Source organism: Drosophila virilis, chromosome 2 (genome assembly GCF_030788295.1).
Source record: "Drosophila virilis strain 15010-1051.87 chromosome 2, Dvir_AGI_RSII-ME, whole genome shotgun sequence".
Lineage (NCBI taxonomy): Eukaryota > Metazoa > Arthropoda > Insecta > Diptera > Drosophilidae > Drosophila > Drosophila virilis.
The window spans coordinates 28857119-28928601 of NC_091544.1; the positions used below are offsets into that span (position 1 = coordinate 28857119).

Below are 71483 nucleotides of genomic sequence, written 5' to 3' on the forward strand. Positions count from 1 at the left end.
CTATAATTAGTCATTAAAGCGTGCATTGTTGATCGGAGCGAGATCTACGCGGATTCAAGATCTTACGATACGATCGTTGTTGTTGTTCGTGTCAAAAGAAAATCGAATTCCGTTGATCGGTTTGCTTTTTGTGTAAGTCATTTTCCTGGAATCTCTTACTTAATAACTCAACTCAATTTCTCAGTTGTCATATGCTGCAATGGGGGCTGCATTTCAGTTTCCTTTCATTTATCCGAGCTTATGTTTGCGTGCTGTAAGCCCAACTAACCTTAGCTAACCTTTCGTTGCGTGTTTAGTTAGCTATGCTACCAACATAGTTTACATTCCTTACAGCTCAATTAGCTGCCGTTTTGTTAGTTCTGCTCGCATGGCACAGAGATATATGAAGGCGCCTTGTAAAAGTATTTACAGCGGAAGAAGTTTAACTTGAGGTAAGGATATAATATTGAGCAAGATACTGATGGGAAATTGGCCAACATTCGATTAATCTAGCTCAGATTTCGCCGGCCAAACTTTGACTTTATATATCTAGAGGAGCAGCCGCATAGCTTAGAAATATTTCAATAATCTCCCTTTAGATATGTTGAAATACAAGCAAATGTTTTGTTATACATACAAGAAAAATAGTACAGATCTTCAGTTCATTTGTTCCTAATCGAACCGATTAGCATTTAAGGGTTACAGTTTCCAGCTAAGTCCTGAGTATTTGTGGGCTTAGACAGGGTCTGGCTTTTGTTTATAGGGCTAAACGAAGCTAAGCAGTGCCCACAGCTCTCAAGAATTCGCCATGTCCCGTATAAGCCAAGTCTTGAGGTTAGGCTTTAGGGTGTAATCCTGTGGTGCAGTTGCTGGACTCACTGCGCATCTAATTTGCTGCTAATGGCATTGGTTGACCTGCGATAATGAAGTGTAAACTGTGCGCTTCACAGGTAAACCAAGGACGTTTAGCATATTCCTCAACCGGAACCCATAGCTCAAGTATCCTGCTGCGGCTGAGCAGCTCAATGCTTGGGCGAGCTGTGTAAAATTTATGTCCAATTCGAGTGGTGCATAAAATTTGATTTTGCCCATTAATTTGTTGCGGTACCGTTGCGTTGCCGCTGAGGTGACAAGGTCGCAGACGTGGGCGTGGCACTGCCACATTCAGCCAGGTCTCAGCTGTGACAGCTGCACAAGCACTGGCTACTCCCAGAATCACTTATGTTATAAAAGATATATTTAAACAAGAACCTATTAAAATCAAACTAAATCCATAGCATTTTTATGACACACACTGGCAACGCTCGCGGGAGCTATGTTTATGGCCGGGCCGGACCGGGTCGGGCCGCCTTAACTGATTCAGCCAAAAGGGTATAATTATGCACCATAAACAATAAAATGTGCACAAGTGTGGAAGCAGACTTTAAGATACCCTCTACTACTGTATGAGTGGAAGTGAAGTGAAGTTTTATCAATTTGTATATTTTGTAAATGCAATAATAAACTGAACAACTGTTCTCATGTTCTTTCTAAATCTTCAGGTTGAAACAGATTATAAAACCTATTGTACTATCAAATAATCTTCGTTATAACAAGATATTTATCTCAGTTTTAGCTGAGTGTTTAATATAAGTAACATTTATTTAGAATACAATATGGTACAAGTGCTAACGGGATGTCTTTCAGCCTCAAAACTATATTCAATATATCCAATTAAGAAATTATCAAGTTTGTTTAACCTTCTGCCATTTTTTGACGTATTTCTTCCACATATCGTTTAATATTAACTTCTTCTTTGTTTTTAAGCAAATTATGAATTATTTGCCAATATTGAAGCCACTTGAGCACTTAACATAAATTGTGACATGTACTTCGTAAAATAATTATCGTAAAAATTTTCACTTTAAAAAAAACAATTTAAAAAATATAAATCGAAGCATTTCACATATAAAATTTAAAGTTAGATTTTAATGAGGAAGTCTAAAATGTAGCCCAAGCTTAAGCAGCTTAAATAAATTTAACATTTTAAAATTAACAAAACGTATCTCGAATTGTGCTAAAACACAAATCTATATGCTGCTTATTCGTGCATGGGGTCTTCTTATTTCTTAACATCATATGCCACACATAGGAAATGAAATCTGAATTAAAATATATATATTCGTAAAAGAACTCACAAATTCGCTTTTTAGAGAGAGTTTTCGTTTTAATCAATTGTCTAAACAAAACTCAGCAGATTCTCCTAATATAAAATAACAAAAATGAAAAGATATTACAATCCGTTTTTGTATGAAAACTCTATTCAAGAGTATCTCGACTTGTACTACTTATATTTGTCTGCAATCGTAACTATTTTTCTTGCTATAGCCTTTACACATGATCTTGATATGTGTAACGCATAGAGGGAGACATCTCCGATCCCATAAAGTATATATATTCCAGATCGGCTTAAAGAACATAGTTTCTATATATCCGTCTGTATTTATGCGAGCTGGTGTCCCAGACTTAAAGCTTTAAACCTTCTCTTTCAGTCATACATATGACGGAACCGACAGAAGATATTGTGTTTTCCAACATATTTTCGTATAACTCGCATATCTGCAAAGCCGTGAGGCAAATGTGTGCAAGGGCATTAAATCTTCGGCATACCGAAAATATCCCTACTTTTACTTTTTTCTATCATGAGCTTTTCACAGCAGTGTAGTATTTTATTAAAATAGTTTCTGCACATCCTTCGTATATTTAACGTACCTGAAATCAAAACAGCGCTTGAATTTGGCTGCCCACCGTTGGCGTTGCCAAAAAGTGTAAAATTCTCAGAGGCGACAAAGGAATATGTCGAGGCCACATCTGAAAACGCGATGCAGAGCCAAACCCAAACCTGAACCAATGTATAAACCTGATGCCGGAGCCTGCACGGTTATGCGCATTTTGTTGTTGTTGCTGGTCTGTCCGTGGCAATTTTAATCAAATTATGCTACAAGAAGGAGGAACTCTTCGTGCTATAGCTCGAGTTGGGCTTGGGGCTTTGAGCTTCTGAGTAGGAGATTGGGTTTGGGTTTGGGTTCGGCTTCGGGTTCTGTGCCTGGCGTGCGGCATTTTAGTTTTGAAAATGTCTGTCAAAATATTTGCCGTGGCTACTGTGCGAGCAACATGCAGCTCCACGCCACAGACTCCATGGAGGAGCGGCAGCTCTCTACGGCCAACGCGGGCATATCAATTTTAATTATTTCTCGGCGCATTTTTGACGCGAATTTTGCATATCACACGACACCGCGCGGCATGAAATGACGCGAGCCTCGGACCTGGTCCCCGGTCTCCGTTCGCCGTACGCCGTTCACCGTTCGCCGGGCTTGGGTTTGATGTGTTTTCCGTGGTTTTTCCGCCAGGCTGAAAATTGTTGTGCCTGGCAAAAATACCGCACTGTGTCGGGCAGGTTGAGTCTCTCAGGCCAGGACAAGCTCCTGGCTTGAGAGTTGTTATGTGTGGATTGCACCAACGCCGCTGCTTGTTTCTAGACTAGTTTCATTTCTTTTCTCTTGTTTGTCTCGCAGTCAAGCATAAACATTTGTGTCAAACAATCAAACAATTGGCAACAAATTTCGCTTTGAAGTTTTGCGGCCCAGCCAAAAACTTGCCCCACATTTTGTCAGAAATCTCAAAAGGTTGCTGCAAATGCCGCCGCAGCCGCCGCCGCCACAGTGTTTAATTGTGCCAATTGCACAATAGTTGATTTTTCTTTATTTTTTACTTGAGGTCCCTTTGTGCATTGAGACGTAAAAATGTCCTTTGAGGTTGCCTTTTGTGGTGGGCTGCTTGGCTACCTGCACATTGCCATGCCCGGCAACTGTTGTCACCTGTGATAAACACCGCCAGCAGGCCAGGTTCGAGCCCTGTACTAGGTCTCAATCGGGCGTTCCATTCTTCTTGGCCAACTGGCGACTCATGTGGCGGTGCGCTTTGACCCAAAATATTGAGTTGTCTCTGGCGGCAGGTTAAAGGATTACACACAAGGCATCAGACCAGCAAGCTACCAAGTCATCAGTTTTTTCTTCTTCTGTTTTTTTTTTATTTTTGTTATTTTTTTTTTTCGGGCCTATCATTTGTCACCAAGCTAAGCAGCTAAGTGAGGAACTGGGAATCGGAGCAGGGGTCTATATTGTGTGTGTGCCAGCTTGGGTCGTGGTGACACCATAATTTCTTGGCCAACACCGAATTGTTGGCTTAATTGTTTGGCTGACTTGGCTAGAAAGACTGAAATCAATGCAAGTTGATTGTTTATTGACCTTCTGAGCCCAGCCGACTGACGACTGCCGTTTAATGGGCTACTTTTCTACTTATCAAAAGGATTAGTTGCTGGGAGCTAGCCAGGCAGCCAGACAGCGGATACAGGCAAGTGCCTGTCCTGATAAGGCCCCCTAATGAGACACATTTGTTAATGTTCCGAATGCCGAAAATGTCTTCATTATTTCAGAACAGTTGATTATCGGCGACTCAACCTGAGGAAAATAATTATATGTTCACACCAGAAGGATGAAGCCGAACTCATTTGTTTCCTTAAAGGGACTTAAGTGTCGGCAATCTGCTTTCATTATTATCTCATTTGGGATTTGATGGAGAAATCGACAAATCCGATTAACGTTTGTACAAATTTTGCTTTATTTTAATACATCAATTATATTATATATGTCGCATTTCTTAGTTTCATAGAGTTATATTTATAGGCATAATTTCGCATGAGTTCCACGAATGCTTCAAAGATCTGAAACACTTTTTACGACAATTTTTTTGAGACAATCAGACAATCAATTCGGAGTGTTACATTTTCAAAATTAAAATCTTAGTTATTGTCAAATACATTTTAAATACAGTTTTGTTAAATATTTTATGTTGCTTCAAATTTTGATTGCAAAGAAAGAGCACCTACAAATTGTCTTATAATTGTACAATAAATAATTTATAGCTCTAATTGATTTCACATTTTTCCTTCTGCTTTCCATTTTAATTTTTCAATTGAATCATTTGCTGCTTTGCCATGTTGTAAGTGCTTTTGCTGGAAATGTACCAAATTTAATTAAATTACGCTATGCGCGAAAAGTGTTTGCATTAACCTCCGAGTGCCCCACAGACCCCCCCCCCACCCTTCTCCACTAACACACAGTTTTAACCCTGCGCTCGACTCCTTCTGCTTTGAAGGCCGTCGGAGCAGCTGTCACTTTTTTCCAGCCCGCATTTCCCCGCCCACAACTCTGGCAATGCGGAAATTTTTGCATGCGTCAGTCACAGCAGCAACACGAGCAACAACAGCAACAACAACAACAAGAAAAACTGGCGACAGGGGGCAACTCTTTTTGGACGCAGTGTCTCCACTTGACTCGCTCTCTGTCAGTGCTTGGCAGCCAATTTGGCGCGCTTTTGTTGTCCAATGCGACAGCACTGGCAATTTCTAATTAAATTATTCAATTTTTTTTTTGCCGCCTCTGTTCCTCTGTCCTGCTCAGCCAGGCACTTGGCAACCCTGGCACAGCAGGCGGTACCCTTTATGCATTTCGCCACGCCTCGCAGAAGGCGAGAGCCAAGTTGTGGGCCAAGTTTTTGCATTTTATTGATGGCAGTCCTTTCTTTTAGCAAAAGGTTGCTCAAAAATATGTAATTGTTGGGCAAATAAAAACTTTTTCCTCAAAAACAGAAGAAGAAGAAATTTGCATGATAATGCGAAAAACTCCAAATAGAAAATCGCAGTTTCACAATGTGTTCTAAAAAGAAAATAAAATGCGTTGCCCCTTTATAGGGAAGTCCGAAGCAGAAAACTTGCGACTAAAAACTTGCACTTGCCCAGAAATTGAGATAAACTGCACAGAGAGAAAAAGAGGTAGATGCAGAGTGAGGGAAATATAGATAGATAGATTGAGAGAGAGAGAGAGAGAGAGAGAGAGAGAGAGAGAGAGAGAGAGAGAGAGAGAGAGAGAGACTAAAAAAAAGTGTCATTATATCCTAATTAGATTCAAATATCTAACAATTCCAACCGCAAGCCGTGCCTGAAAACTTTGCTTATCGCATTGCCAATGCGGTCAAAGAAACTAGCAAAAAAACAAGTGGGCATACTCAAATAGAAATTGCTCGACTACCAGCTACCTCGCAGTAGCTCAGATATTGATTTTTTATCTAATTAAATTTGATTTGTGATAATGAGACAGATGTGAAGCTGGCATCAAAAAGTTAGACGTGAGCCACGACTGGCAGATACTCTCTTATCCGAGATACGAACTCAACCATACACTCTTTAATTAAGTAATTTCCAAACATAAAATGGGTATGAACTCAATTAAATATATTTATCAATTTATTTTATTTTGTTTTTTATTTTTTATATCTCTAGCTCTGATAGTTCCTGAGATCAATGAGATGACATGGTGTCTCGACTAGTTTAGCAAAATTGGATTAAAGTAAGCCAAGATTTCTTGGGTTGTCAAAACAGAAGCATGTTGGCAAAACGATGATACCCTTTGACATCCATATCATGATCAGAGGGTATACACACACCAGCAAAAAGTATAAAAGTAAAGAAACGCCAGAACTGGGCACTGGGTGGTTCCAAAGGGAAACTGCAAATAAAATTGCAGACGCAGTTTGAAATTGAACAACAAAAATGCATTTAGTAATATGTATTAAAAAAAAACAAAAAAGAAGGGAGAAATGATACGAGATGAGTTGCGATGAGATGAGTTGGGTTGGCGTTGAGATAGGAAGCGAAGCGTGAAGTGCAATATTCGGAGCAGAGAAAGGCAGCGCCAGGCAAGAGAAAAAGAGAGTGAGACAGTGAGAAAGAGAGGAGAGAAGCTGGACAGACAGGGAACTGACAAACCTGCAAAAGTACTGACAAACTGTGAGTGGTCGAGCATTGAGTTTGTGATTGAGCGGGTCTAAGGGGGTCACGGGGTGGGCAGCGGGAGGGGACTTGAACACTCTTGCCAGACGTTGAAATGGCCCAAAGTTCTTATTGTTGTTGCTGCCTGTTGTTGTCTCGGCATGGTGCGAATATTTCCGTTTCCGCATTGCCAAATATGTTTGCCAGCTGCAGCTCTGCAACAGTACAAGGGACACACGACAGCCCACAGCCGCTACCCGCCTCCTGGGGCAGACTACACCGTGCATACCCTAGTCCGGTCGGAGAGCAACAAACACTCGCACTTTCCGAACTTCCGACTTTTTTGGTCTGTCCCCCAACCCTGAAAAAGTTTTATGGCTGTGCCTTGCACATAAATGAAAGTTTTTGCTTGATCCTTCACGAAACGCTGGACTTTCAGCTTGTAATGTTTGCTGTCATAGTGTCCTGCCTGCTGGCTCTCCTCCTGCCGGCTCTCCTCTCCTCGGCTCTGCTGCGAATCTGTCTGACAGGCGCATGGCGAGGAAGGAGGGGAGTTTAACTAAAACCAGAGCATCGCCTGGGCTACTGGGGATTATTGAGGGTAGTGTGTAACTATTTACCACACGCATAACAAAGCAATTTCTGTTGTCGAAAGGATTCTTGAGTCGACCACAAGCTTAAACTTTAAACAATTGTGGCAAGACCTCAAATCAAAGAGCCTTTATTATAGTGTTGATTTCCTATGTCCATTACACATGCTGCTTCTTACTGGTTCGCATTCAAATGTTCAACTCGTTAGCAAACATTTTTCACTTTATATTTCCTTCTCGTATTGATTTCATAGGAATTACACAATTTAAAAAAAAAAAAAAAAAACTCTAATGAAGCCTGAAGTTGTCTAATTGATCAATTCTAATAGTTATCATAGCTTTCATTCTGTTTTTCTGCCTTTTATAAGCTATATATAAACTTATGCCAGGGGGATTCATATAGATTTTTCTTTCTTCTTCGGCCTCATTTTTTTGCTCTCCGCTCTTTTCACTACACATTATTTCTATGCTCCACTTGCAACTTTCCTGCTCTTCAATTAGTTACAGGTTTCCACCTTATAAGTCCTGGACACGTTTCCGCCCAGCTCTCCGTCCGCTCTAAGCTGTTCGGGGTTCGCAGCTCGTGCTCCATTTGGCGCTTGGCTTAATCGTTTAATTGCCTGGCATAATTACAAATGCAGCTCATCGTCAGATTTCAGCTCAATTTCTTAGATTTCCTGCCGCAGCTGCCGCGACCCGCCTCCAGTTGGCCTTTGTGCTCGCCTTTGGCTTGCGGGCGGACTCAGATTTCTCGTTGCACTGGCAAATTGACCCAAAAAGTTGTTGTCCTTTGCACAGCTAAATTGTCCTGCCGCCTCGGGCCGTCACTTTATCTGGCAACTAAAAAAAAAAAGTGAAAGAAAAAGAACTTGTCCGGCTTCCATTTCACACTTGGCCCATAACTCAGTTGACTTGCCGTTGGGCTTGGCATTGATGGGGTTCGGCTTGGGCTAGAAGTGGGGTTCGGGTCGGGCTTGGGTTTGTTCAATTGCTCCGTTGCTTATCTAACTGCAGCAACTATAATTTGCTTTCAATTGATTTTACGGTGACTTCGTTGTCTCGTGCCACACCCACTGCCAAACAATCGACAATCTTTGATGAAACCTGCACTTACATTAGCCCAAGTATTTACTCTGATTGAGCCAATTTTTATTTATATAATAGCTGTGCTAGTGTATAAAGGATTCGGTTTAGGCTAAGTTACTTTGCCTTTTTCTGCGCTCTCGTGCAACATTTTTCTTCATTGATTTTCAGCCCCCTTTTATTGTTGTTGTTGTTGTTGTTGTTGTTGCACGACGGACGGTTTCATAAATTGTACTTCTCACACTTTTTTGCTAAAGTCTGACACTTGTTACAGAACGATGCCAATTCCATACCAGAAGCAGCTACTCCTGCCTGCTCATTTTCCGACTCCCGCCCCCACCCCCCCCCCCCCCTCTTGCTGCCTTCTGTTGTTATTGTTGTCCGAGTGCGAGTCCGAGTTCGACAAATGTGCATTAACGCCTTTGACCTGCAGTGGGCGCAGACAGAGGGGGAATCGGCCAGGGGCCATGCAGGCGGTGGTGGATTTTAGCCCAAGACTGGGCCATCGCATCGGGCACTCCGGGAAGGGGTAAGGCTGAGGGTACGGGTACGGGTGCGGGTGCGGATGTGGGAGCCGGCCCGGGGGGGAGAATGATTGAATTTCGTAGTTTTTGCAATTTCTTTGGCCGAGCCTTGTAATGCACAGCTGACAGCTGCTTTTTCTTCATTAGCAAAGTCAACCCTGACAGTTTTTTTTTCATCGTGCTGGCAGCCCTGTGTCCAAAGCACGAACCCCCCCACATCAGCGTCTTTTGTTATTTTTGGTGGTGATTTTGTGGGCCTTTTAAATTAGTTTACATGACTGCGTGTAATGGGTTTTCTCAGCCACCCCCCCCCCCCCCTCCCTACCCTCTGCCAGCACTCTCCCACACCCCTCTCGCTCGCCCTTTGTTGCTGTTTTTAGCGGGGTCCAAGGGCAACTCTGTTTTCGCATGTAATTTCATATGCTGCAGCCACAGGCGGTCCACACAATTTCCATCCAAGTCCAATGAACTGTAAATAGTTTTCTGGGCAAGTGCCAGTCGCTGTTGCCATGCGTGTAAGAGGGGGGGGGGGGGTCATAGGTTATGGTATGCATATAAACCAGAATAATGCCCTGAGCGATTCGTGTAATTCCAGAGCAAATAAACAGGTAGCTTAGCCAAGTCTTTTGCAAATTGAACATTATGCATCGCTGTTTTCAATATTCAAAGAGCAAGAATTGAAGAGATATGAGTTAGAAAGAAATCTAATTTAAATAATCTTCTAAAGTCAAAATCGGTTGGTCTAGAGGTGGGATAGTATAACATTGCTTCGGAATTCGCGGAATTCTTTCACAAGTCTAAATAATATCCTGGGTCAAATATCCAATACTCGTCTTGATTTGATGCAAACACAAGGAAAAGGTAACAAGTCCAGTTTTGCCTTTCCAGTATCTCGCAGCTAAAACCCGTTGAGAATTACAAGGCAAACGGATTTTAATGAAGTAATGAAATTCTTTGCATTCCCTGCATTGCATTGCCCTGTCTATTTTTTAGGCTCAGCAACTAAGATATATTCCTGATATGCTATATATAAACTTTATATATGTATATGTGTATATATAAGATATAATACAATATATATCTGTCGATATGTATGCCAACCAGTCTTTCTCAAGCACTTTCTCTATCATCGTTTAACCCACCCGTTCTCAGTGTCATCCTCCCTCCGGGTGACCTAGTGAAATGAGGCCCATTATTGTCCCTGGCAAGACCCATAAATACCGACTACTTACGGGCATAAAATGTGCCTGCATGCGCTTTGGCTAGCCCACAAATTTATGGTCAACGCGATAGCTGCAGCTGTTGGGCCAGGTGACGGTGTGTGTGGAGGCAAGTCCTTGGATCCAGCGGCTGGAGCGGGCGGAAAGTTTGGCGTTTGGCATTGTGTTGTGCGTGGGGGGCAGGGCAGCAGGCGGCAGGGGCGTGTGTAATTATCAACGGCATTAACACCTTTAATTACAGCCACAAAGCGACTGCAGCGAGCGAATGTGTGTCAAGTGTGTGTGTGTGGCTGGGTTGAGAGGGGCGGGAGGGGGTCAGCAGGTAGAACACAATATGCAAATGAGTATACACAAACAAACACACACACTAACACACACTCGAGCATATCTCGAGGTCGCCAGATCGAAAAAAAAATAGAACTCGATTGCAAGAGTCAAAGCTGGGAAAATGCGGTACATGGATATTAGAATAATGCCAGAATGACAAAGGCTATATCAAGGATATATGTATATGCATGCAAATGCAATGCGGAACAAAGTGAAAACGAGAAGCATCATTGGCAAATGTGCGCCAAGCAGAGGATGAGGAACGGGGGGGAGGAGGAGCTAAGGAAGTCAGGAGCACAAAGCTCACTCGACTCGACGCTCAACTCTTGGCTCTCGGCTCGCACAACTGGGCGCTGATTTATGAGCAATATATATATATATATATATATATATGTTTACAGTACATATATATATGTGTATATCCTGGCATATATCCTGCTGCTCGCCGTGTGACTTTGCATGTTTCTCTGGCTGGCGATTTGCTGGCCGTTTCTTGCCCTCAACGCAAATTTATTAGAATTGCCGGGCAAAAAATGGCAGTCATGCCGGTAAAGAGTGGGTGGAGGGTGATGGGGGAATGGCTTGCCGCCCAGCAGGACATCAGCAGCATGTACTACACTCACACACCCGCACACTCACACCCACACACACACCAACACACGCACACTCGTGCATATGCAAATTGTAACAGTCGCTGCGGTCCCTCTGTCCCTTTGGCTCTCTGTCTGTCTGCGTGTGACCCACATTGTTTGTGGGCGTAACGTATTGCCACACACACACACACACACACACACACACACACACACACACACGCACGCACACCTGCTGGCTACCTACCAGCCATCCCCAACCCCAACCCCAGCCTATCTCCAATATTTGCTGTGTATTTTCATTTTTGTCGCTGTTTTTGTTTTTGTTGGTTTTTCCATGACAAACAAAAATTATAATTGCACTTGAAATTGGCACATGGTTTCCCGAGGCAGGGGGCAGGCAGTCTGTTTGTGCAGCATGACAATTGTTATCTGCCAACAAATGTAGCTGCGGCAGGGACTCCACATTAAAGAGATTATCTTCAGTTATTCAGTTATCTGAGGCTTGAACTTGAGCTCAATTTCTTACAGATAGCCTTGCATTGCATTGGGGGGAGGGCGGGCAGCTGAAGGTGTCCAACTGTGTGTATTATCAAGATAAATGAACTGATTTCATGATGATGAGTGGGTTTCTTCATTGTGTAGCTAATGATGACAAGCGCAGAGACATTTTAGGAAAATATCTATACAAGTATTAAGAATATTGCGAATATCTCAAGACGAATTGGGAAATGTGTGTAACTGAGCTAAAATACGATCAAAGAACAGCAAACTGTGCAATATACAAAAGTACAAATAATTGCGACTTGTTCCAGAAATTTCTATTTACGATTTAGCTGTAGGAAACTTTATTCTTTGAGCTTTGTTTTTGTGTATTTCGTGTGAATGGACTTTAGAAAATTAGAGACCTGCTAATCATGCAGGGAAAATGATAGATCTGTAGTCCAAAATATACATTTTGAATATGGAAAGTGGCCTTAACTAACTTGGAAGATACTTGCAGATACTTTCTGTACAGCTAAGAATTTTCGTTAGCTTGTTCTCTTGACACCATTTTCTCTAATATTGTCAGCTGTGTTTATTCCAAGCTGAATTTTTTGTACCCATATAGTCCGTCAAAACGGATTAATACTAAACACTTTGGAAGGCTCTGGCTATCGGAAGAATATGTCAGTTAACTCAAATATTTCAAATATGTTGTCCTTCAGATCTACGAAGCTGTAGATATATAATTTAGCTAAAGATGTGCAGAAAAATGTTAAAATATATTTTATATTGCTGTCAATTCTTTAATTGAATTTAATAACTATGAAAAGAGCCTGAAAGTTCTTAAAAAACGAGAAAATAAGTACACAAAGGATTTTGGGAAACACAATTATTAGCCATAAAGAAAACTTCTTTGAGACCAGTCTCCCATAGTTGATAAGATTGAGCATATCAAGAAAACTGAGCGAGAAGAACGGACTTGTATATAGATCTAGATATAATATATCTAGAATATGTATCCTGATATGTATCCTGCTATACCCATTACAGGAGTATAAAAATGAATTCTATTAAGTATATATTTAACTGCTTTAAATTCTTAAAGCAGTTAAATATATTTGTACTCTGCATACTCTGCATAAAATCTTTGTGCTTCTCATAAAAAGCCGCCACAAAAAAAAAGATCGAAAAATGATTTATTAATTGGCAGCAGAAGCAAACACAAACAGCTGAAATGTGACAATAGGACTTGGAGAGATTATGCTCTAAAAAATATACATGCATAAAGATGTATCTGCAGCTATTTAATTGTGTATTTGTAAGCGTGTGTGTGTGTGTGCGTGTGTGTGTTGGCAATAAGACACAATCGTAGCCTACTTCATGTGTGCATTCCGTGTCCAGCTCCTGTGCGAGCATTGTCCTGGCTTGTAGCCCTACAATCATAACCTTCTGTATAGGAACTTTACCCCCGCCCCTACAGACAGCCCGTAGCAACAACAACAACAACAACAACAACAACAATAACAGCAGCAGCAGCAACAACAACAACCTGGACTCATAAGTATTTATGCAGATGTGCAACCATTTCGGAATTGTTTTTGGTTCTTTGGTTTATTTTTGGGCCAGGCGACACTCACACATATTAAATATGAATGTATCTGCCTATCAATGTGTGTGTGTGTGTGTGTGTGTGTGTGTGTGTGTATCTTTTGCTAGGTGTTTTGTGTATGAGGTTCGCAAACATTTTCGGGTCATATCACTTTGACAAACATGCGGATTATCCCTGGAATTATTAATTATTATAACTGCAAAGCACGAGGCTTGCTTCAGCTGTCTGCCCATGTGTGTGCGAGTGTGCGGGTGTGCGTGTGTGCGTGTGTGCGTGTGTGTTTGTGGTGCCACATGAAAAGGACAACTCGATGACTAATTAGCCAGCCGAGCGAGATTTGTAACTTTCGGAGACAACGAAAATTTCTATCGCTCTAGCAGCGTGTGGGCGCATCAATATACAAGATACGAGATACAAGATACATTTGTATCTTTTTTGGCAACCAGTTAAATTTAGAGATTTATTGGCCACTTTTATAGAACGTTTTTAATTAACGCAAAGAACTAAGCAATTTCTATCTCATGCTTTATTCAAATTTTCTTTCTATTTTTTATTTGCATTTTTCATTATTTCCAATTAAGTTTTCAAAATCGAATTTTTCAATAATCCTCAATAGTTATTCCTCAGAATATATCTCAAATGTTTATTTTTTCCAAAAGGCCAAAATTGAAGAGAAATGCATATTTTTCTTTTTGATATCTATTAATTGATTGAAATAACTCAGCTTGTATCTGTCAGAAAGTATTGTATCTTTAGAATATTTTTGATCCTGTCTAAATGTATATCTATAGTATAGTATCTGACCGATAAATTTGCATCTCTTAGATACTTTGCATAACTTGAAGATAGTATTGAAACATTGAAACGTTTATTGATTCAAACATGCCTAAGATACTTTTTTACTTCACGTATACATAAGTATCTCATATATACTTTCGTATCTTGTATCTGAATTACTCTGGCAACCTTTTAATGATGAAGTTCCTTACATTTATTCCTTTCAGAAACAATATGTTGCATATCCGTATGTTTTTCAGTTTTCAAGATAGTTTGTTTTGCATCTAACAGATAGATTTGTATATTTACTTTATTTTGGTTTTGTATAGATACTTTATTCAGATTCGAATGTGAACGGCAGATATTCTTATATCATTCACTTCTATAAACAAAATTGAGAAAAATAAGTAGCTTGCAACTAGCGGATACATTTAGACAGTTGAAATACTTTTGCATCTTTCAGATACATTTGTTAGTTTTATTTTTGGTTGTATCTTTTGTAAAATTTCTTGAGAAATTCTTGTAGTTTTCTGGTGCGGTTTCCAGCTTTTCGCGCTGCCACGCCCCGTGCCGCCTGGCCACTAATGCGCCTTTAATTTGCGGCCATGTTGCATGAAATGAGCTGCTAATGTGTTTCGGGTGCTCGCTGCCCCAAAAGGGCTCTACATGTGGCAACAACGGCAACAACAAACATTTCACTTGACGCGCCTAATGAGTTCAGGCAAGCCGCAAACCTCGGGCCCCAGCTTCAGCTGTGGGTGGGGGTGGCGGGGTCGGGGTCGGGGTCAGGGTATTATCTCTTGGCTGGGGTCGCGACTTTGACTAAGTTGCGGCAGGCGATTTGTTGTTGCTGCTGTCAACGGGCAACAATTTATTATGAATATTGAAAACAATTCCTGAAGCACCCCGCTGCAAGCCCCCCACCCCCCTCCGGCACCCTTTCAACACCTTATCCAAGTGCCGGTGGGAATAAAATTGCATTGAAAATAAACAGACGGCGGGCCTAGAAATTGTTGATAAACAAAATAAGCTGATGTGTGGGAGAGGGAGGGGGAGTGTACACTGTAGCTAAAGGTGAAAGTAAAACGTAAACAGCAAATGGAAAATACGTAAACAAATTGAGGAAAAACTTAGAAATGCGTTTGCAGCAACATTCAGTGCAGTTAGCAACATGTTGCTAGAGCTTAATGTTGCCATGAGAGCAGAACGGAGAGAGAGAGAGAGAGAGAGAGCGAGAGCGAGAGAGTGAGAGTGTGCTGCCAGAGAGCGTAGCTAACGTTCATTTTCGTAGTTCGAATTTCGAAATTGAGCTGCCGCTGTTGCCGGTCTCAAAATGTGGTCGTTGTTATTGTTGTTGGTGCTGTAATTTTACATGCTGCAAAACGGAAGAAGAAAAACAGCAAAACTGAACAAAAAATCAAGCGCTGGAAAAGCGCACTGCGAGACATTGACCTTGATCATCATCATCGTTGTTGTTGTTGCTGTTTGAGTTGTTGCTGCTGTTGATGTTGTTGTTGTTGTTGTTGGTGTTGTTGTATATTCGTCATTGGCTTTGGCTGCTGTCTGTTTTGCATTGGCCAAATGCCTTCTGGGGATTTGTTAGAAATGAATCAACGAAACAGCTGCGTATTATAACTGTAATATTCCTTACGTCCAGTGGGCGTCCATGTTTTTTTTTTGTTTTTATGTCTATCTATTTCGCAATTATCAGTCAATTGGAAATTTGAGACCGAACTTGAACAAAGTCTGTTAAATAAATTGTTTACTCAATTGCTTTTGTATTATTTTTATTTTTTTTTTACAAAATTGTCAATTTTAAAACAGCTTTTTTTGCAAAGAAGCCCGCGCGTTGTCGTAAGCTGATATTCAAGTACTACAAAAAACATATGTATGTATTTTTATGCAAACAAGAGTTTTGGACTTAAATTGCAAACTAACCAAAATAAAATAAGCTAAAAAGCATACATATATAAAAACAAAAAGCCCGCCAATGTTAGCGGCAGAGGACAGCAACAAACACATGCGACAAGCAGCGCTGGGATTCAACTGTTCAATTGCAAGCACTGCAAAGCCAAGTGAGAGAGCGAGAGAGCGTAGGTGTCGTTCATTTGCGTGCACAAAATGAACGCAAGCCAGGAAATGTTGCACAGCAACGAATGCGAAGCGAGCGTGTTTGAACATGCGAGCCCACCTCGTGCGCGTGTGTGTGTGTGTGTGTGTGCGCGCACAGCCAGGCAACATTCGGCTGTGTTGCTGCCGACCGACCGCTGCCGACTGTTGCTGCTGTTGCTGCTACTCGCCTCTCGCTTTGGATTTCAGTTTCAGTTTTTGACTCGCAGTCGCCGCCAAAGGACGTGTGCGCCTCGCGTGAAATTTTCAAAATCAAACGAATGAACGAATACGAAACTTTATCTCAAAACGCAAAAGACTGAACGTGAAAAATGTGAATGGAAATCGTGAAAAGTGTTCAAACAAATCAATGCAAAATCAACACAACCCAAGTGCAAGAAATTAAAGCGAATAACAAGCAGTGCTCACAAAAAATTTGATATCCAAATATTTTTCAATTCTGTGTCACAACAACCCAAAATTCAACTCAACAAAAAATAACACCAGCAAAACTTGCGATCACAACAGCAACAACAGCAGCAGCAGCAAAAGTTGATTTGCAGTCCTTTAAGCCTTTTTATTTTTCGGCGGACAGAAAAAAACAGCGGGTAAGTTCGCCGAGCAGCGCGTGGAATAAATGCTGAAAGGCTGCCAAAAAAAAAAAAAAACCAAATAAGTGGAGTCATCTTCAGAGTTAGAGTTAGAGTTGAAGCGGCAAAAAAAAAGCTAAAAACAGTGGGCGATAGAAAACTACGAACGGATGCGACTCTTGAGTGGGTCGATCCAAAAGCTTATCAGCAGCAACTGCAGCAGCAGCAGCAGCAGCAGCGGCAGCGGCAGCGGCAGCGGCTTAGCTGATGGACGCTAAAAGTGCTCTCTAACTGTAAAACAGTTGCAAGCTGCTTGCATATGTTTATCGATAGCGGACAGCAGCAGCTAAATAGAAGGCACTTTACCATGAGGATTAGCTAAGAAATATTTCGATTTTAATCGAGGATAATAAAGAGATTGGGCCTAGCACACAGTTAGGCGAGTTCAAGAAAGGGCAGTGAGATAAAATTCTTTGAAAACCGTTTACAAGCACTGGAAAATCAAGTGTTAATGTTTATGTGTGCATATAACGGAGTAGCTCGTCACAAAGTGCATGTCAAATGAATGAATCACATTATAAATTTATAAGAGTTGTATATGCATATGCCCATAAGTTTATAAATACTTCGGATTATAATGAAAGTAGAAGCAGGAAATGCGCTAACCGCTAAGTGAGATAGGAAAATCGGAAAATTCCTAGTAATGTGATCCGAGCTCTCTAAGCAATTTTCTAATTCCAACATTTGAATGTAACATTTTTGCTTGACAGCCAAACAAATGTTTTATAAAGTATGCAGATAGAAATGGAAATATCTAGATATTTGAACGATTCTCGAATTATATGATATTTATTGATGTAAATATACAACAGCATAGAGAAAAACACGTGAAATAAATTGGTGAAGCACTTTATCAAGTACTTGATAAATTTAGAACTACGAAAAGGCATGTGAAGTTCTTGCTTTAATTCTTCAGTTTCTCTTTAAAAACCCGCAAACTGAAAAGCAAACAAATCATTTTTGAACTGACGTAGAAGAAGAAGACAAATCCATTCTTGAGGCATAGAAAACAACAACAACAACAACAACAACAACAACAACAACAAGAAAAGTGCCGACAAAAGCTTTAATTATAACCAAATAGAAAAAGTGAACAACAAATGAAGAAGAAGCAATGCACACACAGCATAGCACTTGTGTCATCTATGAGGTTAAGCAACACACGCACACACACACACACGCACAACACACACACACCTTTGTTTAACTAGCCCAGCGAGCTGTGTCGTTTGCTGTCTAGGGTTGCGTTCGGGTCTGCCTGTGGCCTTTCGTCTGGCAAAGTGTCAACAGTTTTTGTTTTAAGTAAATTTGTTTAAATTATTAGCAAAAGGCAGGCGCAACAAGTGCTTGCCACATTTGGCGGCAGCTTCATTATTTTCTGTTATTTCTTGGCTACCCCGGTCTTGCCTTTGGTTAATCCTTTGGGTAAACAAGCCAAGGCACATAACTCATAAATTTGTGCCAAAACAAAATTTATGACGTCGCGGCAAGTGGGCAACGCGCAGCGAGCGAGTCTCGTGTGTATCTGCAAGATACACAGGCGCGTATCTGCCAGATACAAGCGCTAAATGAGCTGTTAAACGCGCCGCACAGCCGATAAATAATAACTCAATCTCAAAAGCCTACGCGAAAAGTAAATCAACCGAATGTTGCCGAGTGCAAAATCTCAGCTTATAAATTGTATCTTGCAGATACATTCGTATTGAATTTTGACCAAATTGTATATTAGTTGTGCACACGCACCGACTGCTACACATGTTTACCTTTTTATTTCGTTTTTGATTTTGTGGCAAAGGCTCACAGGATTTCCGTTTGCTGTTTGCTTTCAAATTTATTTGTTTGAGCTGCCTGCGCCTCTCACTCCCACCCTCTCTCCCTCTCTCTCTCTCTCTCAATCCCTACCCGACAAACGCTGCCTAATTAGTATGCCCAGCGCGTTTGTTGTTCAGCTGAAATATATTTTAAAGAGAAAAAGCAACTTGTGCGTAGTTGCGACATAAATTCGAGGCTGAAAAGAGTTGACAAAACTTGTGACTTGTGACTTGTAATGGCTTTATTAGAGTCAGCCGCGTGGGAATTGACGGCATGCTAATAATTGAATAGTTGACAACGTCAGAACCAATTGTGAATTATAGTCGAAAAAGCAGTTGAAACTGTGGAAGCAGCAGAAGCAACTGCAAGCTCGTTCAATTGTCTGTTGGCATATGCTAAGCGGCTTAGAAAAAACACGCGCTAAGCACCTTATGCAAATAGGCCCAAAGAACAGAAAATAAAGTAAGAAGAGAAGAGAAGAAAACTTAAAAGATGAAGTAAACCAAGTAAAAAATTATAAACAAAACGCACGCGAAATTTGTTACAGTCAATTTTGAAGCATGCGGAAAATGAAAATAGAAACAAATAAAAAAAAAACACAAAAGAAACGAAAGAAATCTGAAAACAAAATATTTGTTATGCGCTTGTAATTTTCTCGCAGCGCAGAAAGCGAAAGCCGTGAAAAAAGGCAGGACTTACACGACCGCCAAGTGCAAGGGAGAGGGGGAAGGGGAGGGGAAGCGGTGGTTCAGGGGAGATGCCGCCGTTTTTTCATGCTCAGCTGCCCGGCGGCGGCGGCGGCGGCCCGACAGAGGCGAGAGGCGAGAAGCGAGAAGCGAGAGCGCAAAGAAAACAAACTTTATCGCAGCCGTCGCAGGACATGCTTACTGTAATTCCCCCCGTCCGACCCCATCCCCTCACGCTCTCAAGCTCTTAATGCTGAGTGACATTGATGTGACATGCCCGTCAACTGCCTCTGCCTCTGCCGCTGCCGCTGCCGCTGCCTCTGCCGCTGCCGCTGCCTTGTCTGCTTCTTCCTGCTTGAACGAGGCGCGTTGCTTTATTTAAAAGTTTTGCGTAATGTGGCCGCAGCAGGGGCCAAAGGGAGCGGTTTGTTGCACGAGGGGCGTGACGCTGTTAGTTGCCCCTCTTTCCCTTCCCCCCCCGCCACCACAAACACCTCGACCGAGTGGACAAGCACAACAAATAATAAATGATATGTAAACTAAGGCACAAGTTGCTGTAGGTCTTTTTTTTTTTGCTGCCTCAACTTCTTCCCGTTTTTAACGTTTTTTTTTGGTTTTGGGCTAGAGCATAATTTAGCCTAGATTTCCTTCATCTTTTTTTTTTGGTAATTTGTAGCATGCTTTGGGGCGTACGCGAGTTCCTAATAAGTCTTAAGCAGAACTGCAGGGCGAAGCTTGAGAATAGATAAGTTTAAGCTTAAACTAATTTGAACTATTTTCTTGCTGGGATAAAACCGGAAAAGCAACTTACAAGCAGATCGTTTTTGCTGACACTTAGTTGAAGTAGTTTCTTAGGAATAGATACGTTTTTGCGACAAACAAATTTAAGTATTTGGCAAAAACTTTACTGAATGCAGCAAAATAAAAACTAAATTTAAAATGTTTTAAGCATGTGCAGGCAAATAAGAAATAAAAAACAATTGAAAACAAAGTTTTCCGAGACAACAAAAAGGCTGATTAAAATTATAATTATGCTATGCTTTAATTTTAGGAATGTAATAAATATATAGAAAGCATTAAAGCCAGCTGTCTATATTCCTCTTTTAGAATAAATTACTTTTTGAATGCCTTTAACAAAATAAATCTAAACACATAAAAGGTAAACATATTATGAAATATCCTTGTAAACATCTAGTTATTAAAAGATTGCAATTGCAAGAGTATTATCAGATATAAAAGATGTATGTAAATGTATAAAAAATGATTTGTTTTGTATGTATATTGATTATGTTTTGCAATGGGCCTTATCAAATTATGCCACGCTATATCTTCTTATATCTATAGTATCTTATGGAATATAGCGTAATGTACTATATCATAATTTGTATATATACACAGGATATATACTATGTACTACATCATCATCCTGTGCTCTCTGCCAACCTTGGCTGTCTGTCCCCCTACTTGGCAACGGGCTTGTCGATTCCCTTTAGCAATTGGCCAATATATTGCTATCGTTTACCAGCTCAGGCCTGTTACATTTGTTCCACATATTGGAAATTGTTATCCCGCTGTGGCCATAACACTTATCGTTTGCCCAGAGACCAAAGACTACTAACTATATTAAATGTCTCAATTTTCCGAATGCCGAATGCAGTTTGGGTTTTCTTCTCTTTTGCGAGACTACCTGAGCTGCATATCAGTTACATATATACGCGCGTGTGTGTGTGTGTGTGTGTGTAGGTCCAAAACGAATTAAAATTACACGTTCAGACGTCGCGACAGTGCGAAAGAGCTGGATAGATACGGAAAAGAGAGACAGAGAGAACTGTCGATCCTTGGAAAGAACATTTATCATTGTAGCTAATAAATGTGTTTCCCGTTCAGTTACCTGAGTTTTTGTTGCCGGTTTCTGTTTCGGCTTGTGACCCAAAACGTGGTCTGGCTTTCGAATAGCTACGATTGAGTCATTTAAATGCGTGGCAAAAAATAAAAAATAAAAGAAAAACGAAAACCAACTACATACAACCCCTGACAATTGTCCAGCTAATTTTGATATTGCCCCAGACAATTTCCAATCGAAATTCTCGCTGAGAACAATTCAATTATATTCCTAGACAGCTGTTGTTTCGTCGCTGTCATTTTTCTCCTTTCAAGTGGCCAATCGCCAGTTACATAAGGCATAAATCAGGCTTGGGTGAAAGTGCCTGAGAAAGTAAGTGGAGAGTAAGTGTATTTTGTAACTCGTTCTATGAAGCAGTACTTTAATTGGGTACGGGGCTGCCAGCTTTAATTGGTATGCTCTATCAATGAAAGGGGTTTCGACTCGTCCAATCCTCGCCCCTCGTCCCTCGTCCCTCGCCCTACTCAATCACACTCAATCTCTCAATCCGTGAGTGCCTGCCGCCTGGCGCTATCATAACAAGCTGCGCGTCGCAGCTGTCTTCAAGTGTGCTCCACAAATGTATTCCAAGCCCAACTTTAAGCCAATTATCTAATTGCTAGCATTTCACTTTGATTTTCTTTTATCAGAATGCCGCTGCCTACCGCCTACCTCGCACGATAATTACCCGACCGACTACTCACCTCGGCAGGACTTTGATTTCCATTTGCGCTTCCTTGGCGCGTCCATAACATTTCCGTTTTACGCTTCGACGGGCTGCCAGTGCGTCCCTGGAGAGCCTTCGGATGCGATGTCCCAGACTTAATCTCGAAACAAATCGATTGCGTTGTCTCGTCTGCTCCAGCTCAGCTTTCGTTTCCTCTGCTTGTCCCTGCCTTACCTTGTCTTGTCTTCTCTCTTCTGTTTTGGCCAAGTTGAAGTTTTTCAACACGATTTATTTCATTATTTTGCAGCTCTTGGGGATTGCAGCAGCGTTTTTAATGGGCCGCTTTCAAAAGCTAATCAGCAGACAGACTCAGTCTCAGTCGCAGTCGCAGTCTCTGTTTCCAGATGCCAGATGCGAGACAATTCAATCGATTTTCGAAAATCCAAAAGAAAAGACTATAAACTAAAGCTTTAAGTTGAGTTTTTGTATGGTGGAAATTCAATATTGCATTAGTGCTGCAGTATTTTGTATACCCTGTAAAGGAGGGAGTACACAAATATTGTGAGTCTATTTGTTTTCCCATACCTTTCTCTAAAACCCATTGAGCTCCTGGACTTTAGGAACTAGAGACATTAAAAGTTTTATTTAGGTTCTCATGAAGTATACTTAGCTCTATTTATTTTGTCTAATCGCAGTATATTTAATATAAATAGAGCTCATACTTTTTACAGGGTATTTGAGCAGTCATGCGTTTTGCGCAGTTGCCTGTTATATTATTTATGTTTTTTTTTTTTTTGTTATTTATAAGTTTGACTTCGTTTCAATTCCAATTTCAATTCCATTCAATTCAATTCAATTTTCTTTACAACATTTCATCTTTGACATGTTTTGTGTGTGTCTCTCTCCTCCTCTGGCGCGCTCTCTCTGTCGCACTGTCTGTCTGGCTGTCCGTCATTGTATTATTTCGAGTTCAAGTTGGAGTCTCTTTCTTCTGCCCCGTGCAACATTGTGTGTCAGATTCGCTTCGTCGTCTTCGTTTTTAATATCTTTTAATCTCCAATGTCAACAGCGGCTTACATTTGATTGCAAGACAACAGCAACAACAACAGCAGCAACAATTGTAGTTTTTTTCTGTGAGATCTTATCAGTTGACTTGGCCTGCCTCTCTCTCCTCTCTCTTTCTCTCTCTCCCTCTCTGCAGTCAGTGCCACACACTCTCTGACAACTGTCAGCTCACTGTGCAGCTAATTAAATGGCCCAACTGGCAACATATGTTGCCTTCGCTTGCCTCCTCGCTCTCTCTCTCTCTCTCTCTCTCTCTCTCTCTCTCTCCCTCTTTCTCATATCTTCCCTGCCTTGTCTTGGCCTTTCCCTGGTTACCCCACGCAGCAGCCACATAGACTCTTGAGCTCTTGAGTTTTCCCGGCTGTCAAGTAGCTGGCAGACAGCCGAGAGCTTAAGCCGCAACGTAATCCACATGGACTATGGCAAAGAGAGATGCGGCTTTGGCATTTTTGCATTGATGGAACCAATTTGAATGCGACTGTCAAGTTCAACGGCAAGCAGATGCTGGCAGTTATCGATAACTGGTAGGCAATCGATTGAGGTTCAAGGGAATCTGAAGCAGCTCAACTGTCAATTAACATATCATTAAAATCAGTGTATCTGCAAAGATAAATGTCGATAACAGAAAGATATCGATCACACTTCAAATGAGGCTGGTAAGAGAGGAGAATAACTAACTGTCGATCCGTCGATGAGGAAACTATCGATAAAACAGCAGCAGAATTCATAGGAACTCTTGAGACTTTAATAAATTCAGACAACGATAAATTTGTTAGCAAATAATAACAAAAGAAAAAGTTCAAATATCGATTAACATTTATAGCAAAAAATCTCGATAACTCTTCAAAAATATCCCATATATCGTTGACAAAATCAATCCACGAAACTTGATCTTTTGCTAACTAAATGAATAAATATTCCCATCATACCGTACGCAATTTCTCAATTATTTTGTCAGCATATGTGTGAAAAATAACAACAGAACCGCAGCCGAAAGGATAATAAAAATCATAAAAAAAAAAACCAAGAGAAAGGACTGACTGCAGAGGGGTTAAAACAATTGCCAATGAGTCGACAGATTTAGGTAGAGGAAAAAAGAAATATGACAAGGAAAATGTATATTTAGCTGAACAGTAATAAAATTGGAAGGGCTAAAAACAGGACACACACGCACAACAACAGCAAGAGGAGTAAAAAGCCAAAGCAAATAAAAATAAATACGTAAAAAATAGAAACGCATTAAACAAAATCAATAAAAATTAACAGCCAGAGCTGCCCCGTGGCTAGAAACTTGGGGTGGATTCTGTCGAGGACACGTTAGGATCGTTGCAATTGTTAGGCGTTAGGGGTGTGTGTATGCGCTAAGCCCCCTACCAAGTTCTAAAATATCCTGATAGTTGCAAAGTGGGGTTTATTCCTATAAACTCTTTGCATGTGCCAAAGGAAGTGTGACCAGGATCAGGCCAGTTATTATTAGCCCAAGCGAATGTTACGTGCCAAGCAGTACAGTTGCCAGATAATTGGAAGAGACAATTAAAAAAGAGGGAGCGTGAGAGAGGGAGAGAGAGAGAGTAAGTCCAGACAAAAGACAACCGCCATCTGTTGTCTGATGTCCTCTGCATGTCCTGACCACAAATTCATAATCCTCGTCTAACCTTAGAATTTTCTTTTTCCTCTTTGCAGCGCCGCCGCCGTTGACGGCTGTCCAGCGATGACAGCGATCAGGAAACGCATTTGACACGCAGTCCAAGATCTCTAATACACACACACACACACACACGCACAGTCACTCACACAACACACACAACACTCCACACACATTCAACTCACACAACCAAAATCAGAAACCAAAAAACAAGTTAGAAAACGCAAAACGCAAAAGTCGCAGCTTGCAACAAATGTGGAAAATGTTGGATACCATGATGGACGCCGATCTCTTCATGTTCGATTGCGATGAATGCGCCGGCATGCCGCTGGCGCCGCCGCCGCAGTTCCTTATGCCGCCGCCGCCGCGACCCCCGGCCCTCGCCGAGTACACGGTGGTGCCGCAGGACTGCAACGAGGAGCAACTGGCCCAACAGCAATGGGAGAGCGATGTCTGCCAGGCCATGCCGGTGAGTATTGTGTGTAGTTTACCATGCGACCAGGGTTGCAACCCTCGCGCGCCTAATGAGCTTGGCCTGCATAGGGTGCACAGCTGTTGAGATTTTCTTCAGCAATCTGAAGGTGTCAGAATTGTATGTTGCCTTATTGAATTATTGCATTATGCATACGCGCAACAACAATAGTAATAATAATAATAATGCTCCCTTTCTTCTTGTAATTGGGGTGTTGGTTCTGTCGAGGGGGTTGGGCCAGTGGGCGGGTCGGGGATTTGTGGCACAAGTGCTAAAAGTTGAGTGTTTGACACTTGAGCTGATTGTTGTGCATTGTCTGGTTGCCTCGATTTATGACATCTGATCAAAAATCTGTTCCAAAAAGGTTAAAAGTGTTAAACAGAAATTAACATTACCAGTGGACATGTTAATGAGAGCGCAGCACAACTGTTATGCTAAAATTCTGTAATTAAATGTGGCACAGTTTCTGCTCTTACAGTCGATTGTGATGAGAGTAAAATGGCGCGCAAACAGTTTATTGTCGAACTAGCTTTGTTCGTAAGTTAACTACTTAACATAACTGTAAAACTTAACATAAAATGTTTAAGTGTTAGCACAAGCTGTTAACTAACTCTGTAAACATTAAAGGCCATGGAACTCTTTAAAGCCATTCAAATTTCCAGCCCACTTAAAACCAAAGACAGACAGAAACAAGGTGACGCCCACTTTTCCAGTTACATTTTCCGGTTTTTATTTGTTGTTTGGGCTCGCAGACAACCACAAGGCAACACTTTAAAGCTCTTTGCTTCTTGAAGTCCTGGCAGCAGCTGTTGCTGTTGCCAAAAAAAAAATCTATACATATATATATACAAAAAAACGTCATCATTATGAGGCTGGCCAAGCCAACCCAACCCAATCCCCTTGCCCTGGCTACACGGCCTGCTGGCCGGGAAACAGCAACAAATTACAATAACAATGAAAAGTTAAGCGTCAGGGCACAAAAAGGACAACCCAAGTAGTTGGCAACAACAACAACAGCGGGCTATGAGTAATGCTCAGGGGCGGGGTTGGCGGGCCAGGGGGTTGTAACGTGGCAACATATGGCCATGCAAGGCGTAACGAATTCAAACTTCGCCCCAACCACAAAGCCAACTTGAAGATTGTCAGCGGTTACACGAAAATGTTACAAATTATTTTATTAAAAAAGTAAATAAAAAATGTTGAACAAAAAAAAAAAAGAAGAGAAATGAGAAAGGACATGGAGAATATTAACCAAGTGTAACCCGGCACTTGGTCTAATCGCTGGCCTGTTTGTTTAGGCAACAGGCGGAAAAACAAGACGAAAATTTCAAAAAACAAACCAAAACAGAAGATCAAATTCCACATCAACACATCAGCCGAGGGCGGACACATCGATAAGCACACGAGACTCACGTGCCCAGAGATAAGTCTGTGTGTGTGCGCTTGTCTCTCTTCATATTTTCCATGCATATATGTGCGTGTGTATATTTCATTTTGGGGCAGCCCCAACACGTCGGAAAACTCAAGTGCTTTCCACTTAATTTTGGACATTTATGTAACAGACAAAAATTTCAATAAATAAAAAACCAAAGCCAAAAGCAAAAGCAAACTCAAATGTGTGTGGTCTTCCGAGCGCCAGATAACGAAATATGATGATCCGGATTTAGTGTGTGTGTGTGGGCACTTGAGACTGTCTCCCTCTCTCTCTCTCTCTCTCTATATCTCTCTATCTCTCCCATTCTCGCTTTTTGAACTTGACAGCGGATAGCTGCTGTTTTATGCTGACAAATCAAATGTTAACATGAACTTAATGTCAGCTTTAACTTACGACCCACTTTCCGTATATCGATAACCGCGTCTATCGTTTATCGAAATGCAATTTTATGCTTACACTAACTGGCATTCAGGTAAAATACTTTGGAAATCTCTGCGGAGCAGCTTAAATTCAATTGCCATCAGCATCAATTTAATGGATTAGCGTTAAAAAATGCCAACCTCAACGCAACGGTGAAAGGGGAGGGGCTGGGGGGCAGGTGGGCGCTACAGGTCGCAAGTCTCAGCGTCTACGTCGTGTGTGTGTGTGTGTGTGTGTGTGTGTGTACGAAATTCTCTCTCATCAAATTGATAAGTTTAACGGGAATTGTGCCAATTTGGCAGAGTGTGTGTGTGCGGGTGTATGTGTGTGTACGTGTACGTGTGTGTGGGCGTAATTGTCAACTGGCAAAGGCAAAGAAGAAGAAATCAGCAGACGATTAAGTGAGGCGTGCTAGACCTTGAGGTTACCCTGTATGTCAAATATTAACAAGCTAAAAGAGCGGAAACATTAAGTCGTTGAGCATTTTGTACATTGTGGGAAATGATTGAGTATACTAGACTATTGGTTACCCTATAAAGAATAAACTTAGAAATCACATTATAGATTTAGATAGAGAGATAGAGAAATTATTTGCAGCATTTAAAATTCTTGTGCGTCGCCCTATATACCCCACTTACCCCACTACAGGGTATACCAAAATCTTTAAAGTGCCAACAATACGCAAAGGATCCGATTGAGCTTTAGAGCCAAGCAGGAGCAGACCGTGGCCGGGATGGGAATACGAGGACGACGCGTCAAACATGCGAAATTAAATTTGGTGCGCGACGCAAGCATCAAAAAAAAAAAAAAAAAAAAAAAACCAACAACAATTTGACAAGCAGCAGCAAAAGAAATAAGAAGAAGCAGAAGCTGGAAAAGCAAAAGCAGCTCGCACTGATTGGAGTTGGGCGTGGCAGCAAAATAATCCTTTCTGATTTTCTTTTTGCTGCCTCCGTATGTTTTTTTCTCTTGGCTTCAGCCGAAATATTTCAACTTTGCCGAAAAATCGCTTTAAATAAGCAAACACTGAAGGGGCTTAACGGGGGGTGGGCCAAAGGGGGTGCAAATGTCTTGACATTGATATCAAATGTCGTGCGAATGCCATACAAAATAGTCGCACATTCCATTGTCTACAAAATGTTGCATAGTTTTGTAGTCTGCTTTTTGGGCGCGCGAGGATGATGATGGTAAAAGATGAGCGGAGGGGTGGGCGAGGGGATGGGGAAGAATCAAGGGTGTGGCCTAAGGTTGTTTACAGTTGACACATAGCAGACACAGCTGCAGACAGGCACAACAAAACGAAATGAAAAATCGTCTGGCAGTTTTTCCTTGACAATAACAAAAATGAATTTATATATGCATTCAAAATCTAAAGACAATAATATTCGTTTATACAGATGAGCTTTGCGGCAGCTCAACTACAATCTACAATAAGCTCGAGGATTAAATAATATTTCTCGGATTCGAAGATTCGTTTTCGTGCATTCTGCTTTGAGTGCTATTCGCAAACGTTGCGTCTTACGATATTCACTCTCCGGTTGTTTTTCTTGCGCCAGCGTTTAGTTGTTTGCATTTCGCTTTAAGCGTTGTCCTTAAATGTTGCACTAGCTGTACTACGACTTTGCTACTCTGAAGTTGAGGTGTCTGTTAGTTGAATTTTCTCAACTCATTGCATGCAACTTTCAGCAGTCTGTAGCTTTCCCGTAGCTAAACAAGGGCACAGAAGGAAAGTGTGAGAATGAGCAAAATGAAAGTGGGGAGCAGACTTTTACAGATAGATGGAACAACTCGAATGCATCTCAATCACGAGTTGTTTCCAAACAATTGCACTGTCAAGTGGTTACAAAACTGCGCCAACTTGCCAACATAAACACACACACACACACACACACACACACACATACTCCATACACTCTTGGCGCATTAGAGGGGGCTGTGGTGGGAGAGAGGGGGATATTGTAGGGGCCGTAAAAGAACTGTCGATATGCACGTGCAATGAAATCGAAGTTAGCTGCCGCCTGCGCCAGTGTTGAAAAAGGCGTTATACACGCAACGCATGTAGAAAACTTTTGCCATGTTATCAGTGTAGCAAGTTGTTGTTGCTGCTGCTGTTGCTGCTTTTCTCGCTGAGCCTGGAAGTGGCACGTGCTTGCTGCAAGCCTCCTGCCTCCATGCAACACTTGCGATTGTTTCTGAGTACGGACGAAACGGGCAGAGTTGAAAAGTTTTGTGTTTTTCATCAGGACAATGAAAACGCGTGCGTCAACTTTGTGCACAAAGTTGTTGGCTTAAAGGTTGTAGCAGGAGGCGGCTGGAGGCTGGGAGGGGAAGGCAGGTGTAGGCACACACAACAATCCAATGAGCTGCACAAACTGGCAATACCTGGCTACTCTGGCGCCACGTTGAAATTGTGTCAAAATTTCACTCAGATTTGTTCTTCTTGAAACAAAAACTTCGCAGCCCTGTCAACCCTTAAGCAGCAAAGTAGCTAAACAGAACAGCCTTTAATGCTGTTAACTTTCAGCCATAATTCCTGATGAGCACATTTTTTGTTTCATTTTAGGCCTAATGTCTTGTGGCTTAATTATTTTATCGCACAAGAGCGTCCCGTTTTGTTTTCCTATTTACTTTCTGGCTATTTGCCTACACATAAATCGTTCAAAATGTTATCGTTATCTGGTGGCCAGTGTTTACCCACGGCTCTTGTTATTAATTTACGACTGCGGCTACCTATGGCTGCCCGACTTGACTCCACTCGAGCGGACCCGACTTGACTCGACTCGATGGAAAGCCTTCAATCATGCGGTCCGCTCACAGCTCCTACTGGAAAATGCGCTTATCTGGGCAAACAGAAGGTGCGCTGCGACGGGCTGCCTGTTATCGATAAGACGAACAACTCTTTTTACAGTGTGGGGGCAAGTTGATTCTATTTGAGTTTTTATCTGACTCGCGAGCAGTTGGGCTTAATCCCTATTTGCAGCTGACGAGCGGCAATTGTAAGCCGGCGGCAGTCGAACTGTCGCAATGTGTGCCTTTTACATCAGACCCCTTCCCAGCTGCCCCCCTCACGCTGTCAGCTACTCATGGAGCCCCTTTGCTTGCCCCGGAACGAGCATTACAAATAGGTAAAACGCACTCACATCAGGCCCCGCGCCTATTCACATTGATTTATCGATTATCAACGCACACACGCGAACCGCCTGCGGTTGGAAAAGCGAGTAAAATAGGCAAAGAATATACAACAAATACCAGACAAAAGAAATTTCATTATTTTCTTGTTTCCCTTTTACTTTTACAAAATCGAATGTCGTAAGTGAGATTTTAAGATTTCAGGCTGGCCCAACCCAGCCATGTACAGCAGCGCAGTGTAGGGGAGTAGGTGGTCGAGCATATGGGCAGAATATAGTATGGAAAGGGACATAACATTTATATGCATATGGGCTATATATAACAAAAGAAAAAAAAAAAACTCCTCGGTAACTGAAAATCCTCCTCGGTAACTCAATTGACAAGTCGACTTAAGTTCAAGTGTTGGTGTAGCGCACTCAACAGGTCACCAACGACTCGCAGTTTCCGCAACTTGTTGTTCAACTCTCCTCTCATGCCATGCCTCGACACTTCACAACACTGTGCCAAGCCGCAGCTCATTAATCAATTTGATTACGCGCAATGAGCTTTGAGAGTTTTTTTCATTTCTTTCATTGTTTTTTCTTCTTGCGGTAACTTTTGACTCTCTCCCCTCTCACTTGACACACACTTGCTCTCTCTTTGCCCTGCAGCTCGCATAATTGTTTAATTTATTGTTATTTATTTGTTTGGCTCAGTTTCGGATTTGTCTGTAAATGATTTCCAAAACAATTTACGACAAGAAATGAAAACAAATTTCTTTAAAATTTGATGATAACGCGTACAGCTTGTGACGGGTGGAAGGGCAAGGGGAAGGGGAGGGGCGGTGTTAGCTGCTACCCGTTTTGCCCCCAACTTCGGTAGTTTAAACAATTTCGCCATACGGCAATGCCTGTCAATATTTTTATAGCTTATCTCGCATTGAGAATGAAATTGGGAGCGGGTTTTCAGTCTTTGTAATTGTTTGTTTTGTATGCGCTCAGCTGTGGCATATTTAATGATTAATTGCCAAAGCGATGTGAGCGATGCAGTGGGCGGGGGGAGGGGCACTGGAAGCCAGATAGACCCTGCTCGCTTCCGGGCACAATGGAAACTGTGTCAGCGCAAATAAATCAACGGGCAACTATTTATTAATAAATTAGTGTATGCACAAAAATGCAATTACATATTAAAGAGCGGCCTACATACGCGCATCCACACACACACACACGCACACACACACACGCACACACGCATGCAGTTGTGCACACACTGGCTGACTGGCAGAGGCGAAATTATTTGCACAGCTGTCAAAGCTTGACCTCAATTTGAGCGCAGCTTTTGTTTGCCCTCCCCCTGCCCTCTCCTCTCCTCTCTCTGTCTCTGTCTGTCCTCTCTCGCTCACGCTCTTTGAGCTCACCAAAATATTTTTCCAATGCATTTGACTGATTTATGCGGCGCGTGTGTGCGTGTGTGTGTGTGTATGTTTACCTTTGTGTTTGTATTTGTGCTGGGGCCAATGACAGGTGCTTGTGATTTTCATTGTTTTTCAAAAAACTTTTTTGACCAACAAAAAAAAAAAAAGGAAGAAGAATATTCAATTATAGAAAACAAAAGTTTGTTGCGATAAAAATGACAATTTATCTTTGACAGCGCAAGCTTGATAAGTTGGAAAGAAAGTTGTGAAAGAATCCAAATTGAATTTAATTCACTTTTTACAGTGGAGCCTTGCTCTGCCACATCTTTATTGTAGCTACTGTATCCTGCGTAGGCAATTTTCACCATGTTTTGACCTTAATTTCGTTGATTGCTAGCCCCATCTCACTCCCACTCACGCCCAGTTGTAGCCAACTTCAATAATTCAGAGCGAATCAAAAAAAGGTTAACAGCCGCGTGCGCTTTTGTTTGCTATTCGTTAGGCATATTTACCAAAATGTTGTAGCTGCTTCCTCTTCTTTCTATTGGCATGCAAAATGGCTTTGTGTTTGAGTTGTGTCGTGATTTGCATTGGCTAAGGCAATTTTTGTACTCTTTTACTTTTGCTTTTACTTCCCGCTCACTGCCAAGTAATTTCAACTAACGCTCTTTTCTTTTTGCCTCTCTTGCAGATATTGGACGCCAGCTTGTACAGCAGCCAATCACTGGCCACCTCAGCGATGATAGCGGTTTTCTCACTGCTGCTGGTGCTCATTGTGCTCATCTCTTCGCTGTTTGTCTGGAAGTAAGTACAAAGAGAATAAGAATAACAGAAGCAACGTAGATATTTGTTGAGCGTGCATTGCTCATTCTTTGACTAATTAAGTGCAGCTTGCTTTGCTTCCTCTTTCTGTTCTGCATTCTCTGGGCTGAGATATAAGTGCGGGAGTGTGTCTATGGCTAAACTATGCTGCTACCATTTGTGGCCTGTGGCGCAAGATAACTCGAAGGCAGAACTACACTCACACTCACACACACTCACTCACACACACGCCTTGTGTGGCTGCGTGTCTGGTTTTGTCTTGGCTTTGATCGCGGTTTTGAGCGCCTTCTGGGCAACTTATACCGCAGAGGGCGTTGCAACATGTTGCATGTGGCATGCTGACGCTTCGCTCTCTATACTCTTTAATATATATGAAAGCCAACCAAGAGGTAAGGCGTCACTGAGCCAACGATGGGACCACACAGCGTCGACTGCATTAATTTTCTATAAATAAGTGTTGCACAGTAGCAACAAGAATAAAAAAAATGCATAAGCCATAAAAGTGTTGGGCAGCCAGCAATTTAGCGCCACATGAAAAATGCAAGCAATGCGCCAAATGTGCAGCCAAATAAACAATATAAACTATGCAGCTGTACGTACACATACATACATTTATAACAGTAAAAACCCATTTGCTAAAGTCACAAAAACAAACAACTAAACCCAGCAACAACAAAAGCACGTCAAACGCAATGGCGACCAAACGAGAATTAATGTAGTCTACTTTCCAACACTGACCTACATGTGTGTGGGTGCGTGCCCACTCTAGAAACCAAAACTAAATTAAATTGAAATTTTAAATACACAAGGCAAAAAAAAAAACACGAGTAATGGTCGCCATACGCCCACACATACACACAGTTACATCAACTTTTTGGGAGAGCTCAGAGAAAAAATAAAACAATTTGACCAACAAAAAGCTGCAAAAAAAAAAAAACAAATGAAATCTGCAGCCAAATAACCGCAGCTAAAGCAAACTAAGAGAGATAGAGAAAGGGAGATAGAGGAAAGCAGGAAAAAAAAACAACTTGGCGCACGTAACGGTGCTTGGCTTTAATTTACATATGCATGTAGTGCATATGTGTGGGAGAGCAGAGCCAAAGACTTTTGCACGCACAGCATAGAGTGCCCTTGTGTGGCTTAAGAGCGGAGAGGGGACAGGCACAGAGTAGCGTTAGTAGCCGCTCAACTCTTTGCATGCTTTAACAAAAAGTTCGCCTGCGGTCGGTCTCTGTGTGTGCATGTGTGTGAGTGTGTAAGTGCATGCACGTAAGAGAGTGTGAACAGCGTGTGTTTGTACGTTTTAATGGTTTAACCAAATTTGGGTGTTTTTTTTTTTTCATTTAGCTTTGCGCATATGAATTATATCCAAACATTTATTTGATTTCATGAGCTTGCGAACTTTATGGCGGGACTAAGAGCTTTAGAGTGTGTAGGAAATGAATCCCAAGAGAAATAGGCTGAAACATCTTTGTGCGCTCCTAAAAATTCAATTTCCTTTAAGGTTGCCCCACGTTATGTGCAACAAAACACACATCGGCTTTGCTGCTGCTCTCAAAGCTTTGCTCTTTTACTCAACGCAAGTTGGCCGTGCTGCTTCTTCTCGCCAGCATCAACAAGTGTTGAAGTAACATGTTAGAAAGGAACAGCAACAACAACAACAACATTCCATTTGGCTGTAACGCCTAAAAGTGGGCTATATTCATGGCACTGAAATTAAGCAGGGTGCGCTGCAGAGTCGGGCGGCGGGGTGGGCGGACGCCTGCTGAGCAGTTGCCACAAGCGCTTTTCATACATATTCATTAAAGTTTGCTGACCGCACGAACACACAGGCCGGATAAAGAGGCGGTCGAGAAGAGAGCGGCAGCGGAGGTAAGGGGGTGTGGCAAGGCAAACAGAGCAAACCAAACACACGCAAATGTTGTTGTTGCTGTTGTGCTTCATCATTTTTGAGGTTATGGCCATGACCAGGACACGCACAAGCTCACACACACACACACACACACACACATAGAAGAAACAGACGAGCATCTTTATTATACGCACACACACACACACACACACACACACAGACGCTCACAGCATTGCAAAAGCTGCTGCTTTAAGTGTTGCCCCAAAAACTTGCCCCATTTGCTATCTGCATGTGCGTGTTGCTCATCGCGTGTGTGAGTGTGTGTGTGTGTGTGTGTGTGTGTGAATGACTATGAATGTCCAACGGAAAAAAGCAGGCAAAAAAGTAGATCTACAACAATAACAATAATAACAACAACAACAACAACAACTTGAGTCTAGCGCCATTTTTGTGGCATTTATGATGTGGCACATTACTTTTGCCTTTATGGGCGCCAACAACAAATAAATATGAATATGAATGTGAATACATATACATTTATGCATATGTATATTTGTGTGTGTGTGTGTGCGTTTGGGTTATCGCGTTGCGTGTGCCGACAACAAAGCGACATAGAAAACCTATAAATAAAATAGCAACTAATTTTATTTATTTTATTTTTTTTCTCTTTTGGTTTTCGTCTCATATAATAGAAATAAAATAATCGTAATGTCAACACATAAAAGCCGAAAGTTGTTCTTGTTTTTGCATTGTTGTTTGGGGGCGTGAAAAAACAAACGATATCAGATACAGTAGGAGTTGGAGTGGCAATAGACAGTTGCTTAAAGCCAAGCTAATTTAATTTGCTTTTTGGTTAACGCCAATAAAAGTGTGTTAGAAAAGCAGCTAAAGTAGCAGCATTCGATAGACCATAGCTAGTACTATCGATAAGTGTTATAATAATTAGTGTTGTAAAACGAGAAGCAGTAAGGAATTCCATCATTATTTAAAGTGCCTTCTGACGCATTTTTGTATGCCCTTGCGAATGATATTATATCCTTAAATATGTTCAAAAATCTGTTAAAACTCGACCACTCTATCACATTTATAAGTAGCTGCCATGGGAAGGGAACTTTTCTGTGCCGACAGTCATAATTCAGCTTAAGCCAGTAAATTCCCTCCGATTCGTCCACTTGTATGCGCCTGTCAAGAAGCCCACCTTTATTTTGTAGCATATTACATTTTAGATTTGATTTGGTAGCTGCCAACTTTTAATTTACATACTCTTCAGGGATTTCCTAATTGTTTTTCCACTCTCGAAAAATCCTTCATAATTACAACACTTTCCATTCACACATACGTCGCATTTTCACACACAGTTTTTTTTTTTTTAAATCGAAATACCGAACCATTTAGTAATTTTTTTTTTTCGTTAAAATCATAAATGGAATTTATTATGAGTCCATGGAGTCGCCTGTGCATAATTACCTTAATTATTTTAATAAACCGCCAGAGTGTGTTGAAACCTCACACTACCAACCTCCCTTCCCGTTGCCGGCTCACACGGCAACTGACCAACTTTTTGCAAATGTTTGCACATTGAACTTTATTAATTGCATAAAATGTGAGCGATGCCACCAAAAAGTATGCAACATGTGCTGCAATTGGGTGAAGGAAGAGAGAGGGCGGGAGTAGAATTGTTGGCAAGAGTTGAAAAAATCTGAATTGCTTGTCGTGCAAACTGTTAACGTTGTCGCCAGTTAATAATATCTCAATAAATAAGCTCAATTTTATGCAAATAATTACAAATGAACAGCAGTTGAAGTTAAAATGTTTTCGCTGCAATTTCGACAAGTTTTTTTTGTTGCGTGTGATTTTTAAAAATTTAATTTTGTTGTTTTTTCCTGCACCCCCAACCGAAGCATGTTAAAGTCAAGTGAGATGCCACTTGCTCGCGCGCTCATGCATATTAAATAGATACGGGCGCTGGCAACCCTGGCAACAGGCCCCCCAAAAAGTTATGGCCCATGGGCTGCTGCGGTATCTACGTGCGTGTGTGTGTGCGTGTCTTGCCATTAATGTTGACTGCTAAATAAATAAAATCAATTTCGCCTGCTTGCAATTTTCCTTGCCTGCCGCGTCCCTTTTCGTCCCTTGTCGCTCACAACGAAAGTATGACAACCCTGTCACGCAGTGTGCAATAACGAATCACAATTTGCGCTACTTTCGAGCCGCATCTACTTTTATTTTCGCTTTATGGCCATGCTACAAAATTGTCTACATATTGCCTCTCGTTGGCCAGGGTTGCCCTGGCAATTTTTAATCAAGTGCAGACCCTAAAGAAAACACGTTTAAACAGGCAGGCAGGGGTTGTCATGCTATCAATTTCATTATTATTAGTATATATCTTATTTTTGATGAAATTGCGTTGAATCTGGAGAATTTCGAATACGCTTGCACCAACTTTTAATTACTTTTGCCAGTGTTGCCACATGTTTGTTTACTTTTAGGCATAAATCACAATCAACATTTAGTTAGGCATTTAGTTAAAATTGCAAAAAATTAAGAAATTCTCACATATATATTGAATTCGGCATTTAGCCCAGCTTTAATGTTTTTTTTTTCACGTCAATATTGAAAATGGAAAATTGCGAAAACGAGTTGAATTTGAAATTGGGAACGTGTTTTTTTCTCAGGTCTCGCCTACAGTGCCTTGACTTGTTGCTGCGGCTTTCCGCTATGCACTCTAATAAAGCCTTTTCCTTCCCCTGCCCCCGCACCCTCTCACACACCCATGCAGTTCGATGTCCACTGTTGCATGTTGGCCGCAAATGTGCAAACCACATTTGCGGCTTAGCGTGTGGCAGCTGCAGTTGATGCAAGGATCAAAGCGCGAACATACCACAAACGACTTAACAGTCATTCACATATATGCATATATATCTACAGATACATACATGTGTATAGTAATAGATACAGACAATTAGATTTCATGGCAGCCGCAACAATCCCCACTCAGCCCATTTGCATATCAAAGTCAAAGATATTGTCTTTTGGTCTTTTTTGTTGTTGTTGTTGTTGTTGTTGCTTTCCTCGCACTACATTTGCTGCTGCTTCACGTGCCACCCTCAAGACGGAGTGTAGTTCATAAATAAAAGATACGCTTGCATATTATAAGAATTGGGCATCGTAAACCCGCCTGCCCTCTCCCCCTTCTGTGTTACTCCTATGCAACCCCTTCGAAAGCAGACTCCATCTTAGTTCCGCCCTCACGTACAATCGCATTGTTGCCTCTGCTACATTTTATTGTAAATTGCTTATGCCATGAGGCAACCCTTGATGCTTGCCCCAAAGGTATGCCGCATGGGGCAGCTGCTTACGGGATACCCCCACACCCTTTTGTATTATATATATATATATATATATATATATATATATTGAGCTTTAGTTTCTTTGGACTCTTCTTGTACGCGCTGGCCAAATTGTACGACACTCCTGGGACGCTGCGTTCATTGCAATAGCTTTGGCCATAATGCTGAGAGAAATCAAACATGATGCTTAAGGGGTTAAGGCACACACACCCGCTCACGCACACACGTACATATGCACACACTCGAAGCTGCGTTTAAACTCGCATGCGTTGATTTCATTTTTACGCCTCGTAAGTGAAATGAAATGAAATAAGCTGAAGGAAGAAAGCAGAGCAAGACCCTGTCCTTCTGTGCTTGCGCTTTTGTTTCGCCTCCTTTGGCTTGTGCGTCATATTGTGGCATGCCACATTATTTAATTTACTTTTAAGAATATTTTACAAGGCACGCAGACAGCCTGACAGCCTGACAGTCCTCGCTCACGCGCTAAGCGAAAGGCAAACAGGCAGCCACAGCCTCAGACTGGCTCAGGCAGCGACTCTTAACCTCAGCACACACTATGCTCTCTTCTCAAGCGGGGTTAATTCGCAAGTTGATGGCTTTTGTGCGAGTTTCATCTGCTCTCTGTAGCTTTTGTCAGCTGGCAGAGATTTTCATTAATATTTGCTTTTTAATATGTAGACAGTCAACTATATAACTTGACATAAACGCTTTCAATCAAGCGAGCTCTTGCTCTCCCCTGAGTGCATTTAAATTAGTTTTTTCTTTTACCTTTGTGCGAGTCTTTCTTAAAGTTATAACTGGCTGTCAAGTGCAAGAAGTTACGCAATTATTTATTCCCTTCAATGCTTTTTGATTCTCTTCTGCGCTTCATTCGTAAACATACAACTGGGAGTTTTATAATCTCTTCTTTATGCGGCATCCGCAAAAGCTCTGTCGCCTGACATAAACTCCCATTGCTACTAATTGTTATGCCATGCTGAATTCCTCTTTGTGCGGCATTCGTAAACGTTTGTTTGTATAAAATCGAATTCAGTTCCTATTTTATTAACCAAAGCGCATTCATGTTTCGGTTCTTTCTTTTAAATCGTGCCTGCTGCCCGAAAGTAGGCTAGCATATTTATTATATATGTACGTATGTATATATGCCCCATTCCGACAATCAGATGCGCTGATACGATGGTTGGCTTTCGCTTTCTATTTTGTGGCTCGAGAGGGGCTTGTGCATGCGAGTTTTTACGAGCGACTTCCGTTTGACAACGCAACATGTTTACCTACAAGACATTACAAGGACGACAACTCTCACACTCCCCCACCACCCACCCCCTTTCGCTTCCCCAACCGCTGCCCCTAACCACTACTCATACATTTTGTATACCTGGCCCTGGGGCATGCTACGTGGCGCGGCGTCAATTTAATTCCACATTTTTCATTATGCTTATGCTGAGCGCGCTTGGGAACTGAGAGTTTGCCATATGGCAGCTGTAAGAGGTTGCCGCTCGGCAGGTTGTGGGAGGGATGGAGAATAGGGGGTGGGTGGTGGTTTTTAGCTGTTAGCTGATGTTGTCTTTGCCATGGGCAACACTTAATTATGTTCATTATTTTCATGGCACGCGGTTCCCAAACGCCATCGACTTTGTTTTGGCATCCTTCCTTGTGCCTTTGTCCTTGTGTGCTTAGTGTGTTCCTCCTTCTGCCTTTCTGTAGCTAGCTGCTTATTTAAATTGAATTTTATGTGGCACACTTTTTAGTGACATTCCATGTTTTTTCCTGCTTTTTTTTTTTGCGCTTTGCTTTGCTCTTGTCGCATTCTTTGCTAGTCAAGCTGCTTGGGCTATTTGCCAAAGACTAAATGAAATATTTGCCGACGTTTTGCTTGATGCGTGTTTACCTGGCCAAAGCCCAGGCCCATTCGCCGCTTGGCATTTATCATGGCCAGCCACGCCCAACAGGCCACACGCCCATGTCTGAGCCTGCCATTTTGCAGCCATTACAAATCGATTTGTCTTGCCTCGTCCCCGTCCACGTCCGCGTCCTCGTCGTCTGGTGTTGCTGACCGAAAACTTATTGCTCTATTAAGCGAAACGCAGCTCGAACAACGTCATCAACGTGGCTCTTGGTAAGTCTGCTCTGGTTCTCTTCACCTCCGCTTCGCTGCTTTTGGGTCTCTTCTCTTAAGCTGCTTTGCCAAATTAAGTCAAATGACCTCGCTCTCTCTCCCTCTCCCTCCCTCTCTCTCTCTCTCTCTCTCTTTCTCTCTTTCAATTTATCTCTCCTTTTGCCAAGGCTCTCTTTTATTCACGAAACAGCTTTAAGTTAAGCTTTAAGTCTTTACTGGCAGCCCCATCGTTCTCTCTTGCTTTCTCTCTCACTCTCTCTTGTTTAACATTTGCTTTTTCCCTCTATTTTCATTTAAGCTGCTCGAGACTTAAATCCAGTTGAGCTTTTAACTTTGCTTGAGTCTTCAGTCTTCAGCTTTTGCTGAATGACCCCCTATTAAGTAAGATTTTAACCAGGATGTCTTGAACTGAATCACTCTTGACTTGAACTTAACTCTTTGCTGTTGGTGTTAAATCAGGCAGAATTCTTTTGGTGTCTTTAGGTTATGCTTTCCTTGGGGCTCTCTTGTGATCGAACTTAAAAATTTTCGCTTTTTAATTAGACTTGTATACGTGTGTCGCAAGGTCTTGCTGTTAGTCTGTTAGCTTTAATTTTTTTTGTTGCGTTTTAAGTACTTGATAAGTGTTCAAAAATATGTGTTAATAGACAATTTCTCGTTCTCTTTCTATGCTTACAGAAACAAACGAAAGGTACAGAATCTACTGCCCTGCAAGACGCCCACGCGTGGCGCCCTCAGCAGCACGCTGCCATTGGGTGGCGGCGGGGGTGGAGCGCACGGTGGGCAGCATCATCATCATGCCATGTACGAGGATCCCGATGCGCATTTGGGTCATCATCGACCGCTGGTGATGCGGCATCATCAATATCAGCAGCATCCGCATCATCAGCATCCGCATCATCATCATCACCATCATCATCATTATCAGCAGCATCCGCATGCAGAGGTTAGTATTGTGTTAATGCCAAGCCCCACATCCCCCCCCTCCCCCCTCTCCCATAGGAGAGGAGAACTATCCAGCCTGATGTCCTTTTGTTCGGCAAGCTGTTTAATTGTCGTGCAGGAAGTTTTGTGTTTTTTCCCGAGTTGTTGTCAGGTTCCGAGCTGGGGCTAACATTACGACAATTCCTGTCAAAACATTGCACTGTCATTGTCAACTTGTCACACACACAAGACACACAAGACACACGCACACTCGCACACACATACAAACTGTGTTATATGAGATCTCTTTTCCTTAGTGCCTGCTTTGATCCTTTCTTCGCATTCATTGATTGTTCTATTGCTTTGTGCTCCTTCCTTAACTCAATTTACACTTGAACTTGACAGCCGCACATATCAAATTCATATTCATATTCATGACAAATATGTATATGTATATAAATTATATATATAATATAGTTATCCTCATGCATTATCTGCTTTGCCTTTCGGCCTAATTCGCCTTTTGTGCCATTTTTGCGACTCTCGACGCCTTTGCTTTTGTGTGGTGCAAAGGGAGCTGCTGCGCAAGACGTGTTTGTCCCTTTTTATTTTCTTTGTCTTCTTGCTTTTCATATCATCATATTTCTTGATACCGCTTTATGGTCCATTTGCCTTCGTCCTGAGTGTGCTAAAAATGAAGTGCGTGTTTATTTTATTGTCTGATAAACAGCTCCTTTAGGCCATGAAGCCGCTCAAGTCCTCTACTTTGCGTTCCAGCGGTGCAGTCTGCAAGTCCTGTGCTCCAAATCTCAATAAATTGGCGATATAATTGCTATCCTTTTACTGAACTCAACTGACATCCTGTGTTTTAACATAATTTCTCCTTTTATAATTTTAAAGCATTTTACTAGCACGTGCTTAATTTTTTTTAAGTGACCTACTTTAAGCCTGCTTTTCGTCCTGCTTCGTCCTGTTTACGTTCCGTTTCGCTCTGCATATTTATTATTCATTTCTCGCGGCATTTGTTTTTGCCGTTTGCCTTTCGCCTTTGGTCGGCTTTGAACGCTGTTTCAACAACTGCTTACGGTTTCCTTTTCTTTCTGTCAAATACCCTGTAAAGGTATAAGCGAGCTTTGGGTATACATATGATACGGTTGGCTTTGTCTCAACCAAATATTTGGGGTTTCTGATTTTCAATATTATATTGACTTATACCCTGCATATGTTGAACCCTTAATACCCTGTAAAACCTTATTGAACAGTTGTGGGTAGATACATTTAAAGCGTGAACTTCTGACAGGTAAATATCAAATGTTTCGCTTTAGTTACTTTTCGTCTAACAGGGTGTTTGCCAGTCGAGCATGCCTTTCAACCTTGATATGGCATCTGCTGTGTCCCGACACATTCCGCCTTGTCTTAAAGTTTTGCTCGAGGCTTTGTCAGTTCTGTTCTGTACTGAAAATCGCTTTCCACAAGCCGAATGAAAGTTCTTACTAACTCCCTCTCTCTCCTTTTCTCTCTCTCTCTTTCTTTTATAGCTGCTGCAGGGCAAGAGCATACATTATCCGAGCGGTTATCCGATGACGCGCTCTCCGCCCTTCCTTGTCAGCTCCTCACCCGGCCCGGATCCGTATCGCTCCAATGACAATGTCTACGAGGAGCTGGGGCCCGGACGCGTGGACTCCGACGGCGAGTCGGAGCCGCCGCTGCACTCGGACGATGATTTTGCCGAGGACGAACTGTCACTGCCCGGCGAGTGCAGCTTCCACAAGGAGGCCAACAGCATACCGCTGACAAGCACCGCGCCTGCGTCCACGCCCTACCACGAACGCGCCTCCGGCAGCAGCGGCAGTAGTGCAGCAGTTGCAGTTGCAGGCATGCAGGTGCCGCCGCCGCAGGAGCGGCACAGCGGGCTGAGCTCTGGCTCCTCGACGGCGCAGGATGCCTCCACGGCCAGTGCATCCGCCAGCAGCAGCCACAACAACAACAACAACATCAACAATAATAACAGCAACAGCCACGAGCTGGCAAGCGGCGGCCTGCTGCGCCGCACTCCCCGCAGCCGCCAGCAACGTGCGCAGGACGAGCTGAACAACAGCAGCTCCACGGCGGAGATTGCAGATCTGGCGCCACTCTACGATAATCGCAGCAACATGATGTCCCTCGGCTATTTGGCGCGCTCGACTGCGCCGCAATTCTATAACACGCTCGAGCACGAGGTGGAGCGCCGAAATCGCATCAATGCACAGCTTAGCCGGGCACCGGTGCCGCCGCTGGCAACCATCTATCGGGAGCGCATTCGCTATCCCAGCGTTCAGCAGTATGCGCCAAACAGTGCCAACGGCCTGCTGGCTGCCACCATGCGGGCGCGCACCCAGCCGCGCCTCGTTGATCGCCGTCTGGCGGCGCATCAGCATCAGCATCACCGCATCCATGCGGCGCCGCTGGCAACAGAGCCCGCCTACGGCTATGCGGAGCCCATGTACAATGCCAACTATTATTATGATAGCGTCGGTGCCGGTGCAAGCGGATCGGCTCGTCCCTATGCCTCCACTCTGCTGCCCACAACAACAACAACCGCAACAGGTGCTGCGGCAGATTACAGGCAACCCTACGGCGACTCGAGCTTTGGATCCGACTCCGGCTACAGTCACCATACGCCGGCCAGCTCGATTGGTCGCCAGGATTACGATCTGGCCGAGCCGCAGATGCAGCCTAAGCCCAGCAAGCTGAGCGCCGCCCTGAGCTTTGGCTGGCATCGGGCTAGAAAAGCAACTACCACGCCCATCGCCTCCATCAGCAGCAGCAATAACAGCAATAGCAACAGCAACAGCAACAACGAGGCGACCAGCCCAAACAACAACAGCAACAACAGCGCCTGCTCGACGGTCACCTCGCAGCTGGACAACAACAATGCGGCCAGCCTATCCCCGGCGTAGATCCGAAAGGTATTACCAGACCCGAGCCATTCGTGTGTGTATATAAACTGGGAGCGTCAGGCTCTCTTCCTCTCTTAATGTAGGTGTACAGTTATCTTGTAGTTAGCCTAGATGTTAAGCTCCTGTATTTGAGATATAACTAAGTGTAGTTCTACCCTCTCTACTGTTCTCTCGCCGCTGCGTGTACATCGTGAAAGCAATAGACATATGTTTTAGATATGCTTAAGTTAGGAACTCCGCCCCCTATATATATATATATATCCTATTTGGGGGCTGCCATAAGTTAAAAGTCAGTTTAACTTCTAGAAAGCAAAGAACTTATAGCGTCTAAGTGTTTTTCCAATGTGATTGCCAAATTCTACAATTTAATATAATGAAAATAACTGAAAGCAAACTAATTTATAACGTAAATTATGAAGAAACTAATCTTTTTTATTGTCCAACTTTAAGTACATGTAATTTTAATGAATTTTATAAGGTTTTGTTTGTTATTTTAGTTTTTAAGCAAAAGAACAAACCGAAAAGAAACGAACGTTAAAGAAAACTTAGAAAAAAACAATACCAAAATATTAAATGATATCACAAAATTGAAACTCAATTGGCTTTTTATACCCTTGCAGATTTTCAGTATACAACATTTTCTTTGTTTTATAAAGCACACCATGTTACAAGCTGTCTGCTTTTGGTTGGGCTTTTAACTAGTGCGTCGATGTCTCTCTGAAGGATCTCGCAAACCTCATTTGAGCAATAATTTTGATATTAACAAACATTTTGTGTTGTTTTACAAGACTTCTTTTAAAAATGTTTTGATGTGTGACATTTCAAGAACTGTTGCATACTTTTAAGCACATTTTGTTCGAAACGCCGCTGCTGCCATTAAAGTGTAGCATGCTTTTAGGCTCGCCGCGTAAAAGCAAGACATTAACAGAATTTTAAAGCGCTCTCTTAGGCGACGCAAAATGTTAACAGCAGTAATGGTCATTTTACATTTGCTTAACATTTATGCTAATTTATTTTATTTTTTGTTTTTTAACATTCGAATATTTTTCAGCTTCTTGTTTTACTGCTAAGAAATTGCATTTCATAAAGCCTTTGCTCTGTTAAAAGGCTCTTACAAGACTGTTTACATATTAAAACTAAACTAAATAATACAACATATTTACTTAATGCAAAAACAATAAACTGTATTATATATGAACTAACATAGTTGATTACACGCTTGTAAATTGTGTGAAACTAAACACCCATTAGGTATACCGAGTGAAGCCGCAGTATTAAGTGAGGGGCTAACCAAATGTTAATGGCCCCCGCCCATTGAATCACTTGCTAGGTTGTATCAGATCTGTAAATAGCATGCGATAACCAATAAGACAAATAAGAGCTCCACACCCATTAGTTTAGGACATGCTAAGGAACTCTACGATGCGAATGTTAAATTTTCATATACTATGAGCACAATGCAATGTATCCTATAATTAGTAGTCTATACATATATATAAATATATATATAAAATAAAACTAGAACTTGAGCCAAACAATGCTGTACATAGAAATATCTGAGCCAATAAACTAAGAGTTATGATTCGTAGCATTTACCATACATCTCATTCCCCTCATCAGCTAAGCATTCCTGTCCTTGCCATAGAATATGCTTCTCTAACAGTTCAAGTCGTTGTGATTTTTGGATATCTACATACCGAATACCCTAACTAAAAATTAAAAAAAAAAAAAAAAATAATAAAAAACGTAATGAGCTAAAGCTAAAGCTAAATAGTTGAAATATTGAAAATTATGCAGAAGCACAATCATTGAACGAGTGACAAAAAAAAGCTATCGAATTCGAGCAGCCAGATAACCCTATAAATGTATACATACATATATTCAAACTAGAAATATAACCACATACATATATACATATAACACGTAGACTTCTTATATTTGAGCTCTGCTTCAAACATCCTAGTCTTTTAATTTCCCGCCCATCGCTTGATTTTGAATATTACATATCAATTTGGGATTTGGGCTTAGAGACCCGCATTTATGTAATATAGCACACCTGGTTTCCGATACTATCAATATCAGTACAAAAAACAAGTTTTACTGTGCGTAAATTAAACTATCATTAAACTCAGAAATACTTTTATCGACATCTCCTGTACATATGACAAGTCAATAATAAATCGTAAAACAAAATGCTGTAGTTCTTCCAAAAAAAAAAAAAAAAAACAAAAAACAAAAAACAAAAATAAATAAGAAATACAACTCTATTGTTAATCGATAACATTCTAAGTATTTGTGTTAGCATAAAAACAATGAAATGATTTGTAAATAAATTGGTTTTTGTTAACTTTCATTTTGTTATGAGAACTTTGACAGCATATCAGCATTGGGTCTATATAAGATCCTAAGTATACCGAAACTAATTTTTGTATAACTAAAAGAATTAGCAGGCTCTGTATTCTACTTGTCTTTATATGAAAACGCGAAAACGATTTAATCGAATTTATAATGTTAAACGCCAGTTAATCGTACATTAATATCAATTAAATTAAATGATTAGCAATTATGCCAAATATAGTTAGTTTATAAATTTTTTGTAAAACCAATTAACAATTAGTTACCCTCTCTATAAGCAGATATGGATAATAATTAAAATCAAATTATGAATACAAAACAAGGCATCAAACTTAATAGCTGGAATGAAGAGGGTATTAACAGCAGGATTGATGAAGACTCTGTTAAACAGTATGTTAATAACATAATGTAAACTTGTGCTGCTTGAATTGTGAACGGAACCTGTACAGCGTAACAATGTGAAGCTAGCAACAGACATAAATCTGCAGCATAATAAATATCTGCGCGTGTGAGAGAGAGAGCGAGAGAGTGAGTGAAAGAGTGAACAAGTGAGTGAGTGAGAGCGATACAGTGCGAAGCGATGCAGTTAATGTGCTTATTTTAAAATTTAAATTGGCTTGCGCAATGCGCACTTGAACTGGCAGAGCCCACAAAATTATAGGAGAGTTGGAGGTGCAAGAAACAAGGCTCATATGTCTGCGTATGTGCGTGTGTGTGTTTGTGCGTCTGATGCTAGTTTCCTTTTAATAGAAAGTTTGCATTGCGCTTCTGCCACATGTTTTTTATTCTGTTTTCTCCTTTTGCACAATGCGCTCTGAGTGTAATTAACAGTTACTTGCAGCAAGAGAAATGCTCGCATTAAGATAAACAACTTAATTATTTTCCTAGGTTGCGCCAGTGTGCTTGCGTGTGTGCGTGTGTGTGTGAGCGTGTGTTTCTTCGCACTCTGCTGCGGCTGGAGCTAGGCAAACGAGAGCACGAGATATGCACTCGAGCAAGTTACAGTTGCAGGCAAACTTAACTCCGAGGTGAGCTGTTAATGAAAGCATCAAAGCTTGTTGAGTAATTAAATACATGCACACTTACTTTTGGCAAGTCGCCGTCTGTGTGTGTGTGCCTGAGTGAGCGTGTGTAGGTGTGTTATCAAGTATGCCAATTAGTGAGCAGCTTTCAATTTCCTTATGACTGCGCGCAAATGTATGCAAACGAAAAGTAAAAAAAGAAGAAAACTTAGGCACTTTGCGGTGCCTTGAGTACATATAAGCAAACGCACACAGTGCACACCTGTACATACATACATAGCAGCCGGAGAGCACAAAATGCTGCATACATACAGAGAGACAGCAAAATAGTTCATTTACGTAGACAGGTGTTCAAATGGGAAACATTTCAATATTATTTGCCCAATTTATATTCAATATTTTGCTTTTTACTACGCATATATTTACATATGAAAGTATGTTTGAGTGCGTCGCTTAAATACTGACCTAGGCAAAAAAAATGTGGATAGCGAATCAAGTTTTGCTCTTGGAAACACGTAAAAAGCTAAGTCAATTTTTTTCGACCGGCATTAATTAACACTGAATAGCCTTAAACTTCAGCGCCCAAAACTTTTAACATCGCATATTCAACCGTTTATTAACACTCCAGCTTCCAAAATTGCAAAACTGCGAAAGTATAAAGTGTGGCAAGGCAACAAAAAATACATTTAACTTGAGATCTTTTATTTTATAAGCTTTTTGCATGAGGCTTCGATATGTTTGGAATAGCCCTTAATGCTAACGGATTCGTTCAGCTCGTGCCACCACCCACGAACATATCTGCTGTCAGACATTTTAAACAGGACAATCGCAATAAAATCATCCGGAATTATTACGTTATCAGAGCGAGTTCGGGGAACTATAAAACACTTTTATTATCAACTCTCTTTAGTATCTTATATTTCTTGGAAATACTTTCCTGCCTCTGCTATTATTAATGTGTAGATAGTTAATCATATGCCTGTATATTATTTTATTTTATTTTATTTATTTTTATATACAGTGAGTTCTAAACTCATTTGATATTTCGAAAATTATCTAATTGCTAATTGAAATTTCATGCACTGCCCAACTATAAAACTAATTACGTTTATCGCTCGACAGAAGTTATTCTGCACATTTGCCCAGAGTTGTATTTCGTGCTCTTCTCCACTTTAGGCTAATCAAAACTTTTCGCACCCAGTGTGCCAGATATATATGTATGTATAGATTTTTTGGTAGAGCGCTTCTTTTCATTAGAATTTCACACATGGCCCAATTAAATAATTAAGACATGTGAGACATGAGCCGAAAAACACGTTTGTTAACTTTTTTGGCACAACTGGCAACAGTTTTTAATTAAATAACGGGCACAAGAGTTCCCACCTGAAATAAAGTTAAGGCACACTCCATGTGTAGATGTGGGCGTGGCACAGGCTTTTTGCACTTTTGCAGCTTGAATATGTTTGGAGTGAGGAAAGTTTTTGTTCGTCTCGGGTGCCATTTAGTCGCCCATGCCCAAATAACTGTAAATGTGTGTCAACTGTACTAGAAAGTGGTGAGCCTCTCTCTCTGCCTGTCGTCATCTCTTTCTCGCTATACTTTGCTATTTGAAGATCTTGTAAAGTTTGTAAGTCGTTTAAAATTGATGTGCCTGGCAGCTGCTCGGCCTGCTTGTGAAGTGTTTTACGAGACAAGATGGCTACAAGCTGGCATTAACTGCTTACCGTTAGTTCCATACATGCTTGGGCTGTTTTTCAACACTGTAAAAAGTAGGTCGATGGCCGATTCAAAGGAATTGACAGCTTTGAAAATAAATCCACTGAACGTTATTCAACACTAAAAAAGGAACCACAAATAAAAAATGATTCAAATTCACCGATCAAAAAACCTATTGAAAAGATAAAATAATGACCTCTATAATAGCTGGCTAGAATATATTTACGAAATAATATTATAAAATATCTTTTAACAAATTAAAAATATTAAATTGGTGTAGGCAGCGTTGTATTGTTAAATAAACCCTGAGCTCATTTCGCCATATATCGCTCCCATTGTGACAGCCCTGTAGCGTTTTTTTATCATCAAAAAAACATATATAGACTTATTTATGTGGCGCTTGGGCCTTCAAGTCCAAATGTTTGCAGACCACTTCAATTGTCAACTATCAACCTACTTATCACCAAAGTTCAAGACGATATCAAACGTTACACAACTTGAATTCAGTGGCAGTCGAAAGTAATTGCAGTTGTGGGTATTAAGTGCTCAGCCGGCTCGCGTCACATGAGGCAGATTGTTCAAATTGTTGCATGTTAGCATGGACTTTTAGTGTTAACCAACACTGCTTGCAAATCTAATTTTATCACAGCAGTGATAGCACATGATTAATTAGTTGCTAATTAGCGCATATGATGAGTTCTGCCAGTTCAGTGGACAGCCAAAAGTCAGAAGGTTCGGTAACAGAAAGCAAGCAACACGCAACGCATTTGCAGAATGTCTTTAAAAGAGAACAATTGGGGACTGGGCCTACTGTCGGTCTTCCTCTTGTTGGGTGTGCTCTGTGGTCACACGGTGCAGGCAGATGATGACGGCACGACTCCCGTGGCCTGCAATGTGAGCACCAGCATAGCGCTCGATCTGGAGAAGGTAGGTGAATATCTGATGATCTTTCTGATGATTCATATGCGTAAAGCTACTCAAGTAATTGTTCGTAGTTCTCGGGCATCTGGTGGGAGATTGTGCGTCAACCACTTGGTTCCATGTTCTGCACTCAAATTAACTTTACAGTGTTGAACACAACCGTTGATAATGTGCTGATCGATACAACCTACTCCAATACGTATACCTATCCGTGGGTCAATCAGACCATGAATGCAACATTGACGGTTGCTAATGCCACCGCCTCGCCGGATGGCTACAACTTTACCTACTGGAATCCACCTGTCTATACGCCCTACACAGTCTTCAAGGTCTTGGCTACTGATTATACGGACTACGCTTTCATTTGCGGGTATACCAATGCCACAGATAATTCAACGGCCTTTGGCATGATTATCGCCAGAAATCGAACGATCTCAACGACCCTTCTGGATAAGCTCGAGAGTCAGAGTTCCGCTAATTATGATAATTTCCTCAATGGCACCATGTCTCTAATCACACAGGACGGCACGTGAGTAGCGTTTCAGTATTTGATATTTATCACATGCTCTACAAATATATACTTTATCTTTTTGTATCTCTGTTCACAGTTGTGAGGGAAATGGTGCTGATCCCTCAACGGCTTTTACGGTGTTCTATGCTGTTTTTGCCATGGTTATTTACCTCCTAACCAAATAGTTTTCCAAACAATTTTTGTAAAGCAATATTACTTAGTAGGAATGGGTCTAGCTGTTTACATTGTTGGTAAATACACGTCTAATAAAAACCCAAATATAAAACATCTGAATTATTATAACTAAAGAGTTAAAGCAAATTTAATAAATGAGTTTTGAAATCATTTAGATTTATCAAATGTCCATTTTATTTACAAATGAATTATAAGTAAAAGAAATATGTTATTCTTAATAAAAAACAAACTTATAAAATGGCTACTGTATGAAATGCATTTTCTTTTAAAACTTTCTTTGACAAGCAAGAGACCTCGCTGGGAGGTGTGTTGTCAGGAGGCTCAAGAGAAGACGTTAATACACCTGCTCCAACGACACAGGAGACGCCCCAGAGCCCCCCGACTACCTACGTGACGATGCAGCCTTATTACTTGTCCACGATAAAGCCTGACGACCTACCACGCTTGGCGAAATAAAACCTAAGTCAACTGTGTTGTAATACAAAATGTAAGCTATTTTTGATTCAATATAATACACATTTATAAAAAAAATTAATATGTTATTCTCAATAAGAAAACTTATAAAATGGCTAGTGTAAGAAATGCATTTTCTTTTAAAACTTTCTTCGACTTTAGCCTTGAATAGTTTTTTTTTTATAAAAGTAAATAAGCTCTAAAGACGATTTTATTTATACAATATAAATGGTTAATACTTAATTAATGTAAAAAAAACTGGTTATTTATAGTATTAAATAATATTAACGTATGCGGAAAGTATTGGGAAAAGTATGAATCACACCTTGGATAAATTGCTTGGCAAGCGCTGTTTATACAAGCTTAAATTAAGTTTTAATTCTTTTTATTGGCTTACACAACAATTTTTCACATTTACATGTGCAGTTTCCCGAAAGTCTTTTGCGGTTTGGGAAGTAACCTCATAACTGATCAGTCGGTCATTCAGGACAAACATATATAGCGGGATATAGCAGTATCTGCAAATTGCAAGCATATCTGTCCGTCAGTCTGGTAATTAGTTCTGTCACGCTGTTCGCAATTTACCAGCTTTGTTCGCTATCTGTGGGTTCTTATTGTAAAATACTATACGTGCTTACTTTTATGACTCAGAAAATGATAAGGATATGGCGCAAGTATACTAGCATATATATTGATTGTGTTTCGGTCCATTTTTCCCACTCGTGGGACCTTGTTCTCCGATCCAACATAAAACTAACCTTTGAATATAACTCAATAAAGTCAGACCTACGCTGATCTAAGTTGAGCAATTTTTTCTAAATTCGATTCTAACAAAAATAAAGTCATTCGACTGCGGAATTATGTAGCTTTTTCTGTCGTTCTTCTGACTCCGCCGAGATGTGTGGATCGGCGTAAATAATTATTTATATATTGGTGTACACTGTTCATTGAAGAATGTAACGATGGATTGATAGTATATTATTCCTACATTGATAATAAGGAAATTCCATGGAAGAAGGCTATCGTATGAGTTATTCCCCTTCTTATCAATTAAAAAAACAATTCACTTTGGAGCTTTGTTTTTTTTTTTTTTTTCAAATAACCGGTAAACATGTTACAAATAAATTTCTTTTGTATGTATGCATAGAATTTACATCCAGTGATAAAGTCTTTTATTGCTATCTTAATAATTATCTATTAATGCTTTTAGCAAACTTTGTATCCCATTTTGCAACGTTTGCCTTATGCAATAGAAGTGATAATGAGCTCTTTGTCTGAAATGCATGATTTAGACATGCTTCAGATTCGTGAGCATTGAGTAACAAGTGAGTAATTTTGAAGAATAACTGTTTATATATTTATGTATCTTTGGAGAGTTGCCGGTTCAACTTACGGAGCAATTGTCAATTTTTATTTGTTTACTTGATTTGTTATTATTCATGTATATTTAAATAAAAGATATCGAAAATTCTTTATTATTTTCGGGAGCACGACTAAAGTATGCTCGCACGAACCCTAAAAATTATTACTTGTAGGTAGAGATTTATTTGATTGAGTTATGTCTTTTTTAAAATTTGGTGTCTAACATAAGAATTAACTATGCAATTGGCCAGATTTTGAATGGGCTGCGTTTGGCACGTGCGAAGCGTATATAATTTAACAAGATCTCAAAAAACCCAAACATGACCGATTCAATGGCAAACCTTTTGCAAGGGAATAAATAAATGAGTAAAAGTAACGTATAATAAAAAAAAATATATACATTGACATATCAGATATATTTTGAATAGCGGAAATTGTATATCTTTATAAGATAAAACGCATGATATCATAACTGAAGTATAAACAATTTACGAGTAGATAAATTGATGTTCTGCTGATAGAAAAAATTCAGCTGATAAGTTAAAAAATACGCTTTCATTTACTCAGAGGCATTAGTCAACGCTGCTATTTTTATGAAGCGAATTCAACTGGATGGCACATGTACGCAATTAGAAGCTTAAAATTTTGACAATTGTGCAAGAAAGGGGGAAATTTTTGATTAACTACAGGTACATTGGCGTGTGTGATAACCTAAGCCAATGCGATTAGTCATAGCACAAAACATTCGAATTTCTACGCTCTTCTAGACTATAGATACTGTGCCAAAATGGATAGCGATAAGAGACGTCAGCCAGAGTCAAACAGTAAGCTGCACCGAAGACTGACTGTGTGTGTGTGGGTGTTGATAAGCCGCAGCACAGACACGCAGTGTGTATCGGTTTGCCATAGCTATAAAAGACACCACAGCAAAGGGCGGAGCGACAGTATTACGAGTCAACTGAATCGAACCGAATCGAGGCGAACCGAACCGAGGCTTAACAACGTGTCGGTCAGGATATTACATCTAAGTGCAGTGATAAGTTAAGAAACCAGAACCCCTTAACCCCCAAGAAAAAAGAAAACCAAAACAGTGATCATGTGGAAATTTGTGATTTTGCTCGTGGCCACTTTGGCCCTAGTCTCTGCCCAAGATGCACCAGCAGCGACTGTGCCACAGAATTGCAGCGCTATCGTTGAGAGCTTGGATTGGAATAATACGGCAGTAAGTGTTGCGGTCTGAGCCCAAGTGGAATAGTAATTACAGATGCATTCGTGAATTCGCAAATTTTTTAGCTGTTCGGCACCTGGCAGGAGGTGGCCCGCAATCCGATTGGCGATGCGAAAGCCTGCCTGGAGTTCACGGTGGGTCTACTACACGACAATGTCACGCTGAGCATCAATGCCTCGCACTCGAGCAGCTCCACGTCGCTGTTCCAAAACGTTGACGAGAAGGCCAATGTGACGCTGGTGGCCAACGCCAAGACTGGCTACAACGTCACCTTCTTCCAGGGCAGCACACCCCAGGCTCCCGTGTACATAAAGCTGCTGCAAATTGTCAACAGCACCTACATCACGGGCTGTGGATATACTAATGCCACGGATAACAGCACTAGCTACGGCTTTATTCTAGGCGCTCCCAATAAATACACAGCTGAGGGCATTAAGCTGGTCAACGATGGTGCTTTCCCATTGTACAACAATTTTCTGAACAATACCTATGCCAATATCACACAACAGGGGTAAGTTAAACGTTTTACGATTATGAGACATAAATTTAGAATCGGATAAAAATTCAAATTCAACATTAATATTTTCTGAAAACTCCCAATTATCTGTACAATTTGTTCTACAATTCTCAACGTCAACAAGTGTAGTGTTGCAAAACTCCATTAAGTGCTGCACAACTCAACAGTTGAGTGTTAGATAGATTTATATAGTATAATTGGGAATATTTCAATTTGAATTTATTCAATATTTAAATTGGACAAGAATTGAATTTTAATTTGAAACCAATTTTATCTTTTTATTCTTTCGCAGCTGCTCTAGAAACTCGGCCGCTCAGTCGCTGCCCTTGATTTCTGGCGTCCTGGCCCTGGCCCTGCTGCTGATCAAGGCGCACTAAAAGGAAAAAACCCAATTGCTAAGCTCGTTAATTCTTTGCTTGCCTCATATTATACTTTATTAGTATACTGGTTCGACTTTTATTTAGTTTTTAGTGTTTATTTAAAATTGAAACGGTGTCAGCCAGCAAAAAACCAACAACTGACGCATCTAGGTAAAAAAAAAACAATATAATTAGCTAAAAAAATAAAAAAACACTTCCAGAGGAAAAAATGATCATGTGCATTACTTTTTTTCATTTTCATTGAACTAACGTCTTTTTTTACCAGCTTTTTTGTTGTTGTTCTTCTTAGCAATTGGCGCTTTAATTTGTTCGCGACATGTACAAAGCATGCGAGATAAGATAAAAAAACTGAGCACAGAACGGTGCAAAGATAACATTAGATAGCCAAACAGGTCACCCACAACTGAAAGCCCTCGAATAACAACAACAACAACAACAATAACAATAACAACAAACGATATAGAGGAATTTGCTAGTTCGCAAGTGCGTTGTAAATCAATCATACGCCCCGCGTACGCACCATTCCATATTGCCAGCGAACCTTATCGACAGACAGCAAAACATTTTATATCATGGCGACTGATTGATACAACAAATCACTCAATTCTTAAGATTTTTATTCGTATGTAATGTGTATATTTGTGATATTCAATTAATTAATGCCCGACTCATTATCAATGAGAAACCATAATTGATGTCATTATTTGGGCACTGGTTGAGCGGGTCGTGGGCTATAATCAGTATTCCTATATCATAAAATAAAACTTTTCTTATCGTTGCTAGGATTTACGTTTATGGATCAGGTAGTTACAATCGCAATCAATTTATAATATAGGTTTCATTGACTTAGTCGTAGGAAGACAAGAAGTTATGAAATAATAAAAATGGAAATGAAACACTTGACTTGGCTTTAATGCATATAAAAAACCTATTTAAATTTAATGGCTGTCTGTTAACGATTATTTGTGCACACAAAGTCGATGAATCAATATTGAAATCTGAATTACGATATCTAAATCATATGAATGAATAATCTATTATTATTTTGTTTCCATCATAATCCTCAACTACTTTCGACTATCAATAATTATAGATTAATTAATTAATTTACCGCAATGTCAAATTAATAAATTGATCACAATTCTATATTTGAAATCGAACACGATCAAAATGGAAAAAGCGGGAAAAACAAAGTGAGCTCATTTGAAATACACGACAGAGCTGTCTGGCCATGTGTACCTGTGTGAACTTGAATGCCAAAGTGTTTGCATTTTATCGTTCTCAACCTGTCTGATAACGATAACAAAACAAACTGTCATGTCAAAAGCAAAACCACTCGGAAATCGACTCGTAGGCGGGGAGAAGGTGGCCAAAGACTAGTGCGGGTGTTGTTGCAGATAACTTAAGACCTATCTGACTTGGCACTTTGTCAAATGTCACAAGTTGGCAGCTCCACTTAATGACAAATTCACACAGTTTCTTAAGACACTTAATTGTGCTGCGAGTCGGGCAATCTCTGGGCAGTCCGGTAGCCAATGGGAAGGAGCTGCTTTGTTTATATTAGGCAAATACTTGAAATTGCCGTGCCGGATGTGAGCGTATCCCTTGGATACGTTCCATTTGTTGGCACCGTCTCTCGCTTTTTATGCGCTTATCAATTTTCGCTTAGCTAAGGGTCCGCAAACTGATTGTTGTGGCTGCTGCTGATTTCTTGTTTGCTTATTTGCCTCGATTCAATCAACACACACTCCCGCACTCTCGCACTCACCCACACACATGCACACACAGTCTGAGCCACAAAGAGCCATAAAAGTAAACGTAGCTCAACTAAATCACGCAACACTTTCTTGCTTAACATTTACACGCATCCAGCTTGGGCAGCCCCTTGAACTCCTTGCGGCTTCTTGTTCCAGCTCCGGTCGCCCACTTATTCTGTGTACGATTTCTTTTGTTGCCACTTGACCCGCGGCAAGCCCCAGCTACAACACTTCAGACCCAGCCCAAGCTCACCCGGCTTGCTTCGTTGCGGTCCTTCGTTTGTTTATGTTTATTTGTTGATACAATTTGGTTACATTGTTTGCTTACAATCTCTATGTTCTTCTTCTTCTTGTTCCATCCAGTTGTTCCCGCTGCCTCGTTGCTGCTCTTGCTTTTGGTTTGAAAATTGAAATCAAGTTTACAACGATTAAGTAGCTGCTAATATCTTTGCCAGCCAAAGCCAATAATAACGAAAGCTGGAGAACAAGTTAACTTGTCGATGCTCAACGATTGAGGCTTGAAAATTGACTTGGTTGAATCGATTTGGTTTGGTTTTGAGTTAAGCTATATTACTTGCCATAGAATACAAATTTCAATCAACTTAAAAAGTGACACTTTTCTTACTTCAGAGTAAATTCCAAAAGAAACTGCTTGAAACAAAATCACTTAAGTTTTTAAATAAGTTAAAAACTTGCCAAAAAACTATTTAATTTCAGATCTATAAAGATATTTACTTGCATTAAGTTAGCATTAAGTTTTGGAAGATGTCTTCGACAACTCTAGACTCTTGTCAGTAATGTGAGTTTTATTCATTACAATACTTATTCTCGTCCATAATTAGGTAATCGATATGAATATAATATGCATTTTAGCCCTCTAATCGGCAGCTACTCAGAATCGAGTGCTGCAGCAGCTCATTAGGCCTAAATTATCTGATGCCGATGAATATTAATGTAAGGGGCAAAGTCATGACAGGCGACTGCGAGTGTATGTATCTGTATCTTTAGATGCCGATGTGGTTGCCGCACAACTGTTAATTGAATGTAAATGGCTCCAGCCTGGACTCATTCAATTACCGCACCTGTGGGCCAACGATTTCTCACACATCACACTTCTGTGTGTACCTGCACACACACACACACACACTAACAGACACACACACACACAACACGCATTCAATTTAACAAAATGCGTTTTGCCTCTGCTGGAGATCAAAATCCTGCTTTTGTGTATAGTTGGCAACCCTCAAATCTATGTAAATGCACAGTCAAGTGCTGCAATTTTCATAGCACGATTGCTGTGCGTATCACAACATAAATTACCCACTTGAATTTTACACACACGCACACATTCACTGGCATTCGTCTTTGCACACTCACCAGCACTGACTCAGTTTCTGGCCTAGAGCTTCAGCTCACAACTTAAGACAAACATTGAGTGCTCGAGTACAAGAATTTTGCAAGATTTCAATTTGTTTGATAACATCGCTTCAGATACACACACACACCCCTCTCCATCCTTTTCTTCACACTCTTTCACGTAGCTTCTCTTGTTTAAAGCCACTTGGGTGCTGCTTGTGGCAGAGCCTCGCAATTCATGTCTGAGCCAATTACCAAGGCAACAATATAGAGTTTTCACTGTCAGAAAATTTCCATATGTAAGCTATTCAGATTAAATGCCGCATGAATATTGGATTAATCTTGAAAATAATAATATCTAATAGCCTTATAGATTTTCATGGTTTTCTATTGCATCCATCTAAGCATGTTTTCAAAGCTCATTAAAGTTTAAAGAGAGATTAATTGTGTTGCCTAAAGCCAACAACACACTTTTTGGAACCTGAGTATATTGATAACACTTGCAAGCACATAAGACATCATAAGACCCCTGAAATCCGAGCTACAATCAGAAAGTACATTAAATCTCCTTTGGCTGAAAGCTCAACATTTTTTTGCATGAATAAACTTCATTTTATGAGATGTCCGAGCAAAAAGCTTTAAAAGCTTAGCTTATAATAATTATATTCAATAAGCGAAAAACCTTATTTTACGTTCATATTTTTTTGAAATCTTTTTGTAGAAACAGCTGAAGAACCTCTATTAAATTAGCTTTAATATACTTAAACTTCTCTCTGCTCTCAAAGCGGAACTCAAAGTCCCTCTTTCAGCTGGTGCCATTGTTCAACCCTCGCACCGTCTATGTTGACACACAGATCTCCTGCAATTGGTTGAGTATTGGTTTTGCCTTTGACTCAAATGTCAACGGCAAGCGGCAGTCATGTCCATGCCCATGTCAATGTCTATGGCCTGCAGTGCCTATGCCTGGGAAATTAATTAATAGTTTTGTCTGTGAGTGTGTCGATGCATGTGCACATCCACACAACCGTAAAACCCAACTCAGAGCATGACTGCGTATCTGTCCGCACTAGTATGTGCTTGTGTGTGTTTGTACCTTAAGCATTTTGGCTTTTGGTTTTCTAAGCACTTTGAGTATATTGTAGATATGGGCACGATTGCTATTAGCGTTGATTGGAGAGGAATCTTTGTTTGTCCGGAATCAGAGAAGCTTAGCTGGCTACGGACCTTGTTGCGGTCACCGGCAATGAGATACGTAGATCTGAGACGGTTAGTCGCAAGCATAATTGGTATCGGAAAGGAACTAGTGGTTACTATACAAGCTGTAAAATAAATAAATATGCATGATTTAATGTTAAGGCAGGATTGGCAGCCCCAACATTCTGCTTTGATTAATTCACTTCGTTTAAGGTTTGGTTCAAATAAAAAAATTGAATGTATAAAGCTATATTTTTGTAATTTTTTTTTTTAATACCAAAGTCAACGATTCAATTTTAAAACATTTTTTAGATACAGTCCTCTAAGCATGAAACATATTTAAAAGTATGGTAGCTTGCTTTTAGAAAGAGTTTTAAATTATCTGACAACAGGTTTATACGGAATAATTTTTAAAGGGAAACTTCGACTTAAATATAAGCATATACATACATGCATTTAATTATAATTGCAATTAACCGCAAAACTTTAAGGCCGACGTGTCAAACTGTTTAAACGCACACAATCACACACCCACACACTACGCTTACAACAGCTAAAACAATTAATTAAGTTCAAGCCTAACCCAAAGTTAGGAGTGAGTGAAAAAAGCTAAGCCCAAAGTGAAACCCATTTAAATTGCCAATTACAATCGAAGATAGAAGAGGATGACATAGAAAGTGTGGCACGAGGGACGAAGGGGAAGTTCAAGTGTCTGGCGCAAAGTGCCTTAAATCCAATAGAAAGCATAGCTTGTGCTCACTCTCTCTCTCTCTTTTTCCCTCTCTCTATCTATCTTTCTCCTTCGTTCTCTCTCTCTCTCTCTGAAAGGCGTCATGTGCTGGCTGAGGCATTGGCATTATTTCTAACGAGCGACATGATCATAAAAATAAACGCAAATGCAAACACAATGATGGGTGCGAGTGGCTTAGTTTTTATTTTTACACCTGTTTACAAGCACACGGAGCCAAATTTGACTGTGCCAGCACGCACACAATTAAATTTCCGGTAGAGCATTCGACTCGAGGTGTGTGTGTGTGTGCGAGGGTTGGTGTTCAAGTGTGTGTGTGTGTAATGCTACCTAGAACACTTTGGTATCCTTGCCAACTTTTTTGTGGATGACTGAGTAAGAGGGCCGCGTGTTTGAGCCATTAAAATTACGCCTAACAACTGTCGTAAAAATTTTCGGCTCACGCGGCGTATGAGTATTTTCATCTCGTTGCTGCACGTTTCATTACAAATCCATGGCACGTTTGCCAGCAGCAGCACGAATAAAACACACACATGCACACTCACACAGAAAGAGAAGGTACAATTTTCAATATTTGGCGCACACACACAAGGTGGGCGTGGCAGTTGGCGGAAATAATGCGGCGTCTGTCAAAATTGGCAAAATCGTCGCCGTTTCGTTGCCCTTAACTAAAATCAAAGGCGTCGCCTTTGAGTGGATCTCTGTGTGTGAGCGTGTTTGTGCTTGTGTGTGATGGTGTGTTTATGCATAGGCGTGCTGGGCGTGGCATTTTGTGTACGTGCACCATAATATTTTGTTTGCCTACATGCGGCATGTACGTAATATTTACTTTGCTTTTATTATATGGGCAATTGCCAAACACGTCAATAATAATAAAAAATAAATTAAAAAAACAGAAAATATTAAATAAAATTTCGTTTAATTTCAAATTTCATTAATTTTTTTTATGTATTTTTATGATCTCGTCAGGTGGGTTCGCCGTGCGAGGCGTGATATTTTATATTTTTCGCTAATAAGTAAATAATTCGCATTTCGCATCTGGCACCAAAAATAATCTTAAATGGCCGAGACAGGACTAGATCTGAAGATCCTATTGAGAACATAAAAGTATTTTAATTTATCTGGCACTAGCGATTTCTATCATCGCAAGAAATTGGATTCTGTAGTTTATGGTGTAAAGATAGTCATATAATTATAAAATATATGTTGATGTATATTGAGCAAGACAAAACAAAAATGGTGGACACACCCATATGCAAATACATGGGTGGGGTAAAGTATAACAATCTAAATAGAGAAGCGAGTCCAACATTCAACCATACCGGGGGGTACCTGTGCGTCATGGCGAGAGTCAAAAGTGGGGGCAAACTTAACGGGAAAGTGCTTCTTCAGGCAGGTAAGTACCGTACCGGTCAAATAATGACGGGATAGCCAGCGGCATTCGCAGGGCGGAACACAATCTTGGCACTTGGTCTCATGTGCCAACCACTTGCTCTTTGTGTTGGTGCCGGTCGGCTTAGCTACACCCAGACAATGTAGACGCCACGGCAGAGATGTATCCCGCATTGTCCAGAAGCAATCGCAGGGCGGCATGCAGTTAACTTGATGAAGAACATCCAACCTAGTTCGCGATGTGGCGTGACTGAAACTCGCGACTGGGGGCTTAGATAACGGGTATATGTTATAATGCGGCACGAGGCCATCCAGCTCCCTGCTAGTTTTCAATATGGTCTGATTTGTACTCTCTGCTGGGGTCTTGGTACACGGGTACAACTTGTAGCGCGGCACGAGTGCAATCAGCTCACTGTACTTGCGTTCACGTTCCCGACGTAGCCACATTTCGAGCATATCCCAATGATCCAGATTTGGAGAACGTTCCCGTATGAGTTGCATGCGTCTATACAAATCCGAGCGACGAACTGCATCATAGTTGAGGCCCGTCTGCGTGTGCCACAGCAAATAGAGCTCGTTGGGTTTCTCATCCGGCAGCGAAATACTGTGCGAGAATTTCGTCAGCTCAAAGTGAAACAACATTCGAATGGTATAGGTTATGTGCCTTATGTGATCAAAATCCTTGATATTCATGGCCGACAACGCATCGGCGTCCAGTAACAACAACTTTCGACCCCAGATCATATTCACACGAAATGTGCGCTATGAGTGCGTTAAGGAATAGAAATCATAAAAAACCCTTCGTCAAATACAGTACCAACACTCGTAACTTGGCTACCGCTTTTTATATACTCACCATATACTGCGGATACCCCAGTCGGCAAATCCATAGTCTTATGTTCTTGTCATTCCACTCGTACACCGATGGCAACGGCAACTTATCGACTACACTAACACATTGCTCGACGAGGGTTGCGGGGGTGACCCGGAACTGGATGGGGCATGTCTCACGATCGTATTTCTCGGGGCGTTCGAGTAGATCAATGGTTCGATATTTAAGTGGTGGTACCGTAATTTGTTTTTTGACCCGTTTCTTCTGCTTCTTTGTGTCAAGCTTGGTATCCGTTATGCCATACAAATAGGGCATTTTGCTTTGCTTATGCAAATACACACTTCCTAATTCCTTCTTAGTAGATGTTGAGTCTTTATGTGGAAGTTGACTTTTTATGTGTGCTTACTGTTCTGAGTCTTTCAGATATCATTTATCTGGGCTCAGCGATTGCAAAAGCACGGGATACTAAGTTAAGTTTATTTTATATACTTTTTTTTATACATCTTATAAAACTGACTTAGATCGCTTATTAGCCTCATAAGAACTTGAGATAAACCCACAACGCATGACGCATCTGAGTATTTACTGAGGTGCTGAATCATCTGCTCACCTGCTGACAGCTGACGCGTCTACGCTAATCTAAGGCAATCTTCAAATAAAAAAAAAATAGCAACAAATAATGAAACGACAACAGCTCAAGTATTAATTAAAGCAACTGAAAAAGATTTTTAATTAGTATTATCTTTCAAGCGGAAAGCAAACACCTCAAAACATAGGGGGAGAGAAAGAGAAAGATAGAGCGTGGCAGACCAAGAGAGAGATCTAGGCAGTATGAAGTGCCCAAATACTTGCGTTACACTTAAAAAAAGCACTTGAAAAATTACTTTAAGAAATACTCAGTTCAGGGTTCGTTTGCACCGCTACGCAGCCGCGATGAAACTGTTAAATGAAGGGTTTCGATATTTTAGGGATTGTCGAGCTCGAGGCCAATATACAAAATTATTATTGCAAGTTGATTCAAACCAAAACTTATAATCTCAAGGATAAGAGCCTTGATCTGAGTTAAAGTCCAAAATGGTATGTGTTTTCAATTTTCAAGTTTGCTTTCATCCAACAAAAATGTCCCTTAAACAAACATAATAATTCTCAATTTAAGTGAAGTTACAGCTTCTTCTTTCAACCTTGTTTTTCTTGTTAATAGTATAAAATAATATTTTGGATAGATCTTTATTATATATCAAAAATTTCTTATGTCCGCATTAAAATAAAGAAATATTAGAAATATTATTATCAATGTTTTATTAGAAGTACTTGTTTAATTTTTAATGGCATATGGTTTATAAGTAAACAGATGGACTCACAGAAAGGGCACATGTCAAAGTAGAAACTTTTGATGAAATTAGTAGAAGAGAAAATATTTTGACATTTAAATATATTTTGTCTGGCATAGTCTGAGATCAGGCTAACATCTCAACAGTGTACTATAGACTATTCAGTTCCAACGCTCTGTCTGCTTTCCGTTTCTTTGTTTGTTTGTGCACTAATGGACTAATGTCAGCAGCTGGCAGGACATTCGCTCAAAGCGTGCAGCTTCCTCTTAAAAGTGTTATGCGAGTCAGGTGCGTTGTGAATTTTGCTGCAACAGTCATTATAATAATGCCACAACGAAGTGTGCCTGGAAATAGTAATCAGGTAGAACATCAAGTCCACTTCTTTCTCTCACTCACTCTTACTCTCATCTTCTCTCCTTGTCTCGAGCACTGCTGTTTGGTCGCCGCGTGGGCTGTTTCTGATGTCGAGCACTTAAAATTTCATTTAAATATGGCTGTGGCACACACATAAAGGCATCGTTAAATGTGCAATCGTGCGTTGTGGCAGTTGCAATAATCGGTTGAAATAATAACTTTAAGTGCATCATTTTGTAAAGTTTTCCTTAAGCCCAGTTGTTGCTCAGTGTGAAAAGTACGTGCGAAAATGTTACAGTTCTGAATTTTCAAAGCAATTTTCAAAATTGCATTTAAAGAACTGACACTAAATTGGATTTTGATCTTGCTATGGTTGCGATTGGTTTTAAAAATCTGCCCTTCATAACGCTCTTTTTCTTCATTGTAAGTTGCAGTAACACATGAGGTAATTTATCATCGTAGTACGTATAAACGTAAGTTTTTCATTATCATCAATTCAGAGTAGTTGTAGTTGTATTAATTTTTCTTCGTTATATAATTAGTCGTGCAGCAATCGCCCCTCAATAAGAACTCAATATCTTCATTATAATCCGACGTGCAAGTATGTTATCCCTCTCAAAAGGGACTTGCACAGATTCTTCGTAACGTGTTCATTCATTCATTGAATTTATTAGCGGCTGTATCTTCCATTTGTATATAGAATGTAGACACATATTTACAGTTAACATAATTTCACATATTACTGATCATATCATATATATCATCTATATAAGATTGTTAGAAGTTAGAAGAACAAATTATTACTAGTATTTATGTCAAAAAAGTCACTACCATCAATTGACATATAGAAGAATAGATATGTATTCGTATCAAGAAATCCTCAATGATAATATTTTTATATAGAGCCTCGAACAAGCGAATGCTGTATAAGCAACTACATATATATGTACATGTATATAAATAAAATAATGTACGTTACGCATACGCCTGGGAGTACACAAAATCTCAAAATTATAATTGTTATAGCCGCATTTTGTGAAACTGTAGCGCTTGGAGCTAATTTGTGGTGATTTGCATTTCGATTTAATTGATTTTGTGCAAACTCGCAACAACTTGCGCGAAATACGATTTGCGTATCATTTTACATTTACATTTGCATTTGCCCATCAGCAAATCCATAACTTTATAGTCGGCATTTTGTTGTTGCTGCTATGCAACGCGTTCAGTGGAAATAGCTTGGAATTTTTTTTAGCAATTGAAATATTACAGATGGTTTGATATTGATTGAAATTTAACTAATTTATAATTGACATGACACGTACTGCAAATGCAAATGAATACAATAATTCTTTTTTCAAAATCCTAAGCGTGAATTTTGTAATTAAGGCAGAGATTTTTAGGGTTTAGTAAAATAATGTGGCAAACAAATGTTTGTACACCGCAACACATAGCGGCAAATAGTATTTTATATTGCAATTGAACAGCTTAGCACTGCATAGTACTTGTGTAAATAAAATTGGAGGTATATGTATATTATAAAGCAGCTTCAGTGCATGGTAAATATATATCCCGTCGCGTATGATGTGAGTTTAGCTCCAACATAAATTAGAAATAAGTATTATAGGATAATTACAATTTAGCATTCTGCATTAAGGTTCGTTGTACGGGCTACTAAAAACAAATAGCATCTATTGAAAACGAAAAAGTATGCATATTATGCAAGTAGATTTCTGCACCCGACGGATTTTTAACAAGAATAACATGCGGATCTTTCTAAAAAGAATTCTTCCAACCATTTAGATATCCATTTATTATATGGAATGAGAAATTCGTTATCTTATCCTTGATCTCAATAATCAACCATAGAAAGCAACAGAAAAGCTCCTTGATGCCTAGGTATATAGGAAATTTATTTTAAATTTAATTTATTTTCACTTTCAATTGACTCTTCCCTTTGCAAATTGATTCGTGCTTCATGCAACCTTGTAACATTAAAATTAATATTTAACTTCGCCGAGCTGTCGTCAGTGCCAAACTTTACACTTAACATACAAATTACAAAAAAAAGTCACACAGCAAATATAACAAAAATATATTCAAGTCAATCAAAACTTTGTAACTTTAATTTGCATTAAAATTAACACAACACATTTATTTGGATTCCACATGCCGGAAATTTTCCATGTCCCTGATTTATATAATATTTGTTTTCTGTTTATTTTTTTTAATTTTTAATTTTTTCGTTGGCAAGCAAACTCGGCACCAAGCAGCAGCCGTCACTTGCAGTCAAACTTTTTGGGCACAGAAAAAAATAAATAATAAAATAAAAGCACATTTGCATAACAGAAAATATAGACACTCAGGAAGAACGTTAACATTAAATGAAAAAGCACGCAATATAAATATTAATCATACGCCATGTGTAACAGCAATTAGATTGAAGTCATGTTTTTGCCAACACATGTGTAGAAAAGTTAGTCGAAAAGTTGTCCAACAATTGCTTTAAAATAACTGTAGGCTGGCAAGAAAATGCGCTTTTCATGACGCTGCCTAAATTATTTTACAAATAATGAATAATGTTAAAAACGAAACACAACAACAAAATATACTTTAAGTGAATGACAAATATGCTTGATATCGGGCAATTTATTAAAAGTTTGCTACTAAATCAGAAGTCTAGTTATTTGTTTAATATGTAGAATTAACTGCAGATATTTGAACGTGCACTTTAAGCTTCTGATCAAGGTGGATCTCGATATTGACGTCGGAGAAAATGCCCTTTTTTTATATTCTGATTCACACAACAGAAACGGCACTAGCTTATTTTGTTAATTATTTGATATTTGACAGATTGACTATTTATTTTGGAGATTCGGACAGTGCCTCTAATTAGCAAATTGGATCAGGCATGTACCATCTGTCCCAAACAATGTACCATCGAGCGAAATCTGGTACCAAAGTGTCAGCTTAGATCCAACATTTAATCAAACAATTAAACGCAAAGCCCCCTGGCACGACTAGCCACGGGTTCACACAGCATTTAGCATCTGGATTACCAAATTATGTGCAACAGCGCAACAGGCGCGAGGGCTGACAAAGATGTTGAGAGATATAGTTGATATAATGTTGCCATACATGTATCTGTATCTATTTATGTAATTGCAGAGCTAAATCTTTGGTTTATTTTTTTTTTTTATTTGTTTCCGTATCTATGCCCGTCTATTTATATAAAATTATACATATCTGTATTTGTAACTGACTTTGACTATCTCTATTTGTCTGCCGCATATGTATTTATGCCTATGTCTATATTTATATCTGTGTCTGTATCTGCATCTGAATTTACTGAATACACAGCTCACAATTGAGCTATGAGCGACGCTCTGATACTTAAGGCAAACAACGCCGACTCAAATTGTGATGTTGATCCCCGATCTGGCATCTGCGATCTGCGAGGTGCTATCTGCGACTTTAAGCGCTCATCAGTGACTGGCAGGCGGTTTTCGGCTTCATTATCAAATCGCGACTCACTGGAAGCAGACCTCGTCTCATAGTCACATAGGCTAGTTATGTACCCGCAACTGGAGGTGGACCCTGAGCTGACAGAGCGGGCGACTAAGGTGCGCCTGTTGGCTGGGAACCGCGATACAAAAGACGGTTCAAGTGCAGCCATCGATGACAAGGTGTCCAAGAAGGCACCGCCAGCACCCAGCAAATGGAGGCGCGCTCTGTTGCGTCATGTGCCCGTGCTTCAATGGCTGCCCGCCTACAATATGGAATGGGGCATTGATGATTTTATAGCTGGCATCACGCTGGGTCTCACCATCATACCCGAGAGCATTGCCTGCGCGTTGCTTGCGGGTCTGCCCGCTCGCTATGGCCTGTGCTCGGCTTTCATCGGGCCCCTCATCTATTTAATATTCGGCTCCATCGATAAGGTCATCATTGGACCCACCAGTCTAGTGGCACTGGTCAGCGTACAATTCACCGTGGGACGGCCCATCGAGTTTGCATTTCTGCTCACCTTCTTGAGTGGCATTGTCCAGATCATTATGGGCTCCCTGCACATGGGTAAGTACCAATGGCAACAAAGCAAAGACTGGCCGTTGAGATCTTGAGTAGTTGTGCTTGCTACGGTGAAGCTTTCTTTGACAATATGTATCGCACTTTAAACAGGGCCTTGGTAAAAGTTGAAAATTTGTGAAGGTCAGTTGTATGAAACTATTGAAACATTTCTCATGTTCTTTCGCAAATCTATTCGAAGGGAGTGAATAGCTTAATAGGTCTACTGACTCTCTACTGGTGTCTGGTAACAATTTGAGCGACTTAATCCCATTGTCAATTTACTGGTTTTCGTTCACGAGTACCACCTAATTGGAGGAGAATAAAGCGAGTAGAGCTCTTGCTCAGATTTCTGTTTAATCTCTAGCTAGATATATAAATACTAAGTACAAGTATAAATAAATACAAGTAGTATAAGTGCAATATGTGTTTGGTCTCTCACGAGTTCGTGTCCACTATATACAACATCTTCATTGGCTTCATTCACCCTGAACTTGGGTGTGCTATGGTGATTAGAGAAACGAGCTACTTGGGTTCTCGTGCCAAATCCACTTTGAGGCAGTTCCAGTAGTAAAAAGCATGCAAATAAGTGGGCATGCAGTCAGATTGAGAGACATTGTCAAATGTTAATTGACTCGATCAATTGGCAGGTGGGTTCATTAGCGCTGGCACTACGAATCGTAAGATCTGTTTCAATTACACCAGGCTTGTTAATTTACTAATTAAGATGATAATCGATTCAATTAGCACATAATTATCACATCTATGTAGTTTCCCTCTGAGCAACCAATATCGCCTGCTACAGCCAAACTATTCACACACTCATTTTGATTGCAGGCTTCGTCTTTGAGTTTATTTCGATGCCAGTGATCAAAGCCTTCTCCTCAGCCACAGCGATACTCGTTATTGAATCCCAGATCAAGGTACTGCTGGGCATCAAGTACTTAGTGCCGGGCCTTATCAGCTCGGTGAGCACCCTGAGTTCCCGCATCAGTGAGGCCAACATGGGCGATCTGATCATGGGTTCGTGTGCTATTATTTTTCTGCTGCTGCTCGAGGTGAGTGCACATTTCAATATGAGTGTTGCATATCTATTATCTTTTATATAGAGAATACATATGTTTATCTGTCTCCTCAGCTGCTTGAGCGTGTTGCACGCAGTGAGAAACGTAGCAAAGCTTTGCGCATTTGCTGTCGCTATTTATCCACCTCGAGGAATACGCTTATTGTGCTCATCGGTGGCATTGTCTCCTACATTTGGCTGGGCTACAGTGAGAAGTTGCCCTATGCCCTCAGCCAGAATGCGCTCTCCAGTTTACCAAACTTTACGGTGCCCAGCTTGACTATTGTTACGCAGGAACGAAGCTACAGCTTCTGGCAGATCCTCAGTGAACTCAGCGTGGGTATCGTTGTCATCCCCATTGTGGGCATACTCACAAATATATCTATAGGAAAACTGAGTGAGTACCAAATTCAATGTATCGAACATTTCTATAAAAGCAATTTATACCTGAAATAATGCATCGGTTGCAAACATTAATAAACTAGTTTTCTTGATCTCTGGCTTTTTATACCCTTGCAGAGAGTATTTTAATTTTGTCGTGAAATGTGTATGCCATAGAAGGATACATCTCCGACCCCATAAAATATATATATTCTTGATCAGTATCAACAGCCACGTCCGTCTGTGTGTTTTCTATGCGAACTTGTCTTTCAGTTAAATGCAAAATGTTATTTAGATCGGACTACTTATCGTATAGCTTTCATAGGAACGATCAGTCCAAAATTAAGTTGAATGAAAACTTTTTGTTTTTCTATATATCATCAAAGGTTGGATCTGCTAGAGTATTGAATCTTTGGCATGCGGAAGAAAGCCCTCCTTCTCGTTTAGTTTAAATATAACTCCATTGGAAGTTAACTTACTGGTGAATCTTTTTACAGCGCCCAAGGGTCTGGTGGATACGAATCACGAGCTACTCACCGTTGGACTGTGCAACGTGTTCGGGTCCTGTGTGCAGGCCATGCCCTCGTCGGGCGCCTTTACGCGCTATGCGATCAGCACAGCTTGTGGACTGAAGACGCCCATGGCCAACTTATATCTGGGTAGGTCCAAGTGCTAGTAATACGCTGACTTCGAAAACCATATCAAGTTTCCTTTTAGGCATCATCGTGCTGCTGGCGTTGGGATACCTGAGTCCGTACTTCAACTACATACCGGAAGCGACGCTGGCGGCCATTTTGATTTGCTCGATATTTACGCTGTTGGACTTTAGGCTTCCGCTGCGCCTGTGGCGCGAGTCTAAGCGAGACCTCGGCATCTGGTTGCTGTGCTTTTGTGTATGCGTGCTCTTTGGCGTGGAGGTGGGTCTGCTTGTGAGCATCGTTGTGACGGCGCTCCATCTGCTGTTCCTGTGGGCACGGCCGGAGATACTGGTGAAGATAGAGGAACTGGATGAGATGCAGTATATTTCGGTAGTGCCCGGCAATGGCATCTACTTTCCGGCCATCAATCATCTGAGGAGTCTTGTGCTGAAAGCCTGCACCCAAGCGGACTTCAAGATCACGGTGGTCATAGATGGCCACAAGATAACGGGACTGGACTACACCGCGGCACAGGGAATATCGAAGCTGTCAAGTGATTTGTGCCGGCAATCGGATGCCTCCAGTTCGATTCTCTTAGTTCTCTACAGATTTCCAGCGCATTTGCAGCATCTAATCGATCTGACCGACAATTTGGTCTTCTGCGAAAATGAGGGCAAGGTCAAGGAGTTTCTCACACAGGAATCCCTGCGCAATGGCCACATCAATCTGAAAGACCACATACGTGCCTCCATAGATCTGGGGTATAAGGTTGATATCGAATAGTTGAACATGTTGAATTATAGCACTCGGTATCTGGATATTATTTATTTAAATGTGCTTTTCTTTTCGTTCTGGCTTAGTCCTGGATTAAGCATTTTAATCCCAAATATATTTGCTATAAATATCTAAAATATTGTCGCTTTCAATCCAAAACGGAAGCCCGGAAACCGACATAAAAGTGAAAAAGTGGAGCAAATGCGCTGATGGCAGCAATTTATAAAAGCCACACTGACCTCTGCCACTCATTTGCACCCAGCCACACACAATCACACACACATTGACACACAAAGCGCTTGCTGGGACTGTGGCCAGCTTGGGGGGAGGCGTGCCACTGGCGGCGCCGTCAATGATTGCCAAGCTAATGGATTTCTGTTTACTTTTTCACTTAGAACGCCGAACAGCGTGCGCAACAAAAAGCAAAAAAAAAAAAAAAATTCGAAAAAAATTGTGAAAAATAACGCAAAGAAATTAGAGAAAAGCGAAAGCGCAACGCAAACTCAACGCTTGAATCACCTCTTGAGTATTTGAAAAACAGAAAAGCACAAAATCAGTAAAACTGAGAAAAAACTGCAAGAAATTATACTAAAATGCTCGCGTAAATTGGATAAAACTAAGAAAAACACAGCAAAAGAAAATACGAGCTATACACCAAGTAAGCGTAAGAGAGGCAGAGAGAGGGGGAGTAGGGGGACGGTGGGGGCAGGTGAGACTGAGAAGCGAAGCGAACGAACCATAAATGCTCTAGACAGTTCAGAATTTTCATTGGACGCCCTGCTCGCGGGTAACTTTATATAACAGTATTCCAAGCAACAATATTTTAATATACAACAAATTTTTTTAAAACATTTTCACCTAAAATATTCTTAAATATTATATAGCTGCCAAGACTAGTAATAAATTAGAGAGTACATTTTTAAACATTTTATAGTTAAGATTAAAATAAAAACTAGGGATTGATAAAATAAAGCATTCTTTTTGCTTTGAAAGAGATACATTTCTAATTGGCCAAAGGTCAAACTGCCTGGAAGACACTATATACCCTTTATTATAGAGTGACTACAGAAGGGAAAATAGAAAACAAGCGCAAAGCAAGTTAATTACGTAAGGTTAGTCGCTGCCGCCTGCCCCGCACTGCAGCAACAGCCGTGGAAGATCAGAACAGAACGAGCACCTAAAGAGATTTCAAGCACTTGAGGCGTTGCAAATGACGGGCCTTGTTTTTGATTTTCTATTTTCACTTCGCTATGTTGATTGCATTGGCAAACGAAGTGAGCGGATTTAATGAAATTTAAACCAAGCATCATCAAACCGCCAAGCCACCAAACCACTGACCATCTCAGCCAGGTGGCGCTGACTATGCAAAGTGGTTTCCTGGTAATTATTTCAATGGACTTTATTTGCTAAGCTATTCAGTTGAATTGTCTTTAGCTTCAGCACTCACTTCCCTGATCCCCGTATTCCTCTACGCCCTAGACATTTTCTGCATAGCTGAGCTAATGAGCGGAATGCAT

At 40.7% G+C, this 71483-nt stretch overlaps 5 protein-coding genes across 5 annotated transcripts; 4 read left to right on the forward strand and 1 right to left on the reverse strand.

Moving 5' to 3' along the window:
* Positions 1-16366: 16366 nt before the first annotated feature.
* Positions 16367-46048, forward strand: pxb. Its single transcript, XM_002056249.4, has 5 exons — positions 16367-16770; positions 24608-25038; positions 32110-32222; positions 40237-40504; positions 42021-46048. The coding sequence occupies exons 2-5, from the start codon at positions 24823-24825 to the stop codon at positions 43419-43421; spliced, it is 1998 nt and encodes a 665-aa protein (XP_002056285.2). The 5' UTR covers positions 16367-16770; positions 24608-24822; the 3' UTR covers positions 43422-46048.
* Positions 46049-49211: 3163 nt separating this feature from the next.
* Positions 49212-50316, forward strand: LOC6633228 (uncharacterized). The gene is made up of 3 exons (XM_002056250.4): positions 49212-49441; positions 49510-49964; positions 50044-50316. Exons 1-3 carry the CDS (start codon positions 49289-49291, stop codon positions 50129-50131), a joined length of 696 nt encoding a protein of 231 aa, XP_002056286.1. The 5' UTR covers positions 49212-49288; the 3' UTR covers positions 50132-50316.
* A 2598-nt stretch (positions 50317-52914) lies between these two features.
* Positions 52915-54145, forward strand: LOC6633229 (uncharacterized). The gene is made up of 3 exons (XM_002056251.4): positions 52915-53178; positions 53250-53695; positions 53994-54145. Exons 1-3 carry the CDS (start codon positions 53053-53055, stop codon positions 54076-54078), a joined length of 657 nt encoding a protein of 218 aa, XP_002056287.1. The 5' UTR covers positions 52915-53052; the 3' UTR covers positions 54079-54145.
* Positions 54146-60039: 5894 nt separating this feature from the next.
* Positions 60040-61794, reverse strand: LOC6633230 (uncharacterized). Its single transcript, XM_002056252.4, has 2 exons — positions 61388-61794; positions 60040-61293 (listed from the first exon to the last, which is right to left on the reverse strand). The coding sequence occupies exons 1-2, from the start codon at positions 61676-61678 to the stop codon at positions 60427-60429; spliced, it is 1158 nt and encodes a 385-aa protein (XP_002056288.2). The 5' UTR covers positions 61679-61794; the 3' UTR covers positions 60040-60426.
* A 4732-nt stretch (positions 61795-66526) lies between these two features.
* Positions 66527-70100, forward strand: LOC6633231 (sodium-independent sulfate anion transporter). Its single transcript, XM_002056253.4, has 5 exons — positions 66527-67119; positions 67948-68168; positions 68249-68570; positions 69052-69213; positions 69272-70100. The coding sequence occupies exons 1-5, from the start codon at positions 66618-66620 to the stop codon at positions 69973-69975; spliced, it is 1911 nt and encodes a 636-aa protein (XP_002056289.1). The 5' UTR covers positions 66527-66617; the 3' UTR covers positions 69976-70100.
* Positions 70101-71483: the final 1383 nt, after the last annotated feature.

Excerpts from the sequence above, each read along its gene's own strand:
- pxb (XM_002056249.4), top strand. The coding sequence starts at position 24,823 with ATGTGGAAAATGTTGGATACCATGATGGACGCCGATCTCTTCATGTTC. Across the intron at positions 32,223-40,236 it reads TCTTCGCTGTTTGTCTGGAA|AAACAAACGAAAGGTACAGA; the intron begins GTAAGTACAAAG and ends CTATGCTTACAG. Across the intron at positions 40,505-42,020 it reads AGCAGCATCCGCATGCAGAG|CTGCTGCAGGGCAAGAGCAT; the intron begins GTTAGTATTGTG and ends TTTCTTTTATAG.
- LOC6633230 (XM_002056252.4), bottom strand. The coding sequence starts at position 61,678 with ATGCCCTATTTGTATGGCATAACGGATACCAAGCTTGACACAAAGAAG. Across the intron at positions 61,294-61,387 it reads TGGGGTATCCGCAGTATATG|CGCACATTTCGTGTGAATAT; the intron begins GTGAGTATATAA and ends ACGCACTCATAG.
- LOC6633231 (XM_002056253.4), top strand. The coding sequence starts at position 66,618 with ATGTACCCGCAACTGGAGGTGGACCCTGAGCTGACAGAGCGGGCGACT. Across the intron at positions 68,169-68,248 it reads TTTTTCTGCTGCTGCTCGAG|CTGCTTGAGCGTGTTGCACG; the intron begins GTGAGTGCACAT and ends CTGTCTCCTCAG. Across the intron at positions 69,214-69,271 it reads CATGGCCAACTTATATCTGG|GCATCATCGTGCTGCTGGCG; the intron begins GTAGGTCCAAGT and ends GTTTCCTTTTAG.
- LOC6633229 (XM_002056251.4), top strand. The coding sequence starts at position 53,053 with ATGTGGAAATTTGTGATTTTGCTCGTGGCCACTTTGGCCCTAGTCTCT. Across the intron at positions 53,179-53,249 it reads TGGATTGGAATAATACGGCA|CTGTTCGGCACCTGGCAGGA; the intron begins GTAAGTGTTGCG and ends CAAATTTTTTAG. Across the intron at positions 53,696-53,993 it reads GCCAATATCACACAACAGGG|CTGCTCTAGAAACTCGGCCG; the intron begins GTAAGTTAAACG and ends ATTCTTTCGCAG.
- LOC6633228 (XM_002056250.4), top strand. The coding sequence starts at position 49,289 with ATGTCTTTAAAAGAGAACAATTGGGGACTGGGCCTACTGTCGGTCTTC. Across the intron at positions 49,442-49,509 it reads TAGCGCTCGATCTGGAGAAG|TTCTCGGGCATCTGGTGGGA; the intron begins GTAGGTGAATAT and ends AATTGTTCGTAG. Across the intron at positions 49,965-50,043 it reads CTAATCACACAGGACGGCAC|TTGTGAGGGAAATGGTGCTG; the intron begins GTGAGTAGCGTT and ends CTCTGTTCACAG.